The sequence below is a fragment of the Pinus tabuliformis genome, chromosome 5_1, assembly GCF_031772625.1.
Source record: "Pinus tabuliformis cultivar Carrire ecotype Pingquan chromosome 5_1, CPIR1, whole genome shotgun sequence".
Taxonomy (NCBI): Eukaryota; Viridiplantae; Streptophyta; class Pinopsida; order Pinales; family Pinaceae; genus Pinus; species Pinus tabuliformis.
This window is the reverse complement of record NC_142305.1, coordinates 68,818,488-68,890,576: the sequence shown is the minus strand read 5'-3', so window position 1 is coordinate 68,890,576 and position 72,089 is coordinate 68,818,488. Positions and strand designations below refer to the sequence as shown.

General features: G+C 38.0%; 1 protein-coding gene across 1 annotated transcript; it reads right to left on the bottom strand.

Moving 5' to 3' along the window:
- Positions 1-38,487: 38,487 nt before the first annotated feature.
- LOC149163488 (large ribosomal subunit protein eL6-like) lies at positions 38,488-53,100 on the bottom strand. The gene is made up of 4 exons (XM_089431749.1): positions 52,742-53,100; positions 52,524-52,630; positions 40,666-40,844; positions 38,488-38,897 (listed from the first exon to the last, which is right to left on the bottom strand). The coding sequence occupies exons 1-4, from the start codon at positions 52,993-52,995 to the stop codon at positions 38,742-38,744; spliced, it is 696 nt and encodes a 231-aa protein (XP_089287875.1). The 5' UTR covers positions 52,996-53,100; the 3' UTR covers positions 38,488-38,741.
- Between the last annotated feature and the right edge of the window lie 18,989 nt (positions 53,101-72,089).

The following is a 72,089-nucleotide window of genomic DNA, read 5'->3' as shown; positions in this document are numbered from 1 at the left end:
GGATTAGTTGGGTAGTTTACTAGACTATGGCCTTCACCCAAGACAGTTCAGAAATGGGTTGAAAGGAACTAGATTTCCATGATCAATGGGAAAATATCAACCAAATTCTATGGAAGAGGATTCATTTTGAAACCAAGGAGGATTGAGATTTAATATTCAGGAACGGCCCATATTTCATGGACACAAGAGGATTGTATTTGAATAGGTGAGCACCAGATTTTGATCCCGAAATGGATGTGCTCGGCATTTTTCCAGTATGGGTCAGGCTGCACACCTCCTCTTCAGTGTTGGGGAGATGATTCAGTAAAGGCCATCGGAAATGTTTTTGGGAAATACATAGACAGATGCGAACGAAAGGAGAACTTGCATGTCTATGCCAGAATCTGCGTAGAAGTGGATTTAGGGAAAGGGCTTCTAGAGGCGATAAAGATCAAAGTGGATCAATGGACGCACATTCAACAGTTGGACTATGAACAAATCCCATTCAAATGCAAGGTATGTCATGAATATGGTCATTTGCCAATAGATGCTCCCAAAAAAATGAAAATGAAAATGTAGAAGATCTAGAAAACAAATGGGAGCAAGCTAAACGGAAGAAATCGTCGAATAGATAGACCCCCACCCCCCTCCCAAACGCATCACTTTGTCCCCTCTGACCACCTCCCTCCATCCCCAAAAGTAGATATCCCCTCCTCTCTCATTAACCTTAACCCCTTTGGGCCATTAGAAGAACTTTCATCCCCTCCTTCTCCCCAATCCCCTCTTCAACCTCATGGCTCCCCTATTATTACTCCTCTTACAAGCACCCGCTCTCCGCATCCCCCATCATTTGATAGAATATTAACTAGAAATCAGTCCAAGGAATCCCTTCAAACCTTTGAACACCAAAAAAAAGCAGGAAGGAAGTCCAATAAGGAGCTAAGGGATGAAGCAGCAACTAAGGAAATGGGTTTAGGTACGCAACAACCAATGGATTCTTTTTTTGGGAAAAGTTCTGGCAACAATGACAAAAGCCAGCAGAGAAGGAAAGGTCCCGCGCATCATCAAACAAACAAGTAATGATTGTGGTCTCCTGGAGTTGTCATGGACTAGGATAAACTTTTAAATAAAATGCAGCAAGGGACATAATAGTAAAAGAATCCCCAGACATATTCATGATTGAGGAGACCAAAATAAATAGTCAAGAAGCTGGAAAAATGATAAAAAAAAAACTAAAAAATTATGAAGGTGCAACAATTCAGGCTACAGGAGCCTCAGGAGGAATTTGTACGATCTGGAAAAAAGGAGAATGGGAAATGATAATACAAAAAAAGGAACAACATTGGATCCAAAAAGTTCTAAAGCAAACAAGTACAAAGGAGCCGTACAATTTCATCAATATCTACGCACCAAATCATTACAGGGAAAAAGAGAAATGCTGGAATACTTTAAAGGAAACTCTAACTAAAATACAAAATGGGAAAATAATCCTTGGAGGGGACCTAAATCTAGTTAGAAATATAGAAGAGAAGTTTGGAGGGATATATCATGCAGACCCATCCAGGGATGCCTTGGAAACAATAATGGAGCAACATAAACTAATTGATATCCCTCCAAGCAATGGGAAATACACTTGGAGAAATAAGAAAGGGGGAAAAAATAACATAAAGGAAAAGTTGGATAGAATATTGGTCCAAGAAAACATCGCATCAGATTACAACTTGATAAAATCTAAAATTCTTCACACAGCGGCATCCGATCACAAGCCGGTGGCAATTATATTGGGCAAAATGGAAAATCAAGGACCTCTTCCATTTAAATACAACCCAATATGGGACAGCAATGAAGACTTCAAGAACCAAATCACAGAAGCTTGGGCACCAAGAATTACAGGATCGCCTCAATATGTTTGGGAAACAAAGCTAAAAATTTTGAGAATTAAGCTCCAGGTGTGGGCAAGAGAAAATGAAATCCAAAAAAAAAAACAGAGCTGCAAATAAAAATGGACAGCATGCAGAATGAAAAATAAAACAAAGAGGAGGAAAAACAAGATTATTTAAAAGAGAAGGAGATATTTTTGGAAATATACAGAGAAAATAGAAAAGAGGAAGAAGAGGCAAGACCGAAATCCAGAAGCCTCTGGCTCAACGCAGGGGACAAAAATACAGTCTTCTTCCACAACACAATGAAAATAAGAAGAGCAAGAAATCAGATAGATAAAATTTAAGTTGATGGGAAAGAGATCAAAGGAGAAAAGGAGCTGAAAAAAGTAGCTCATAATCATTTCAAAAACCTCCTCACAGCCAGCGAAGATACATCAGATCATGAAAGCTTCCTCCAGCACACAAAAAAAAAGAGAAAAATAAAAAAGGATATCTCAGAAGAGGAAGTAATTGCATCCATATGGATCCTCCATCCAGACAAGGCCACTGGGCTAGATGGATTCACAATAGCATTCTACAGGAAACATTGGAATATAATAAGAAAGGATTTTCTATGAATGTTGAGAAATGTATATAAAAAAAAAATAAAATAGGAAGCAATACAAAATCCTCTTATCTGGCTCTAGTCCCAAAAGAACCCAATCCATCCACCTTTAATAGATTCTACCCTATTTCCCTCTACAACTCCTCCTACAAGATTATTACTAAAATAATTGCCAACAGAATCAAGAAAGTGCTCCCGGAAATAATATCTGAAAATCAGGGAGGCTTTGTGCCTAGCAGGCAAATTATTGACAATGTAATTATTGTACAGGAAGCCATCCATACAAGCATGCAAAGGAAAGAGAAAGGAATCATTATAAAATTAGATATGGCAAACACCTTTGACAGGGTCAGCCTTCCATATTTAATGGCAGCACTCAAAAAATTCAAATTCTCTCAAGACATTATAGAGGTCATCCAGGCCTGCATCTTGGCCCCATGGATTGCACCTCTTATAAATGGAAGACCAAGCGAATTCTTCCATAGTTCTATAGGTCTCAGACAAGGGTCTCTGCTTCCCCTTTTCTCTATATTATAATGGATGAAACTTTAAGCAGAGCCTTAGAAAAATAGAGAGAAAGAAATATTACGGGTCTCCATATAGTAAGAGGAATAAAGAGCATAAATCACTCCCTTTTTGTGGATGACACCCTCTTACTGGGAGGGGCTTCAAAAATAATCGCAAGAAGATTCAAAAAAGTTCTTGAAGACTTTATTCAGGTCTCACAGGGGCTCTTAAACAACTCAAATTGCATAATATACGGTTGGAACACTCCTTCCAAAGCCATGCAAAGGGTTTCACAAATTCTAGAAATCCCCACTCAAGAAAAATGGACACATTTCTTCTATTTGGGGCTCCCTATCTCTAAAGAAAAAATGAAGGTGGGATTATGGACCAAACAAATTGAAAAAATGAAAATAAAATTCAAAATTGGGGTATGATGTGGCTAAATATGGCTGGCAGGGTGATCTTGATAAAGGCACTACTCTCAACACTCTCAATCTATTAGTATGCAATAATTTTGGCACCTACAAGTGCACACAAACAAATGGAGCTAATAATAAGAAGTTTTTTATGGCAAGGAGGGAAACAAGAGAACAACAAATTCAGTTTGGTCAAGTGGGAGCAAGTAACATTACCATATGAACAAGGAGGCTTATCAATAAGACTAGCTGGCTTAATGAATGATGCTTTGGGAATGAAAATAATATGGAAAATGATAATAGGAAAGGAGAGCTAGTGGAAAAAAACACTCGTCACAAAATACATGGACAAATCTAGAATAAAGCTATTGAACGAAAATGTCCCCATAAGGCCATGCACACAAGTATGGAAACTTGTGAAAAAGACAATCCCACTTTTCCGAAAGCATATCTCCAAAATCCCAGGCAATGGAAAAACAGTCTCAATATGGGAGGACAAAATTATGGGAAAAGAGCCTTTAAAGTTTTAATTGGGACTTGAAGGCATTCAAAATTGGATGACAGAAAGAGCCCTCAACACTCTCCACACAATCTCTATTTGGGATAGTGAGAATGGCAAGAATGGAAAAATATAATAACCCCTCCAAATATAAAAGGGCAATGGGATAAATTAAGGCAGCACCTTAAAGGAGTAGCACCCTCAAGCACTGAGGAAGAAGATGAATTTGTTTGGGATCCAAGTGGAGGAGGATACACAGTCAAAACTGGTTATAAAGCCCTACAAGATCATCCAAATCAACATGATTGGGGCTTTTGGAAGACAATATGGAAAACTGAAATTTTACCTAAAATAAAACTATTTATTTCGACCCTCCTAAAAGGTAAAATCCTAACCAGTGAAAATACCCCAAAAAAAAGGCTTTCATGGCCCCTCCAGGTGTTCTATGTGCTTGAAGGAAGAAGAGACCATTCTGCACTTATTCCAGGTTTGCAAGATAGCTAAAGTGATCCAGACTTAAATAGGAACGCAAAAAATTACCGAGATAACTATATACACAAATATGCAGCGGAAATAATACTTCATTTCATTAATGGAAAATACTGAAATATGCTTACAACCAGAAATGGAAATAAACCAGCTAGGGCGATGGTAGCTTATCTCTGAGAAGAGATGTGTGGCTACATGCCTCTGAACTGTGTTACAATGAGGCTCGAAGGCCTATTTATTGTTGAGAAACAATGGAAAACCCTTCACATTCCAAAACCTAACCGTAGAAGATGAAACGCCAAATTGTGGGCCCCATTTTTGGGTAAGTTGGTACATCAACTTCCTGGGGTCGCGAATTGGTCATACTATCTCCGTTTGATCGCATGATGGCCCCTTGGAAAGATATCTCCGAGGACTATGACGAAAGGTGATTTTTCGACAAAAAAACCGCTGGCGGTAGATTTCCCAAAAAACGTCGTTTAGGGCCTCAAAACGGCTCTGGAAGTTTAGGACCCGAAAAACTGCTAAAAATAGTAAACTGTGCTATAATTAAGGAAACTGAAAAAAATAAAAGAAGCAATAGAGGGGATCCAAGTGGAATTAGCGGGTGGCCACCAATATCCACCTGGATCATTCCTCCCCCCTTAGGAAGCAATGGTCCCCATTGCGTTGAGTTCCTCCATGAGATGAGGGAACTTCTGCTGCACTTGGTCCCTAGTGAGCCACTTGCCCTGGTGAAGGAGTTGTCCTGCTTTGAAAACTTGATACAGTTGGATATTCTGCTGGCGAGTGTTCTTGATCTGTGTGTCCATGATCTGATCAGTTGCAGCTTGTTCCATGCAAGCTGGATTTAACTCTGTGGGTGTGAGTTGTTCTGCAATGTCGGACGTGTCTAGTAATGGTGGAAAGTATGGCCGAAGGCGGTCGACATTGAACACCGGGTGCAGGCCAAGGAATGGGGGAATGTTGAGCTCAAATGCATTGTCTCCCACTAATGGTGTAAGGGCCATATCGGAGTGGTCTGAGTTTCCGATAGGCTCCGGTAAGGCATTCCTTTTGTAAATGCAACCAGACTTTGTCACCCACCTGAAACTTGTGTGGAACCCGATGTTGATCATATCGTTGCTTGTACTTAGCATTTGATTTCTCCAGAATGTCATGGACCTACTGGCGAATATGTTGGATGTGCTCAATGAAGTTGTTTTCCTTATCTGTTTCAGACAGGACATGAGTAGCTGCAAATGGCATGGCCACATCGATGGGACATAGTGGCTGGAATCCCAAGCCCACTTGAAAAGGGCTATGGCCAGTCAACTGTGGAGAGCCCAGTTGTAGCTATTTTGAACATAGGGGAGGCTCTCGTCCCATGTGCATGGATGCTTTGAGTTGTACATGTGCAGAATGTGTATGATCATCCTGTTGACAACCTCTGTTTGGCCATCAGTTTGAGGATGGAAGGTTGTGGACTTAGTGAGTTTGGTGTCCAGCATCGACTAGAGACTGGACCAAAATGTACCGAGGAACCTGCTGTCCCGATCTGAGATGATAGACTGTGGGATCCCAAAGTGTACCCACACTCATTCAAAGAAGAGTTTAGCAGTGGCTTCTGCTGTGATATTCTTCTTGCAGGCCGCCATAATGGCCATCTTTGAGAACCTGTCGACGACCACAAAAACACAGTCATTTCCATGCTTAGTGGAATGAATGCCTGACATGTAATCCATGGAGATGGTTTCCCAAGGTTGACTAGGGGTAGGCAGCGGGGTATAAAGGCCTTGCTTCTTGATGGTTGGTTTAGTAATGGCGCAGGAAGTGCATGACCTGATGTACTTCCCAACATTCTGTCGAAGATTCGGCCAATAGAAATACTTTTGCAGTACTGCCACCATTTTTTCGACCCCAAAATGTCCAACAGCCCGACTGTAGTGTGCTTCCCAAATCATCTTGGCACGCTTGCTTGAAGGAACACAAAGGTGACCCAGGTGGCATAACAGACCATCCTCGAGGTGAAAATATGGAACATGCTGACCCTCCAAGAGGTTCTGGTATGTGTGGCCGAATTCCGGGTCGCTTTTGTAGAGCAGTGGCCAATCAGAAGTCTTGTGCCCACAAGAGTTGAGGACGGTGGTTAACGCCATGATCGGTGGTCGACTGAGGCAATCTGCAACATTATTAGTGCTGCCCCTTTTATACTTGATATTCAAATGGAACTGTTGTAGGTATGTGGACCACTTCTGATGGCGATCATTCTACAATTTCCCTTGGGTCTGTATGAACTGCAGGGGTCGGTGGTCTGTGTGGATGACCGTTTCCTTCCCCAAAATGTAATGCTTCCATTGTCGACAGGCCTGCGCAATGGAATACATCTCTTTATCATAAGTGGGCTACTTCCGAACTATGTCTTAAAGTGTTTCACTGTGATATGCCACTGGATGCCCGTGTTGAGTAAGGACTGCCCCAATAGCATAGTCAGAGGCATTTGTCTCGAACTCAAATGGTTGTTGTAAATCTGGTAAAGCGAGCACTGGTGTTGTGTAGAGGCGATCTTTCAACTCTATGAATGCCTTCTGTTGAGATTCAGACCAAAAGAATTTTTCCTTCGCCCCTCCCTTGGTGACTTGACTCAAAGGCCAAGTGATATGAGAAAACCCCAACACGAACCTGCGGTAGAAGTTGGCAAGACCTAGAAAGCTGCGGAGCTCTGTCAAAGTGGTTGGAGATGGCCAATCTCGAATGACTTTGATCTTGGCTAGATCCACATGCACCCCCTGTTCATCAATAATGTATCCCATATACTGAACTTGGGTCATGCCAAAAGTGTATTTCTCCAAATTGGCACATAACTTGTGTTGTCGCAGTGTTTGGAGAACCTGTCGGATGTGGTGGAGGTGCTCTTCCCAACTCTGGATGAAGATCAAAATGTCATCCAAGTATACCACTACAAATGAGTTGGTGAATGGCTGCAAGATGTCATCTATTAGCCTCATGAAGGTTGCAGGAGCATTCGTCAACCCGAAAGGCATAACCAACCATTCGAAAAGACCCTCTTTGGCTTTGAATGCAGTCTTCCACACATCAGAGGGTTCAATTGGTACCTGGTGATATCCTGACTTTGGATCAATCTTGCTAAATATTTTTCCCCCTTTAGTTGGTCCAGGAGGTCATCAATCCGCGGGATCGGGTACCTATTACGAACAGTGATCTTGTTCAGCGCCTGATAGTCAATACAGAGTCTCCAAGTCCCATCCTTCTTCTGTACCAACACAATTGGGCTCCCGCAAGGCGATGAACTCGGACGGATGTGGCCTTTCTGCAGAAGCTCCTGATTCTGCCTCTTGATTTCATCGTTCTCCAGAACATAGCGCCAATAAATTGGTCCATTGGGTAGCGGCGCACCTGGGGTCAGATCGATGGAGTGCTTGACCTGACAGTGCAGAGGAACCCCTACGGTGGAGGTGAAGATTTCCTCGTACTCCTCCACGACCTTGTCCATCTGTAGTTGTCGTGCAAAGGGGCCCTGTCTGGAGGTTGTGGCCACCGTCTTCTTCTTTCCTTGAGGACGTATCATCAGGAGAACAAATTTTCCAGTTTTGGAAATGAGCTTACTGCATTGTTTTGCAGTAATCAAAGAGATGGCAGCAGGCGGTGCTACCTCTGGTATCATGTACAATTGATTTCCCAATGTAATAATAACAGCACGGGGCCTTGATTCATACACAGCATGTCACTTCCACAAGTATGGTTTTCCTAATAATACATCACAAACTTCAAGCGGAGCAATGTCACACAATACCTCATCTGTGAAGGGCTTGATGTTGTATGGAAGGTGACACTATTGGCTCACGCGAAGATCTCGTCCTTGGTGCAGCCACCCGATGGTGTACGGTTGTGGATGTGCTGTGGTCGGTAAGCCCAACCGCTTCACGACCTCTGCCGAAATGAGGTTCTTTTGGCTCTCGTTATCGACAATGAACTGTAGAGGGAGCCCCTTACCCACATATGGGAGTGGAAGGGACGCTCCTCCTCCTCTGGATATTCGGGTTCATTTTTCTGGATCTTGGCAGTAGCAACAGTGGCGTTGGGATCCGCAGCAATGATCTGCTTCCCTTTGTCATTCCCCTTGTCGGGTTCTGACTCAAAGTTGGAACATGCATCTGATTATGAAACCTTTAGTTCAGCCACGAGTGACTACTTGGCCCGACACTCACTTGTGTTGTGAGTGGAGCTCTTATGGAACTCACACCATTTTCCCGTGTCCTTTTTCAGCTTTGCGGCACTATTCTTTGCTTGTAGCTTTGGCGGGTTGTCTTGGGCTGCCCCGCCTTGGATTTGTCCCTTGTTCTGTGGTTTAGGGGCACCTTTCCCTTGCTTTGGATTTGCAGATCCAAAGTCTCGCTTCTTTTGTTTAAATTTATGCTCGATCTTGACGGCATATCGGTATGTTATGCCGAGCGATGAGATGTTCAGGAATTCCATTTCTTCTTGGATGTACTTATGCAGGCAGCCGCGGTATTTGAGTATCAAATGCTGCTCCGAATCCTTGATACCCAACTTCATGCGAAGGGTATGGAAAAGATTGGTGAAATCTGGCACATCTTGATCCATTCCCTGCCGCAGCGTGGTCCACTTTATGTATTCGTCCTCATAGCTTCCAACAGGGTATTATTGCTCCTTAATGGCATCCCGGAATGAATTCCAGGTGGGTGTGGCTGAAAATAGCGAGCCTATAGTTTCATCCTTCTGCTCGCAGTAGGTTTCCCACCAGTCCTCGACGTGGGGGGTTGCTTTGAGAAGAGTGAAAACAATCTTTTCCCGACTCGAAAATTCATGAACAGAAAAATAACCCTCTAGCAAATTTAACCATTTATCTACGGAATCTACGTCTATCTGACCCTCGAATATGGGGATTTCAAAATTAACTTGTACCTTAAAGGGCGTGGCGTTTCCAGAGTAGCTGCTGAAAGCCGATGCGTCACTTTTGGGTAGCCGCTGAAGGATTTGGGCAAAATTGTCCATCATCACGTTCCGTTGTCGCTCGAGGGCTTCTTCGAACAAGATTTTGATAGGATCTCCTGCTCCCTCGTCTTTCTTCTCATCCACCATGGGAGTCCGTCAGGATTTGCGAGGCTGGTCTTGCAAAGGTTCGACCAGCTCAAGCCCTAACTCCTTATATCTCGACCTCGTTGGGGACATGCAAAGAAAGACAGAGAAAAAAGCAGACTGCTCTAATACCACTGATCCAGACTTAAATAGGAACGCAACAAATTACCGAGATAACTATATACACAAAGGTACAGCGGAAATAATACTTCATTTCATTAATGGAAAATACTAAAATATGCTTACAACCAGAAATGGAAATAAACCAGCGAGGGCGATGGTAGCTTATCTCTGAGAAGAGATGTGTGGCTACATGCCTCTGAACTGTGTTACAATGAGGCTCGAAGGCCTATTTATTGTTGAGAAACAATGGAAAACCCTTCACATTCCAAAACCTAACCCTAGAAGATGAAACGCCAAATTGTGGGCCCCGTTTTTGGGTAAGTTGGTACATCAACTTCCCGGGGTCGTGAATTGGTCGTACTATCTCTGTTTGATGCGCATGATAGCCCGTTGGAAAGATCTCTCCGAGGACTACGACGGAAAAGGTGATTTTCAGATAGAAAAATCATTGGCTAGTATATTTCCCAAAAAACATCGTTTAGGGCCTCAAAACAGCTCCGGAAGTTTAGGACCCGAAAAACTGCTAAAAATAGTAAACTTTTCTATAATTAAGGAAACTGAAAAAACTGAAAGAAGCACTAGAGGGGATCCAAGTGGAATTAGCAGGTGGCCACTGATATCCACCTGGATCATAAAGAGTGTTGGAATCAGCTCTCAAGTCCCCTTGAAATCAACTTAAACTTTGCAAAGCCCTTTCCGGAATTTTATAAAGCTTGGGAGAAGGCATACCTGTACTCAACAAAGAACAAGGTGACAATTCAGAGGTTCTGGAAATGCATCTCAGCAGCCCTGTGTTGGAAAATATGGTTGACAAGAAACAAAAGTATTTTCAAAAACCAGACCCCAAGAATAGGGAAAATTTTATCCAAAACTTGGGGCTTAACATCTGAAATCTTAAATGAAAAAGGGATTACAGCAATGGACTATAACATCCTACAACAAGAAGAGAAAGACTGGATCAGAAAAGCCATAACAAAAAACAATGGGCAAAAAGGACACAAGAAAAAACCTTCATCTCAAAGTTGGAAAATTAGGCTAAGTGAAGAAGAATTTGCAAACTAGAAAAAAAAAAAAAACAAAACAAAACAAAAACAAAAACAAAACAAAAAATATACTGTCTTTTTTTTTATGGGGCATCAAAAAACAATCTCAGGAAAGCAAGTGCAGGAGGAATCATAATCGATCCTGATGGGAAAGAGATAGTCTCATATGAATGGGGCCTTGGAGAAACATCAAACAACAAAGCAGAAGCTTACAGTTTTCTAATGGGGTCAAGAATAATTAAAAAGAGATTTATTCGAGACCCAATCAGAATAGGAGATTCAGCTATTAATAGAGGCAATGGCTAGAAATAGAAGCCCCAACAATGTAGCCATAAACAGAATATATAAGAGGATAAGAACTAATCTGGAAGGCTCAGGAGTGGTGACATTCAAAGATGTTCTGAGAACACACAATCAACTGGCTGATGAATTTGCAAACCAAGTAGTCCAAAGAACAGAAGGAACCACATGGGAGAACGAAGAGATATACCACACCTCAGTTCCATAGACCAAACTGAATATCATGAAGTAAGAATCTCTCCTTAAAAAGAAAAAAGAGTGAAAACTCCCAAAACACTTTCAAAAGGACAACAAGAAATCAACAAGAAGATATCCCTGCAGGAGATATCAGACAGAACTCATAGGATACCAAGCAAAAAATCTAGAGGAAATCAAAATCATTATCCAATCTGAAGAACAAGGACGATTGTGATCCTACTCCCATGAAGTGCGCAGTTAAATGTCTCATCTTGGACAGGTACCGTAGCATCCCTTCTCCTTTAAAATCTAAGTCTCCTTGCTCTATACTCTGTTGTGTTAATATTAACCAAATCCATTTAACTCTTCCCTAGTCACTCCACAGTGCTTTTGAAATTCCCCATGCAAATTCACCCCCTCTGAGCCTCCATCTGATCTCTTCCCTTTTCATCCTACATCAGAACAATCCACACTAGGAGGCTAACATCAGCTCTCAAACAAGGAGGCACACGGAAAGTTCATCATATCAAGACCTCCTTCGCTCACTCTCTCACCATTACGCTCCCTTCAATCCTTTAATATCAGTTAGCAGCAGGCTCATCATAGGCTTGCCAATCCATAGGTTTCAAAATTCCTCTCGCCCCTCCATTCGAGCATACCTGAGTTCCCTTCCCCTTAATTCTCTATCAGTTATCCTCCACTCTGTATCCTATTACTCACCACAGGAAGAACAGTATACATCAACTACAGTAGTCACTATAATCTAGGACTTCAACATAACAGCGTACAACAAAGGCAGCAAAAGGAACACTCCAGGTAACAGAAGGCACAGGAATATCAATAGCAAAAGGAACAACAAATATTTCAAAAAACCAGAGAAGGAAGTGAATCAGATGGAATTCAATCCAATAGAAAAAGCTACAAGGAACAACGGATGTGCAACATGTAAAGCAAATAAATTTATGATCATTAGATTCCAAGATGCTCTGCAAGACATTAAGTTGGAAATGAGAAATGAGTTTAGTTATCAAAAGAGAAGCATGGAAAGCCAGAAAGCGGAGATATTGGCACTCAAAAACAAATGTGCGCACTTAAAGGAAGCAGTGGCATATATCAAATCCATCACCATGAGCCAAGAAGGAGAAAACTTTATCCATCAAGGCAAGAAGCAGTAGTCCTCCTAGGAACAGTCAATGCATAAACCATGAAAAACATCAAGCAACACAATGTTATGTAAATTTATATTACTTGCAGGCTAGTATGTAAGGCAGTATGCCAGGATAGATATAGGAGCTTATAGAATTTTGGATTTTAAGCATAGGAGTAGGGATTGCATTCCCAATACACTCTTACTGCTTGAATATCATTATCACTGAATGTAATAGGAGCATGATCCATCTCATCTTTTTGGTAATATAACCACTATCCAAACTTGTCAAAAAAAAGGATCTATTTTTGAACTAGAGGTCCCCATCCACCAGGAGACTTGTTGCCCCTGAAATGGTTTCTTTTGAAACTGGGAAAGAAAGGTCAACAACATGAACACTCTATCCATTGAACCCTTCTATAAATGGATGAGCTACTCCATCATGAAATTTTTCACACATCTAAAACAAAACTCCCCCCAACTTGCATGTCGAAATTGTTCCTGGAGTTATGGGATAGCTTCAAAGAGTTTCGTACCTTCAGGCTCGTTCTTGTACAAACGACCACCTTTTCCCATGACTACTAACAACAAGAAACAAAAAATGAGGAAGGAAAACTGGGATTTTCTCACGCTGATGTTGGAAGCCTAACTAATATCTTACCATAAAAGGAAACAAGGACACCATTATATGATAATCCTACAATGATTCCCTTCACATGAAATCTCGGGTTTATAATAGACATGTGAAAAAAATGGTACAATCGTAATCATTTTTTCGTGCCTCGGTCATATCATTAACTTTGATAATAATTATCATATTTGGCGGTGGTAAATTCAACAATTTTTCATTTTGGGAAAATTTAATAGCATATCACACCAACTAATTTATCAACACCATCTGTCAAATGATGATAGGTTATGCTGCCAATTGCATTTCCAACGCTCGCTTGTTCATAAATTAAACCACTTTCTAACATTTAATTTGTCATCTATTTTCCGTGTGAATCGTTAAAACAGTGTTGACAAATTATTTTTCAGAACGTCCCAAAACTTTTTAAAATTTAGAACACCAAATTACATGAACTTGCCCATGAAACTATGAACTATGATAAAACTTCCAATCCACTACAACACCTTATAGGGGCCATAATACCTTGGAGTTAATTTATTTTCCTTCTTTTGTTTCTTGAGGGGCATCTATTTATTGGCTATAGTCTCACAAATTCCCAATCCCCCACTTCAAATTCCCTTTCACCGTGATGTTGTTCTTCTTATGTTTCATCCTATTTTGTGCCATAACCAAGTTTTTCTTCAATAGTTTGAGAATCTCTTATCGGTGTTGGATGTGGCCCTCTACTACTTGAGCCTTTAAATTACCTTTCAAGGGTGATGTGATGGATGGAGGACAATATCCATAAAGTGCTATAAATGGTGACATTTTTTATGAAGTATGGAAGGATGTGTTGTACCACCCTTTTTCCAAGGGAAATCATTTAACCCATTGTGTTTGTTTATCATATGCAAAGAAATGTAGATATCCTTCTAAACATTTATTTACAATCTCAATTTTTTCATCAGATTGAGAATTGTAAGATGAGCTATGAGGCAATTGAGTACCCAGACAAGAAAATAATTTGTTCCAAAAATTTTCAGTGAAAATTGGATCTCTGTCACTTACAATAATCTTTGGTATTCCATGTGTATTTTGAATTCTTTCCATGAATTATTCTACCATGGTACTTGCTTTAAAAAGATGAGAAAGAAAGAAAAAGTTGACATACTTAGTCATTCAATCTACCACTACCATAATAACTCTCTTTCCTTCAGATTTGGGTAAACCTATAATAAAATATATGGAAACTTCTTCCAAATGTTGGTTGGGTATGTTCAATGGCTAAAGCAGCCCTCGGGTATTGATAGTATCTCTATTTTTTTGTGTTATGGCCAATGGCTAAAGGAGCCCTCGAGTATTGATAGTATCTCTATTTTTTGGCATAGCACACATTCTGCCACAAATTATTGCACATATACTTTAATACCTTCCCAAAAAAAATATTTCTTAATCCTATGGTACGTCTTGAAGAACCCTAAATGTCCTCCTATAGGAGAAGTGTGTAACTCCAGTAGGACCTTTTTTTTGAGTTGAGAATTATTGCATAAGTATAAGTGATTCTGATACCATGACAAATCATTTTTTGCATGTAATTTTTTTTACTGGATCAAGGTACTCCTGCAGTTGTTGAATGATCTTTCATATCTTCTCATCTTGCTTCCATTCTATCCTTGCTTCTTCCACCCAGTCAAATTGTGGAATGGAAATGGCACATAGTAAACCTTTTGTGTCTTCCTCTTTCCTTAAGAGTGTAGTTGGCACAATATTTTGTTTTCCCTTTTTGTTGATAATTTCAAAGTCATAACCCAACATCTTTTTGACCTATTTTTGTTGATCTTCTAAAGATAATCTTCACTCCAAGAAGTACTTCAGACTATCAAGATATGTTTTTACTTTGAAGTGTCTTCCTATTAGGTATGAACATTGTTTCTTAACTACATGTAGTATGTCAAACATTTCGTTTTCATAGATGCACTCAAGTAAGTTCTTTCCTTTAGATTTGATACTTTCAAATGCAAGGGGACTTCCTTCTTGCATCAAAACTACACCAATTCCATGGCCTAAGGCATCACACTTCGCAATGAATATTTTTGTGAAGTCAAGGGTTGCCAAGATGGGAGATGCTTTAGTTTCTTATCATTAGTCCAAAATTTTCTTCCTTCTTTAATAATTTTGTTATAGGTATTGTTATTTGACCATAATTCTTGACAAATTTGTGGTAATCATCTTGTGAGTCCTAAGAATCCTCGAAGTTTCTTCAAGATATTTGGTATTGTCCATTTCCTCATAGCTTTGATTTTGTTGGGATCCACTTTGACACCATTGTGTGATACAATATGAGCCAAATATTCCACTTCTTGAAACCCAAAGGCACACTTGGAAGGATTTTCATATAGTTATTGCTCTTCCAATAGTGTCAACACCTTGTCAACATGTTATACATGCTCTTCCCAAGATTTTTTGTAAATTAGCATGTCATCAACAATTACTAGCACAAATTTTCTAAGGGTTTGAAAAAAGAATTCATCAAGATTTGAAATGTTGAAGGTGAATTTAGGGGTGGTAGGAGTGAGAACAATGATACTTAGCCCCGATGAAAAAACTAAGATTCAATATGCTTGGGGGTTAGGTGTTGCTACCGACAATCAAGCTAAATTTTTAGCTCTATGCTAAGGATTAAATTTAGTGACTGAAATGAAAATAATAATCTCATGGTTTTTGGTGATTCACTAATTGTAATCCAACGAGTATGGGAAGTGAAAGGATCAGATAAGAATATTCCCCCCTTATTTTGCATAGGATTTATATTCAACTTCAGAAATTCAAAAAGATTGAATTCTTTCATGTCCTAACACACCTAAATTCTTTAACGGGTGCATTGACCAATAAAGGGATTCTTTAGCGGGTGCATTGGCCAATAAAGAGACAAGTATGGATAAATAAAGCGACAAATATAGATAAAGGGATGTTAGAGTTGAATAATTGAACTCTCTTAAATACCCCATTGTCATGACCCCTTTATTTGGAAAAGATGAAATCATCAAGGGCCCCGAAGGCCTTTTAAGCATATTGATATATGAGGAAATTGGAGATCAGGAGCACTTGTCGATCGTTATGAATTCATATCATTGTTTAACATAGGTTATTAAGGTTCGGCGCAGGCATTTACTATCCCACCCTACATGGAATTCCCTTTGTACTCCTATTCAAACTTCATGCACAGATGGCACATGATCCCAGTGTTTCGTGTGCACGTGTATCCATAAATCCTCTTGCAAAACATCAGATTAGGTATTTTTAAAGGGCCAAGATCATCAACTCTACGACCTCATACATTTCACCTTAGATCATCGTTAATTATTCCCTCTCTCTATATCTATTCGCACTCTCTACAAGCATTTCGAAGCAATTTGGATCGAGCGATTCAGTCATGCAATTAGTAACTGCAAGGAGAATGTTAATTGGTCGAAAAGGAAATGACGGGCTTGGCTCCAGGCTCCCTTAGTCCTATATAATAATAAGCAAGCATTATTAAATTATGCAAAGTATAACGAGCAAGGGAGCGGGTGGTGTTAGAACAAACTTGTTGATTAGATCCAAATTCAGTGCGGTGAGAAGATCGCCTCGATTTTGGAGTCAAGTTACATCAAGGTGCAGTCTCCCCATGGAGAATATAGGTTCTTCTTCCCATGATACTGAGTAGGTGGACGTGAATTCTCTCCTGGATAGGATTCTTGAAGCCATTACAGGCCTTCTGAGCACTTTCAACTAGCGGAAGAAGGTAGAGGAGAAGGCACAGAAATCATTTCAAGAACTTATCAACACCAAAGTAGAATTGATGCAAATTAAGATGGAATGGTTTCAAAGTGAAAATTGTATCAAGCTGGCTATTATGAACTACAAATTGGTCGAGATGGAAGAGACGTATTTGACTGGAGTACACTTGGTGAGAGAAGAGGCTGAAGCTAGCAAATTCTTAGCGTAGAAAAATGGAAAGAAAGTCTCAGGTCCGAGTGATATGTTTGATTAATAAAAAAGGTCTAGAACGAGTCTGGAATGGTTGGCTAGTTATCTGTTAGCTAAACCTCTTTGTTTTAATTTGACTGATGTTATGTATTTTATCTCTTTTAGGAACCCGTGTATTGTTGATATTCTCCTACAAAATGAACAAAGCCCCAAATCCATCTACTCAGATGTTCTGGTGTGGCCACGATAAGGGAGACAATAGGTTTTAAAATGTGTATCCTTTGCTCTTTTATCTAGGCTTGACATTGAGTTCTCAAACTGGTGTTATGGGAAGTGCGGGCTAGATCAGGTATTATTAATATCATTTTGTATCTAGGCATAAATTACTCTATTATGGTAACCAAACAGAAGAGGATGCCAAATACCCTTCTTTGTTTTCTCTAGGTGTGCATATGAGGATTTCAAAGTTGATGAAGTTTAGGGAACCTAGCCTAGTCTGGACTATAAACCCATAAAAAATAGAAACTCGCCCTCCCTAGATGGAGCCTATCATCTATCAGTGTTAGGAGGAACCATTTTCTTTCCAATTTTTCATTAAGAACATTTATGGGTAGACAACATTGTTTTGGATGAAGGTTACATATACCATTCATTATTTGAAATAGAGTATTAAGAACAAGTGGTCTATTGTGGTTGAGTATCAAAACTTTATTTGTGTCAAGGTTTTTACTATAGGATTATCCGCAGATCAAGGACAATGTTATATACAGGGATTCATCCATTATTTTGAACCTGCGGTTGCGCATTTGTGCTTTATGTTCCAGGACTCAAAATGGATCATCTTCATACAAGGATGCAGCTAAGAGAAAGTCTTTCCTTCCTTCCGATCTACCCCATAACATCACTAGACCTAAGATCCAAAATAATCTCAGTGCCTCCATTGTTTAACAATTGGAGAATGCTCTCAACATGGATGTAAATCTTTCAAAGGTAAACACTCTTTTTTTGTTGGTAATTTGACAACAAATTAATGTAAATGTAAATTTGGATATATTGTTTAGTTATTGACAAGACAGTTTCATACCGAATCAGAAATTATGTAACTAAGGAGGCTCATATAAAACTGATGAATGCCCGAACTATTGTAATGAAGAATCATTTCATTGATTGAATAGAAATTCCAATCCCTTGCCCCATGGATGTTTCCTTGAAACTCTATCAAGGTTTTACCACGTAAATCCTGAGTTATTACTTGTGTGGTTGTATTTAGTTTCCTTTCAGTTTCTTTTCTTTCTTGTTGTATTAACTCCTACAAATGGTATCAAAGCAAGTTGAAGGAAAATGTTTGTGGAAAAAAAGGCCATATAAAACCATCAAGGAGGGAAGCCAGAGCTGGCAACATCTGTCGAGGAGGAAGGCACGCCCCTGTCCACAGCCCCCTAGAGTTGTTGCTGGCTTGGATGGTTGTGTGTTGGAGAATACCTCTGCCTCTGCGTGCCAGAGCCGTCACTGCGTGGTCGACCTGCGTGTTGGTCCTACATTGACTGGCGAGGAACCTGCCTCCGTCATTGCTGGAAGACCTTACGTTGTTTTATCTGAGAAAGAGGTTGCCTATCGCCGAGAAAGGAAGAGCCCTGAATCCGCTGCCACCAGTTTGATTTTATCTGAGAAAGTGGCTGCCGAGTGGAAAAAAAAGGGCCAAGAGTAAGAGAGGAATGTTGTATGGATCCCACTGCCAATTGAAGGAACCACGCTGCCACTGTCGAAGAGAAAGGACGATGCAGAGTCATATTGTGCCAGTTTGATTAGTAGAAATCCTGTCTGAGTCCGCTGAAGCCGAGAGTTGAAGGAACCACGCTGCCCCTGTCGAAGAGAAAGGAGGACACAGAGTCATATTGTGTCAATTTGATTAGCAGAAAGCCTGTCTGAGTCCGCTGAAGCCGAGAGCGCCCAAAACAAAAGAACCACTAGTTGTACAAATAGAGCATTGTTTCTTAGAAAGTCAAGAAAGTCGGGTAATTTTTTTTTTTTCCAGAAAAAATTGTTGAAGGGCTTCTCTGGTTAAGAGAAAAATAAAAAAAAAAAAAAAAAAAATAAAAAAAAAAATAAAAAAAAAAAATTATATTCTGAAATAGTAACAGAAAATTTGAATAAAGATTTTTGACGAGGATCATATTCAAATATTTTTTTTAATAAACAGGCTCAATTTTTTTTAAGGTTAAAAATTGTAGAAAGGAGTTTCTTTATTAAAAAAGGCTTAGATTTCTAAAGAGGAAACCAAAAATTGAAGAAATCTTAAGAGGAAACCAAAAATTGTAGAAACCCTAAACGCTTGTTTTATTTGAGAAACCTAGTCAAAAGAAGGATTTGTAAGAAAGAAATGGCCAAGATGTCGAATGCAAAGTTCGAGGTGGAGAAATTCAACAGCAATGGCAACTTTGCTATATGGAAACTAAAAGTTAGGGATTTTTTGGTGCAACAAGGGTTGCACAAAGCATTAGACAGGGCAAATAAGAAACCTACAAGCATGAAAGATTCGGACTCGGATAACTTGGATGCCCGAGCTCTCAGTACCATCAAGTAATGTCTGGCGGATGAAGTTCTCTTCAACATTGTAGAAGAGAGTACAACTTCAAACTTATGGAAAAAACTGGAAAAACTATATATGACAAAGTCGTTAACCAATAGAATTTATTTGAAAAGACAATTGTACAGTCTTCAAATGAAGGAGGGTTCAAAAATTGCAAAGCATTTAAATGTTTTTAATACACTTATATGTAAATTATCAGATATGGAAGTTAAAATTCAGGAAGAAGACAAAGCTATAACCTTGTTATGTTCTATGCCCGAGTCATGGGACCACTTCATAACTTTAATCAGTTTGAGCACCGCTGGTTCTTTGAAATTCGAATCAGTTGTGGGAGCTCTCTTGTCTGAAGAAATACGAAGGATTTTCAGTACTGAAACAGCTGCATCAGAAGCCATGATAGCTAGAGGATGATCAAAGGAAAGAGGAGAAAAAACAAGGGGGTCTTCCAGATCTAAATCAAAGGAAAGAAGTGTAAGGAAAAATGTTGGCACTGCAATAAAATTGGACACCTGAAGAAAGATTTTTGGAAACGAAAAGAGTCTGATAACCCGAAGAAGGAAGAAAATCAGGTTGATTTAGGTATGGTAGACGAAGTTTCATCTACTGAAGAGTTATGTATGATAGATGAAACTTCACCTGTATGTAATGTCTCTCAGGGCTTTGAAAGCTGGCTATTAGACTCTGGTGCTTCTCATCACATGTGTCCACACAGAAATTGGTTTACTTCATATGAAAATGTAAATGGTAGTTCTGTGTTTATGGGTAATAATGTATCATGTCAAACTGTTGGGATGGAAAATATCAGGATTAAAATGTATGATAACATAGTTAAAACATTAACTAGTGTTATACATGTACCTGATTTGAAGAAAAATTTGATTTATTTGGGAGTGTTGGATTTGGATGGTTATAAGTTTACAAGTCAAAGTGGAGTGTTGAAAATCTTTAAATGCGCCCTACTTGTTATGAAAGCAGAAAATATCGGAAATCTTTACAAACTCAAAGGAAGTACTCAAGTCAATGAAGCAGCGATTGTGTCAGAAAAAGAAGAAGAAGGTACTCACCTATGGCATCAGCGATTGGGTCACATGAGCGAGAAAGGTCTTCAGATACCGATGATATGTAAATCACTTCCTGATTTGAAATGCTTGAAGTTGGATTTCTATAAACATTGTGTGTATGGAAAACAGTGTAAACAAAGATTTAAAACTAGGAATCATAATAGTAAAGATATTTTAGACTATATTCATTCTGATCTGTGGGGACCATCTCCTGTTGTATCATATGGAGGTGCTATATATTTTTTAACAGTTATTGATGATTTCTCCCTTAAAGTTTGGGTCTTTATGCTAAAAAAGAAAGCTGGTGTATTCAATGTCTTTAAACACTTTAAAGCAATGGTATAGAAAATAATAGGCAAATCAATTAAATGTTTAAGAACTGAAAATGGTGGTGAATTCACTTCAAAAGAATTTGAACAATATTGTACGGATGAAGGAATTATTAGACACAAAACTGTTTTTTATACTCCTCAGCAAAATGGTGTTGTTGAACGTGTGAATTAGACTCTTATGGAAAGAGCCAGAAGCATGATTTGCAATGCTAACTTGCAAAAGGAGTTGTGGGCAAAAGCAGTATCCACTTCTTGTTATTTAGTTAACAGATCACCTTCAATAGCAATTAATTGTAAAATCCCTGAAGAAGTTTGGTCAGGTCAGTCTTGTGATTATTCACATTTAAGGATATTTGGTTGTGATGCTTATGCTCTTATTCCTAAAAATCAGCGTTCAAAATTAGATCCAAAATCGAAATGTTATGTCTTTGTTGGGTATGACTATGCGATGAAAGGATACAGGTTGTGGTTCCCTTGTAGAGATGTAACATTTGATGAATCTTCTTTTTTAAAATCAAATGTTGAAAGAATTGAACAGGAATAGATATCGCCAAATCAACAAATTCAGTTGGAGGCTAGACATTTCAGTGACAGTCAAAAGGAAGAAGAGACTTCTGGAGAAAAAAGTGTTGAAGATACAAAGGAAACTGCTGAAGTTTCTGAACCAGTTCAGCAACCAGTCACTCTAAGAAGGTCTACAAGGGAAAGAAAAACTCCCAAAAGATATGAAGATTTTGCTTCATCTTTTGCTTTGATTAATGAAGATGGGGAACCTTCTTGTTATCAGGAAGTAGTAGATGATACGGATAGCGAAAAATGGAAAACGACTATGGAAGAATAAATGGATTCCTTAGCCAAGAACAACACCTGGGATCTTGTAGAACTTCCTAAAGGGAGAAGTGTTGTTGGATGCAAATGGGTCTTAAAATTGAAACGGAAAGTTGATGGAAGTATCGAAAGGTATAAGGCGAGACTGGTATGAAAAGGGTATTCTCAGGTTGAAGGTATCGACTTTCATGAGATTTTTTCACCAGTTGTAAAACTTGTTTCTATTCGTACTGTGTTGGCACTAACTGCATTACTTAACCTTGAGTTAGAACAGTTAGATGTTAAAACAGCTTTTCTACATGGTGATTTGAATGAGGAGTTATATATGGAACAGCCAGAAGGTTTTGTACAAGGTCGCAGTAGAAGATTAGTTTGCAAGCTCAGGAAATCATTGTATGGTCTGAGGCATTCTCCCAGACAATGGTACAAGAAGTTTAACTCCTTCATCGTGAGCCAGAGCTTTATTAGAAGTGAGTATGATCATTGTGTATACTTCAAAAGTTTTAATGGCATATTCATTATCTTAGCTTTGCATGTTGACGATATGCTTATTGCAAGTAAAAGCATGGAAGCGATCAACAGGTTAAAGGCTCAGCTCTCTAGGACGTTTGATATGAAGGATCTTGGAGCAGCAAAACATATATTGGGCATGCAGATACATAGAGACAGGAAAAATGGTAAGCTTTGGTTATCACAGCAGAAGTATGTGGAGAAAGTACTTGAAAAGTTCTGTATGAATAATGTGAAACCTGTTAATGTTCCATTAGCTTCCCATTTTAAGTTTTCTTTGGTTTTGAGTCCTAGAACTGATGAAGAAAAGCAGTATATGTCTTATGTACCATATGCAAATGTTGTAGGAAACTTCATTTATGTGATGGTATCTACAAGACCTGACATTTCACATGCAGTTGGAGTTGTCAGCAGGTTCATGGCAAATCTAGGTGAATAACATTGGCGAGCAGTGAAATGGGTGCTTTGATATCGAAGAGGCACAAGTGACCATTGCATTATCTTCAATGGTAGTGAAGGATCAGTCTACAGATATGTAGATGTTGATTATGCAGGTGATTTGGACAAAAGAAGATCTACTACATGTTATGTCTTTACTCTTGCAGGTGGAGCAATTAGTTGGATGTCAAAGCTTCAAGAAACAGTTGTGTTGTCCACTACCGAAGCAGAATATATAGTTGCTTCAGATGCTAGTAAAGAAGAAATCTAGTTAAAGGGTCTACTTGATGAGATTGGAAGGACGCAGGAGAAAGTGAATGTACTTTGTGACAGTTAGAGTGCTATTCACTTGGCTACAAATCCTGCTTATCACAGCAGAACCAAGCACATTAATGTAAGGTATCATTTTCTAAGACATGTAATCGATGACGAAAAAGTAGCTCTTCAAAAGGTCCATGCACGGGAGAATTGTGCAGACATATTCACAAAGCCAGTTACGGTAGAGAAGCTACAATGGTGTTTAGCTTCTCTTCGCTTGCAGAAAAGATGATGAATGGGCATGGGAAAGGGATTAGGAAAATTGTTGTCAAGGTGGAGTTTGTTGGTGATTTGACAACAAATTAATGTAAATGTAAATTTGGATAAATTGTTTTAGTTATTGACAAGACAGTTTCATACCGAATCGGCAGTTATGTAACTAAGGAGGCTCATATAAAATTGATGAATGCCCGAACTATTGTAATGGAGAATTGTTTCATTGATTAAATAGAAATTCCAATCCCTTTCCCCGTGCATGTTTCCTTGACACTCTATCATGGTTTTGCCAAGTAAATCCTGAGTTATTACTTGTGTGGTTGTATTCAATTTCTTTTATTTCTTGTTTTATTAACTCCTACATTTTTTATCTCTCAAATCAAAGGTTATGATTTCTATATTTAAAGGTTTTTGGCCCAAACTTGAGGCTCTACCTCAATGGATTTTAACCCTTTGGACACCAAACTGTGACATTCACTTATGCTCCAAAGTTTTTTTCATTGTTTAATTTGACACACAAAAATAAATGGATATTATACTAAATTATGGACCATGTTTTTTGGGTAATGTGGCCTTTTTCGTTACACCATGGGTCCTATAATTTTATTCCACAACTATGGTGGTTTCTACTATGCTAGTTCGGGTGATACTCACAAATATTCCCCTTCCATTCTAGCATCCAAGGGTCATAGAGGACATTTGGAACACACATGGTAAATTCAAGAAAATAGACAATGAAAGGACAAATAAAGGTGTCTTTACACTCACCAGAATATGTCTAGAGATTGACCTCAGTAAGGGTATTCCTGGCCATATACAAATGAAACCTCAATATTTCTTTGGGACCTAAGTTTTATATTATGAGAACATGGCTTTTAAATTCAAGGAATGCTTTCAAACTAGCCATTTATAGGCCACATGCCCCCAAGCCAAAAAGAACCCAAAGAAGAAGAAGAGGTCGACAAATAAACAAAAAGGTTGGCAGTATACCAATCCTCACCTATCAGTCGCTAAGGAGTAGGATATTTCGGAAAACCAACATGTCCAATCATAATAGGATGCTCAAAAACAACATGGTTTACCCACTATTGGGGGTGTGGTGACTCGTGATTCTCCTAAAGAGAACATGGTAGACACTAAATTTCTCATGGCTTCAAAACATTGGATTAATGAGACTCACATGGTGGATGTTTTGGGGGGGCACAAAATGTTTCCACGTATCTGAAAGCTCAGCTTTGGACAAGGAACACCCTCTAGAGATAGTCAAGGATTCTTTGGCTTTGGTTCTATTTTGTACCAGTACAGAGGCTTAGCAACAAGTCGAGAAAAAAAAGGGGGCGAAGGGGGGGAGATTAGTGTTGCTTCTTAATCTTTCCCAATATTTTTATTTTGTTGTTGTTTTCTCACTACTTTGTATGTAATTTTTTCTGGGCCTTTTGGCCTTTATCTCTCATGCTTTAGGAATATACTTTTGACTTATGTAGGCCACTCATGGATCTGGGAATATCCATTGAGAATGCATACGTATAGTATGTATATACAAAATGTATTTTATTTCCATCATTAAATGAAAGTACAAGTTTCTTTTCACAAGAAAAAATATCTTTAGTATTAGAGGCAAAAAATGACATAAGAACAGGTTTTGTCTATTTTGAACTTATGAAGGTGGAATAATCATGGATTTGGATGAAATATTTAAGGGTTCTTGCTTGAAATCCATCTTATCTTTTTAATGGAAAATCCCTTAGCATTCCTTTCAAAAAAAAATGTTGAGGGTGCATTTGTAAGTCCAAATGGTATAACTAAAAACTCATAATGATTTTCATGGGTTCTAAAGGTTTTCATGGGAATGTATTCTTGCCTCATTCTAATTTGATGATATCTAGAAGAAAGTTCCAACTTAGTAAAGAAAATTGCTCCATGTAATTCATTTAACAATTCACCAACGACATGAATAGGAAACTTACCTTTGATTTTCATTTTGTTAGAGCTATTTGTAGTATAGACATGCATGCCATGAACCATCCTTTTTTATAACCATCGCCATCGATGAAGAGAAGGAACTCTGGCTAGGTTACATGATTCCCACCTCTAACATTTCTTGACCCATATGCTTAATCTTACTCTTTTGTGCATGTGGATCTCTGGAAGGCCTAATGTTAAGTGGTACAGTTCTATGTTGCAAATGGTTAGCCTTAGTCTTGATCTCAAATAGGTGGAAGACCCTTAGGCATTTCTCCAAATACCTTAGCATGAGTGTTGATAACTTTTTGAAGATCCACTAGAGCAGAGAATATAAATGTTTGAACATCTAACGAACACAATTGTGAAACTACACCATGGTATTCATTTTTTGGCCCTTTTTTAATGTTATTAGAGCTTATCACTTTATTGGGTTTCCTTTGGATAGATCTAGTCTCAATTTCATTTCCTTTTGAGAAAACACTTATGAAACTATCTTGGAAATTAAGGGCCATTATTCCCAATCATTGTGACCATTGGGCCCCTAATACAACATTAGCACCACCCATTTGGATTTCAATCATGGGACTAACCAATAAATACTTCCCCATATTCATCTTAATCTTATTGCACTTCCCTGAATTATTTATGGTATCATCATCTACAATCATCTAAAATCTTGGTGTTGGATATATAAAGAAATTAAAAAGTTTTTCCAATTTGTAATTGATGAAGTTATGGGTACTATCTGAATCAATCATTAATGTTACCCTTTTCCATTTGATATATCCTTCTATCTTGAGGGTTTGTGGAGTGATGGTGTAGGCCAATGCATGGTAAGAAATTGTTGGAGTCTCTAGACCTTATAAAGTTTCCAATTCTTGATCTTCTTCATCTTCAAAGTTTATGTATAATATTTTATTCTCGTTGCATTTATGCCCTTTACTATACTTTTTTTCACAATTGAAACATAGTCCCTTTGCTCTTCTTTCATCCATTTTCTAAGGAGTCAACCTTGTTAGTTTAGGAAAGGGAGCATGATTTTCTCTATAGTTATCAATGGCCATATTTTTACTTTCAACTTTCCTTCCCAAATTGAAAGCATGTTCTAGAGATTTAGGTTCTAAGAGACGCACCTCATGTTGGAAACTTTCCTTTAAAGTACCCATAAATAGGTCTAACAAGCTATCCTCTGAAATATTTTTTTCCCTGCGACTCAACTTTTGGAAATATTGAATGTGCTCTATAACAGGACCTTTTTGTCAAAGATTTACTAATTTACTAAATAATGTATTTCTCTTAATATCCCCATACTGTGTTATTATTTCTTCTACAAAAATGGACCAGGATATAACAAAATCCTCTTTCTTTCAAAAACCCATCGATACCATACTTCTTGGTCTTCTTCTAATAACATGGATGCAATATTTACCTTTTATAAATATGTCACTTGGTGTAGATCAAATTATTGCTCCATTTGAAATATCCATGTTGCGGGATAATTACCATCAAATTTCCTCATATCAATCTTCAGAACATAGTAGTTCTTTGGTTGTGAATTGAATCACTGATGATTTGGATCTTTGATTTAAAATTCATGATTCTGGAATTAAAAAAAAAATCTATATAATTGCAATAGCATACTCTCCATTTGAGATTGATCCTCAACAACATGCTTCTCCTTATGTTCTTGATTTCCTTAGATCCATGCATACCTTTTAGGAAGCGTCTCCAAGAGAACGTTTTCCATGGCGATCATGGATTTTTGTATTTCTTCATTCATCTTCTTTTCTATTCATTCATTATTTTCAATCATCTTCATTTCTATTCATTCTATCATCTTTTCTATTTCTTCCTTATTTTCATTCCTTTTCTTTTATATTCCTTCCTTATTTTCATTCGTCTTATTTTCTATTCCATCCTTATTTTCTTTCATATTTTTTTCCATTTATATTTTAATCTTTTCTTGAGGACCTAATAAATCCACCTTTCTCAACATACTACCATCTATTTCATTAACTTTCTTCTCTAATTAAGATAAACTAAATTCTAAGTCTTCACTTTTCATGATTCAGGGATGGGCCTTCAATAGATTTAATTAGTGTAGTAGATTTCTTTGGAGGCATGTTGGAAAATGATAATATCCCTTCTCTTTATTACAATAAAAAAAGGGGGTCTTCTAATGAACAGTTAGGTCACTAATAAGTTGCATACCTTAATTTGGAGAATATCAGAATGGTTGAAGCTTTATTGATATATCTTTGAGATTTGAGGCCTTTTGGATTTGAAAATTTTTTCTCTAATAATTTCATATGTAGTTTCTACAATTCCATAAGTGTGAACAGAATCTAATCTGCCAATTGAAATTTATAGTAACTTTCCAAAAACTTTTCGATTTTTGGGCCTCTTCCCACGAGAAAACTTGTATAGCATGCCACATGTCTAATTCTTAAAATATAATTCTGGAACCTATACCTGAGGTACATCTATATATCTCTTGAAATTTTTGAACATTTCATAGTCTTAAAATTGCTAGACAAGAAGATATAGAAAATTGACCAAGTTGGCCTATTTAAAATTTATTTCATGATTGTTCACAAACCCTAATTTCCATAACTCCAAAATCATAGTGAAAAACATTAGGAAAATGGAATCGATTGTTCCTTAATATTTCTCCTTCATATGGTCCAAGTTTCACTTTATGAAGCCTTAGAAAAAAAATTATAATACAAATGCCAAACTGACATGTTTGAGACTGAACTATGGAGCATACAAAAACCCTAACTTCCTTGGAGAATATCTCCAAAAATATAGAGAACCAATATCTATAACTTGGACCACATGTCCATAACAATTTTTCCAAATTTTGTCCAACTTTCATGATTTGAAGCCTCGTAGAAAATAACTTATATCGAAAATTCTGAAATGACCTATTTGAGGCCAAATTTAGGAGCATTCAGAAACCCTAACTTTTTTGTACCATATCTCCAAAAATATAGCAAAGCAATATTTGAAACTTTAACTAAATATTTCTTAGGATGTATTCTAAACCTTCTCCAGGTTTCACCTTCTGAAACCTCCCAAAAAAAAGTTATAGTGAAAAATCCACAATGTCCTATCTAAAGTAGCAAAACCCTAGATTAAAGAACTTTGATATTGAATGTTATGATCCTTGTACCTTAAAAATGATAAGAAACCAATAATTACAATCCACTTCAATGGGGAAACCTAATTTTACAATAAATACAATGAAAAAAAAATATTTGATTATCCTCAGACTAAGTCTCCTTAGTATATATATAGGAGACAATGGATAGAATTATAATAAAATGGGACCATGAGGAGCTCTAGCCTACATAACGATATAACAATAGAAATGTAATCACTCAATATCTAGGGCTTAATGAGTTATTTTGTGTTAACATTGGGCTTATATAGGGATTAACACAATTTGATTGGGCCATACAAGTCTATTTCAACTAGGTCATATAGGTCGATTATGTTGGGTCATATAGGCCAAAAACACAGTTATACAAGTCAAATTGTGTTGCGGTCATACAATAAGTTAGCTAGGTCAAAGAGTTGGATTGTACAATGAATCCACTGGTTCGAGGGAGGCTACGTAGAGCTAGTCATCACATAAATTTTATGTGTATAATTGTTGTTGTAAATTTCCTGACAATACTTATGTAATCAATTTTCCGAAGTTGAATAAAAAGCCCAAGTATGGTTGTTCCTCACTTTGGGGTTTCCAAGGTAAAAATATTTCAAAGAATTTTTATGTGTCTATTTTTCTATTTATGTATTTTTGTTGTGCATATTGAGTTAGGAAACCAATGTATTTCTTGTCACAAAATTCAAATATGAAGAAATTAATTTGTATTTATGTTATGGGTATAATTTTATTAGACATTAAATCTGACCTAGGTTTAATAAAACTAGGGTAGTGAAGTTGGTTAAAAATAGGTCCTCCAACTAAAAAAAAAGGTTTGATGATAAATTTAAAAGGTACAAACTTAATATTGGTAGCAAAAAGGCATTTCCAAATGAATTTTCCTTTAACTTTTTTCACTAGTTTTTAAGCTGGTTTCTATTTGTGTAATATTAGTACTAGTTGCTTTACTTGATCTTGAGCTAGAGCAACTAGCTATTAAAATAGCATTTACATTGAGATATGACAAAGGAAATACATATGGAACAACCAAAAGGGTTTTTTTAGGATTGCAAAAGAATATTTGTTTACAAACTTAGGAAGACATTGTATGGCCTAAAGCATTCATTGGTGCAAGAAGATTGATTCCTTCATGGTGAGCCAGAATTTTAAAAGTGTGTATAACCATTGTGATTGCTTCAAAAAAAAATGGTATGTTCATTATATTGGTGATATGTGTTGATGACATGCTTGTAGCGAGTGAAAGCATGAATGAAACAACAAGTTAAAAGCTCCACTAGCTAGGACTTTTGATATGAAGGATCTAGGAGAAGGAAAACAAATTTTGGGTATAGAAATACACTAAGATAAGAAAAATGGTAGTATTTTGTTAACATAATTGAAGTGTGGAGAAGATACTTGAGAGATTTGGTATAAATAATCTAAATCTTGTAAATAGCTCTTTGGATTCCCATTTTAAGCTCTCTTCAAGTTTATGTTCTAATAATAAAGAAGAAAATGATTATATGTCTTGTGTATTGTATCCTAGCATAGTAAGAAGTTTAATGTATGTGATGGCATGCACAACACTAGACATTTCACATGCAAATGGTGTTGTCTGTAGATACATGAAGAATCTAGGTAGAGAGCACTACACAGTATTGAAATGGGTGTTTCAATATCTTAAAGGGACAAGTGATTATTATATCATCTATAATGGTTGTAGTGATCCATTCTATGGTTATGTTCATTCAGATTTTGTGGGTGATTTCAACAAAAGGAGATCTACTTCAAGTAATCTCTTTGCTCATGCAAGAGGATCTATTCACTAGATGTCAAAGCTTCAAGAAACCATGGCGTTATCCACTACTAAGGAAAAATATATTGGTGTTTGACATGCATGCAAGGAATAAATTTGGTTAGAAGGTATATTGGGTGAGTTTTAAAAAGTGCAAGACAAAGTGAATGTATTATGTGATAGTCAAAGTGTTATGCATTTGTGTAGCAATCCATTGTATTAAATACCATTTAATAAGATAGGTAATTGATGAAGGTGGAGTAACTCTTAAGAAAACCCATGCTCAAGAAAATTGTGCAAATGTGTTTACAAAACCAATATTGTTATAGAAGTTGTGATGGTGTTTGGTTTTTCTTAGCTTGCAAAAAAGGTGATGAATAGGCTTGGGCAAGGTATCGACTCATTTTTTGTCAAGGTGGATATTGTTGGAATTATGATAATAATTAAAAGAGACAGAAATTTCATGATAAAAAAACCAATCAACTTGAGGTAAAAATTTGGTGATTCATTTAACAAGGGCAATTCATATAATGGTGATGGTTGATGTAACACATAATTGTGCTAGTTATGTTGAAGACAAATATATATCTATGTGGCCCTGAGAGGCATATGAGATTTTGTAAAGTCATTGTGGGAAGATTATAACCTTCATCTCTAAGCAATAATAACGTTGATGCCTTGTCCCATGGATGTTTCCTTGACATATTGTCATATTTTACCATGTAAATTTGTGTCTTATTTTGAATTTTATTCTTCTATTTTATTTTTATTTTCCATTATTTTTTTGCAAATAATTTTTGTTGCAAAGTTATATGATTCTATGGGCTCATGGATTTAACACTTAATTCTAAAGATAACATTTGCACAAGGTGTATCTACATCTCAATATTGAGCCCATACTTCTACCATAACATCCCCTTTATTCATTGTCATCATATTGATATACGTATTGGAAGTAATTTAGGTTGCAACCCTGGTATCTTGCATTGCACATTGGATTAACCAACCAATTTATTTCTTGTATACCATACTCTTGAACACTTGTAGAAATGTTCCCCCAACCAATCTAGCTCTCGCATGCCATACTGTTGACTACTTGTAGATAGATGTGTGCCCTAAAATACTTCTTGTATTTATGGTTGGGCATAGAAGGCACTACAAAATTCAAAGTAACATTCATGTTATACTTGCTTAAGAATTTGTACCAATGTGGAGTTTCCCTTGACACATATATGGACTTAAAATCTTGCCTTCTATCAAGTCATAATGTTTCCATAATGTTTCTTGCAAACTAAAGGTAAATTACATTCACCCAACTTTACTAGTGCATTACCATTGCAGGTCAGTGATTTAATGGAAACAATTTCCAATAGCATGGACAAAGAATCCCTTGAAGTTAAACTTACCACCTTCCAAATTGACTTATTTAATCATCAGTGGAGTTGATTTTAAAACTTTGTTTTATCTTTTAATGTATGCTTGCATCAAAAAAATGGCATGGATTAGAATTGCACCTCACATAGATAAAGATAAACATGGTATATAGATAGATAAGAATGGTATTCAAAGCAAACATGTTACGACATTCCAAACATTATAAGTAAAGCTCTATGTTTACTGCAACCACTAGACTAATGATAATTTTGCATTGTCGATACAAAAGAGGTGTTATTTTCTTAGTGGATTCATTTGAACTCAGAAAATATATGTAAAACATAATTACCAACTAACGAGTTCCTTAGTGGATTCATTTGAACTAGGAAAATATATGTAAAACATAATTACCAACTAACGAGTTCCTTAGTGGATTCATTTGAACTAGGAAAATATATGTAAAACATAATTACCAACTAACGAGTTCTTTGATTTATAATGTGTTTCAATACATTAAATAGTTTCAGTGAAAGTCTATTTCCATATTTGTTCACATTAATAGTTTAACATGACATCGAAGCAACAAATCTATTTATCCACCAAAAAAATATTTATTATATAGAACTCCAGAATGTATAGAAGGAAATTAATAGACGCTAATTATGGGAAATATAATATGTTAGAGATATTGATAATATTTAGTGTGATAGTATTTATTGGAAATAAATGTTAAATTTAGAAATTATAATTTAAACAAACAATAAGTGTTCATTTTTTTCTTAGAGCTATATGTTGCAACCTCTACTCTAAAAATTTCCTTGCACAATGTTCATGTTTACCTCCCTGGACATCCAATCCCTTATTCCTCCCCTTACCCAAGTCCCCTATGACATCTCCAATTAAGCGCACCCTGTGGAATGGCATCCTTGGGGGGAGAGGCTCTAGGACCCTCCAAACACTCAGAAATCCTAACCCATTTGTAAACCCTGACTCTAGCAAATCCAAGAGAGTTGACATCATCTAGTAAGGCTCGGCAGAAAACATTGGCCAAGAACCAAACACAATCCCTACTTAGAAGAATACAAGAACATGTATTTCCAAATTCGTTGAGATCCCATTGATACACATTCCTCAAGCCAGACTAAATGGAAACATCCAATTCATGAGGGATCATGCCCTAATATGCTAATTTTATTGGAATTTGGCCAACAGAAAAATCTCTACACTAGATTGCACAGCGTTGAAATCCCAAAGCCCAATATGAGGTTAAATTGGGATCAAAAAGATTCTTTGTCATGATCTTCTCACGTCAATAAGGCCGGAAGGATTTTATGGAAAGAGGACCATCTTCTTCAACTTTGTTGGGTTGTATATGTGTCACTAGGCGGAACACCTCAACTTAGACAAGGAATAATTCTCCTGGGCCTTTGTTTGGATACACATGTACTCTCTACCATATGAATATTATGACCCAGAAACCCTGCAGACATAGGAAACAATATGTGTAAGTAAATTTCCCTCTCAAAACAAACAAAGCATGACTTCTACACCTCCCATGCTAGGATTTGCGTCTAACATCTCAAGCTCCCTCCCTAAAGCCATAGCTCTGGAATCCGAAGACGGAGACTAGTTTCAAACCCTTGACTATGAGCATGTACCCTTTTGCTGTAGAAAATTTCACAAGCATGAACATTTATTCTGTGACTACCCCCTTAATGAGCTTAAGAAGGATCCAAGAGATTCATAAACAATGATGCAGAAGGATTCACAAAAATCCCCTCCAATAAGTGAAACAACAAAAAGACTTTACCCTAGCTACTACCAAGAGACAAGAAACAAGCAACATCTTTGGAGTGTTAGGGGATCTACTAGAAGGATCAAGCAACGCAGAGAAGCTGAACATATCATAAACCCCTCCAAATGGTCCTGAAAAAACAATCTATGGAAGAGCATAAGCATGGCAAGGTTAAATCCACCTAGGTGACAATTTTGCACATCCAAGTCCGCAACAGATAAAGGATATCCTCATGGAAGAGGAGGATGAGTTTATCAACATAGAAGGGCAATTGAGGATGCATGTTGACACAATGCACTGGACACCATTCCCCCCTAAGCATATCAAATTTCTAGCTATAGTGCTTCAAAATTCCAAAGCCTCACAACAGTGAGGTATTCAAACCATCATTACTAAAGGGGAAAAAAGTAGCAAGTAATTCAAGAAAAAAGGCAGGGAATCAGCGCTCCAACAAACAAACACTCTAGGCAAGAAGTTGGTAGATTCAAAACAATACAAGCAAATCTTGGATATCTACACCTCTCAAAGAAATATTTCCTCGTGAAAGTAATCTCCTAGAACATAAGGGGTCTGAATAGCCCCTCTAAACAACATATTCTCCATTGAACAATCCAACAGGATATTGCAACAATATTGCTAATTCAAGAAACAAAATGTTCTTGCATAGGATTTGAATCAATAATGTCTAGATTATGGAAAAGGGAAAAAGCTATAGATGTAGATGTTAAAGGAGTGTTGGGTGGCCTTGGTATTCCCTGGGATCCCTGACAAATCAATATAGAAATCTTGTCTTAAGAAACCTTTGTTCTTTCTGTCTCTTTTTACCTGTTGGGAATGGACCTACATGGCTATCTCTCCAATGGGTATGGGCCATAAATCTCAGTAAGGAAATAGGAAATGCTCAAGCATGTGCATTCCCTCCAAACATAGGTGGATAAGCACAAATGGATAATAGCGGGAGACTTCAACATGATCATCTCCTTGAGAGAAAATAAAGGAGGAAGAAGGCATTAGGAACTCAAACCAGAGGATCTATGAAGCTTCGTCAAGGAAACATACATGGTGGACATGAAAACCAACAATGGGATCTTTACCTCGAACAATAAGCATGGAGGGAATGCACATATCTCTTCATAAATAGATCACTTCCTAGTATCGGACCATCTACTTGCCTGTGGTAATTAATTAACAACGAAGATCCTCCCCTCAGTGGGGCCCCAACTAGAGAGAAACAAGGTCTCCTCAATGTGCTTGTGAAGGAGAAACTAGATGGTGTCCTGGGTTTTGTGTTTGTCATTGAATATTCTTTGATTTTGCTCCTTTCAAATTTCCCAGACCAGAAGGCTTGGAGAAATTGTCCAGAGGCTTATTAGAATTTGGCTTTGGAAGGTATTTTTTCCCAATTCTTGATTATCTAAGCAATGTTTCCTTCTGAAAATCTATCCCGTCTTGGTGAAAACTCAACAACTCACATGCCAAAGAAAATACCATTCATCATGGATCTAGTAATCCAAGTCTTGAAACTTAGAAACCACGACCAAAGTAGCTCTATAAACTAAACTTTGATGTAACCTCCAAGGGCAATCTAAGGGAGACTGGAATAGGAGTCATCAAAAACCAGAAGGATGAAATCCTTAGAATCTACAGGGGATATATAGGACGGGAAAGCAACAATGTTGCTGATGTTGAAGTTTTAATTCAATGCCTTCTCATTTCCAAGAACAATGATCTCCATCCCATCATTGTAGAGGGTGACTCCCAACTGATAGTTCAGGCTACTTAACCTCCACAATGGATCACCTCCCTCAAAATGCTCCTCAAGTTGGAGATTGAATCAAATGCAACTACTTGCACAAATTCTCTCACAACAAGAAGCAATAATTTGTTCCCATGTTTGACGTAAGACAAATTCCTTAGCAAACTCCCTTGCTAACAAAATGGTTGAAGAGCGCATTGAATATGAGGACATGACTCTAGCCTCACCCAACATTGTGACTTGGGCATGCCACTGCTCAAATATTACAAGTATTATAACACCTCGGATCTAAGTGTCCTCGCATTCACCATGCAATGGCATACTCCTCATGCCAAAACTGCATAACTCATTTATGAGAGGTATTGGGTGGTGACCATTCTATGAGCACAAATAGTTTCATTCATTACAGAAAGGAAAGGGGGGATTGATCAAAGACGATGAATTTATTCCCAATCTGGAACATGAATTATGCCATTAGAACTCAACATGACATTCGTTCCCTCTTTCATCTAGCTCTACAAGTCGCTGGTCTCTGTGGATTTGGTAGGGTTGGGGGTTTAACGTGCTTGAAGTTACAAGCAGTGAATTTTGAAGTTTGATTATCATGGTACGCAAAAGAGATTAAGCTAAGAGAGGTAGCAAATGATTCTGAGTGTCAACCTCTCCCCCTTGACATGGCCAAGGAGGAGATATTTGAGAAATATTTGCCTCAACACATTTGCATCTTAGTTGTTGCCATGGAGTGTAGGAGTGCAAGAACATTGGTAATAGCCATTAGGTCGTCAGAAACTTGTTAGTCCATCATCTCCAAGACCATGAAGAAATCCAAAAGGGGGTCTAAAGCTAAATTGTTGAAATAGATTCATTTATGGTTCACACGCATGACTCTGCAAAATCTATCTCGAGCTCTGGGGATCCCTCTTTGTCCTCCTCCCCTCCTTCGGAGTCCTCCAATTTTACTCAACTCTAAAGCTTCCAACTCAACTCATCATGGAGACAAGCCTTCTAGCCCTGAACACCGAGGGACTCAAAAAAAGAAGCAAAATTTCTCTGACAGTTTTGGCTCTTCAAACCTCGAGGTCCAAGCACAACACTTGGAAAACCAGAGAGTTGTCGCACACACAAACAAGGGTGAAACCTCTCAAAAGGAGGAAGACGCTGACATTGGGATTGTTATATTGAAGTGGGAGCGTCCCTTATGGCTACTTGAAGGATATGATGACCCCTTCCAATATCTTGACTAGAAAGAGAGGCAACGCATGACAAGGCTCAAGGTGATCAAGCTCAACATGACCAAGCCTTGGTCCAGCTTGACCAAGCTCGTTAACTACTCACAACAAAGGCTCACTCAACCTTATTATTTCTCTGCTTTCCATGTATTTTTATTGTCTATGTCCTCTCAGTGTCTATATATCTATTTTTCTATGGTTTTATACCATTTTAAATTGGTCTCAAAACTCTCAAAGGGACCAATTCGTTTTCCTCCCACAAGCAGTTGGTCTCTCTTACATTTACTTTAGAATAAGGAGGTTTTTTTGGAAATAAGCACCTCATCTTAAACACGAACACTCAGTTGGTCTCTCTTACATTTACTTTAGAATAAGGAGGTTTTTTTGGAAATAAGCACCTCATCTTAAACACGAACACTCAAGCTTCTCCAACTTCTCCATGCTTGTACTTTATTTAATTTCTGATAATATAAATTAAATAAATAAATAAATAAATGGGCTTGCTTACAAAAAAAAATGTTAACTAATTATTAATAGTTAGGTATTTGGAAATTAATTTAATCTCTCCTATTATGTAATGATACATTGCATCGTATAATAATGTATCAACCCACTTTTTTTCATTCATGTGTGTTCATGTCTAACCCACTCTCTTTCATTCATGTTGTTCATGTCTAACCCACTCTTTTTCATTCATGTGTGTTCATGTCTACTTACATGTGCAAAATATCACATGGTATCAAAGTCACAATGAAATGAAATGAAGAATTTAAGGAGGCAGGTGAAGGAGCTAAGGGATTGTTGTTGTCCGTGAAAGAGTCGAGGCATCGTCATGACCAAAGAAAGCACTAAAAGATTGTACGCAATGAACAAACTTGAAGCGGTTCAAACCCGTCCTAAAAGAGTGTAATTCAAAAAAGTACCTTCAATAAAATGCAAATTTTTTAAATTACAAATCAATTGCTCAATGTCAATTTTAAAGAACAAAAAATAGATATTTAGCAGAACTAGAAAAATATATTTGGCATCTATTATGATTATTGGCATCTATTATGATTATTATTTTAGCACATTGGTGGGCCTCTCAACTACTTAGTATGCAATTCATGGAATCCCACTAATGATTAAGAATTGAATATATGTATTTTAACAATCCACCCATCTTTTATAAATGTGGTCAAACTTATAATAAATATAATTAGTAAATTTTCTCTATTTTACATAAAACTATTGATGATTATTTTTGGGACTCAATACATTATGTTCCAGTTTGGTGAAATTTTTTAACGTGTTTCTAATCAAGTATAGATATGAACTTGCACAAAATTAACGTTGTCCACATCACAAAACCTAAAATTGGCATCACAATAATGAAAATTGTGATTTTGTTCGCTCAATTTAAAACATCATCAAATCCCCATTTGCTTGTTTTCCAAAATGACCATTCCTTCTTTTCATAATTGTATGCATTTTAATCTATCACGATTTCACTTTCTTCTTGTTTCTAGCAACATTAATATCAATGGAACAGTGTTTTGAGAATGCCCTATAGCTCCCTCTCTCCCTGCCTCATCTTAAAGCACAAGTTCAAGGAGACGTGTCATTTATAGCAATAATGTTTGGAACAACATTTTTGGAACTCCATGGAATTTTTAAGAAAATTGGGGAGAAGGTAACGATATCAAGTATTATCCACGTCACGTGATTGGTCATGCATGTAGAATGACACGCATCAAGGGAGTGTTGAAGATAATGGTCATTTAGAACTTAAACAAATACAAGTGCCCACTTTGTAAAAATACTCATTTTTCCAACTATGTAATGAGACACTGCATCATCTAATAAATGTATCAATCCACTCTTTTTCAGGCGTATTTCTTCTTCATGCATATGCATAAAATCTCAAAATCACCCAACATTATACTCCAAACTTAAATAGACCCATTAATCAATATCACCTATATCTAGCAAGGCTTTTCTTATATTATGAATACTACATACGGCCCACAGTAACGCATGACATCCAAAAGAATTAACACACTTATAATAAATAGACTAACTTATAATAAACCTGCACATCTATCCGTAAAATACTGAGCACAACGATTTCACAAGCTATGGTGTAAATTGCTGGTCTTAAATATTGAAATCGCAAACATGCAACTCATCATTATTAATAAAACACTGAACCACGACCAAAACCTCAAAATAAAAAATAAGATGAACTAAACCAATCCCATAAAACAAAGAATTAATTTGAGCACATTTAACTGGAAAAGGATATAAAGTTCATTCGAAACGAAAATGGATTTCCATCATAAGTCAAAAGAAAAACAAGAGTAAACAAAACCAATAAATCCCAAATATAAAAGCTACAATACACGGGACTCCTAACAGAACCCTCGCTCTTGAAAATTAGTAGTGTGCTTCAAATGAAATGAAACAAAATTTTCTAAATATATAAAAGTTCCACTAGCCAACACCTTTGATTGAGCGGTTCAGTACAAACTGCCCCCAATTTTGGATTTGCCGGTTTTTTAAAAAGCAAGCTCATGTGGCTTCATTCCTGACCTCAAACTAAATCTTGCAGACAAATACTGCTTCAAATCTGGAACAGATTCTAGAATCTGCAACAATACAGAATCCAGAACTTTCTGATCCTCCTTTTTCTCCACAGGCAAGGACTTTTTATCCTGAAAATTCAATGCAAGTTATATCAACAAACAAGACTTGCACAAGGTTCTAAATTAACAAATAGCCTTACTCACTAGATTCAGCATAAAGAAACACTCTTTTCACTCTACTCATCTTCGACTCCGATAATTATGCTGATGATTGGAAGAGAAAGCAAAGCATAAACAGAAAATAGACGTAATGGACTGGCATCTTGGATTCATCAGATACTAGCTCACATGGCTAGAGGAGTTTCCTGAGACAGGTAAATCTCTACCAAGGGTCATGACAGCAAACCACATTCTCCGTTTGGCAGCTAGTTGAACAAAAATCGTCCCATCTTTAATTAGGAATTATGCCAATGATCAGAGGAGAAAGGAAAAACAAAAATTCAGGTAATGGAATGGCATCTTGGATTCACAAGGTCCTAGCTCACATGGCTTCAAAGGCAAGACAACTCCCCTTGCCTAGGCAACCTGATGCTTGTCAAATTGGGAAGGTGGAAAACCTGGAAGATGGAGAAAATATATTCAACACAAGTCCTTGGGTCACTCATGATCCCCAGACAACTAAGATCCACAGAAACTCATTTGTTCCTTTTCAGGCTTGTATAATGCTAGTAGAATTGGCTGAGTGGAAAAACCTTGAATATGAAAAAATTATTCAGTGAAATCCCTAGTGTCACTCATAATCCAGAGATGACTAAGATCTACAGTAACTTGTTTGTTCCTTTTCAGGCTCATACGCAGATTTACATACGAGGCCAGAGACATTTCCTTGACAATTTTCCATGATTATACAGTGTTACCACTTGAACATATCAAAGACAGTAGAAGCAGGCGGGTTAAGTACATCATGCAGGCAATTTGGGTGACAGAAAAGACTCTACTCATACCCAAATGAAGTTTCATAGTATCAGGAAGAGAGGCATATCCCTCACAGGCCCAATGGGTGTTGACAGCTTTCTCCCTTTAACAGCTTGTTGAATAAAATACCAACCATTTTGAACTCAGAAGATCAGAAGTTAAAGCAAAGTACAAATAAGGATACAGATAATAGATGAGGAACTTCAATTCATCAGGTTCTAGCTCCTCGCTTTAAGGATTTCCACAAGCAGTGAAACAACCCCTTTTTTAAGGACATCCTTAATGAACTGAGAGATATTGGGGGAGTGGTTGACAGCAATTGGCAGATTACTGGTTCACAATAATTTGCCAGAGGAAGCCAACAGTCCAGAATTCTGGAATCGTGACACCTGACGGTTGCAACCAAGCATTGACAGGTATTTCTTTTTTATCTTCAAAATCTATTCTGGTCTAAGATGATGAGGATAATTGAGAACACAATTGTCCAGCAGCCCTTCCAAGGCATTATCCAGTATCTAATTATAACGTAATGGTTTCTCCAAATATAGCAGTTATTGAGTGTATGGTACACAACAGTCTGGATGGAGAGGTCAGCCTCCACACACACTCAAATTATGTGTGTCCCAGATGGTCAAGTCAGACGCAGACCTCAGAAAACCTTGTAATGGATGGTTTTAAAAAATAGAAACTTTCTTCCCAGGAAACATGTGTGTGTGTATTTAATGGCTTATTGTTTACTATTAAGTATCGGCAGTGGAAGAAGACAATCAGTTGGTCAAAAATGTGGACAAGATTGGTATCTTGTAAATTAGCAAAAACCATTAATCTGCATGTAATTGACAAAAAACCATTATTACGAGGATGCTCACTGATTGACATAATAGAACCGAATTTAACAATTCAGTACCAAAAATCAAATTACCTCTTTCTCTGCCTCAAAAAATTCACTCTCAGTCTTCTTCTTCCTAATAACCTCCTTTGCAAAGTACTTGTCTGTGAATTTGTTCACATCAACAGTGCTTATATCAATCTTGGTGGAGGTTGCAATGACATATGCTTGATTTACCCTTCTGATTGGAACACCATTCAATTTAAAGGGGCCTGGAATAAACCCAACACAAAACAATACACAATAAGTATAACATAGAAACTCTGAAAACACTAAGAGCCCACAAAGAGATATAAAGATCCCAATTCCAAGTAAATTATATGATTGTTCTTTATGCATGGCACCAACTTATGAACACTAGTGAGAGAGCACAAGAAACACTCAATTTACCGATCAGTAGTAAACCCATAGCAAATATGAAATGTGCAGTAACTTAAATGAATGCCACACAATCAGCAGAATCACGAAGAAACTCTGAAAACACAGGAACCCTCAAAACTTAAACCACAACAATACAAAGTAAAATCTTCTTTACATGTGGCACCAACCTACTAGAAGCACAATAAACTCAACAACCCCATGGTGAACCCACGTCTACCACAAAATACAGAAAACATTCTCATCACATGCAAATCTCAAATCATATCCACATATAACAATTTAAAATATTCTGAAATAACAGGTAGCTATCCAGAGATTTACACAAAAAAAGACAGTAGTAGAGTCTTCAAAAAGAAACTCTTTCCCTCTAAACTTTGCTCTTAAAAACAAATACTAAACTGATACAAAACAAGATACAGCAAGCACCATCAATAAGCAGTTATTTCAAACCTTGGCCAAATTGATTGAGTTGACCAATATGGTTACCAGCTCAGCTTTCAAATCAAATTGGGGCTTAATTTGATCCTGAATCAGTCAGTTTAGTACCAATTCAACCTAGTCAATATGAGTTTAGCACCCAACTACAAACAATCCTCAGTAAGCCCTATTTTGGAAGATGTATTTAACTGGTTTAATAAACAAACGTAGATTATATAATTTCATAGATATGCAAGTGTTCTTAGAAGCTATATTTTCATAGCAGTGGGCATAAAAATCACATGCATAGGTATATGTTAATAAATTAACTCATTTAATAAACTAAAGTTGATTACATAATTTCATCGATATATAAGTTCTTAGAAGCTAAATTTTATACCATACTACTGCTCTGGCGAAAATACATGTAGCAGTGGGAATTAAGATCACAAGCATAGGTATATGTCAATAAATTCTACTTGCTGAAAACAAATTTATGTATAGTAACAATCAAAGGATTAGACTTAGTTATAAAGTCACAACAGTTTTGCACACTTTTCCACAAATAACATTAATTATATTACAAGTCTGTGCATGGTGATTGAACAGTCCTCATCAATGGAATGCATGTACCCCCCTTTCCAAAACTCTCACTCCATAATAAACAAGAAAACAAGCATATTAGTTCATGGCACATGTTCATATCTTCAAAATTGCGACAAGGAGAACAAAGAAATAACACAGAGATAAGACACCAGGAAATTGCAAGTGAAAAGGGGGTGGACCCCACCCTGCATTTATCTATTCTTTCCTCAGTATGTGAATATCTTCATCTTCAAACAATAATCACAACTGAGTACTTTTTCTTCACAAGTTCATTGCTATTGTTCATAATAATTATTATTTCAGGTTGAGAACTTGTTGCCTTGCCCTCATTGCTCAGCTTTCTTCATTTCAATTATAATAAAATAAAATATAATACCCAAAACAAGTGAGTAGAAGTACAACACTATACTTGATCAAGTAAAATGTATGAAGAATAGAACTCCAATAACTGAGAGCTTGTTGCCTTGCCATCATTGCTCAGTTTTGGTCATTTCAATTAAAATAAAATAAAATATAATACCCCAAACAAGTAAGTAGAAGTACACAATATACTTGACATAAGTAAAATGAAAGTAAAATAGAACTCCAATCATAAAATTCAAACCAGCCCTACTCTAAGCTGAGTCCAAGCAGACCTTCAACCAATCTTTAAAACATATTGTCATTAGAATTTTAATATTTTCTGTACCCGAATCATGAAATTCAAACTGGCCCTACTTCAAGCTGGGTCCAAAGCAGACCTTCAACCAATTCCAAGGCCAAGTACAAGTCTTGTTAAAATTGGCAACTGGGGCCAAATTCCACTTTGGGCAGCTCTTTTGAAGAAGATAATTGTGGCATTGAATTCCTCTTTTTGAGAGGACCAAAATCAACCTAGAGATCACTAAAATTGGATAAGGAAAACTATATTTTTGAAAGGAGGTCCACACGTGTAATTTATCAAGGTCAGCTTGGGGTAAATTAAACACGTTGAAACCCTCTCTATCTCCTATAAATAGAGGTGACCTCAATCCCCATTAGGGACATCCACAACTCATATTTCTTCTCTCTGAAGTTGGCTGCTTCCCTTAGAGATCAGAAAGGAGGACGAAGAGCACGTTTTGGGGTTTTTGTTTCTTATGCAGGTGTGAGCTGTTGCAGGAGAAGACCGCATCCTTAAGGAGAATTTCTGGGCTGATTTAGAAGTGCTTTTGTGACTGTTTTATGTGGCTGACCTTCCCTACAGCAGGCCGCACTTGTGGAAGGTACTTTAACCTAGGCTGCAGGCCTTAGTCCTCTTGTTTGATGGGCAAGAACTTACAGCAGGGAGCCACAGGTCTGAGGAGCTTAAACAGAGGTGGTCTTTGGGCAGTTTAGAGGTCTAGAAGGAGGCTAAACAGCAGCGAGTTGAAGCAGCTTGCCCAGTAAAGAGGGCCGCAGCTATGGACACAAGATCTGGGCAATCTAGGCTCTATGAATACAAGCCCTAATTGCAGACATTTGACCACAGAGTTCCTCATCTCATTGACCAGGTTTTATTGCTCTTTCTTGAACCGTTTTGGGCTCATTATAATCAGCAAAGCCTCATCTCATTGACCAGGTTTGATTGCTCATTCTTGGACTGTTTTGGGCTCCTCATTATAATCAGCAAAGGAGGCCGCATTAATCAAACCAGAACTGAGCTCCTTTTGGAGACTATTTTGTAGCTTCTTTGAATACTGTTGACCACTGGTTAGGGCAGAGTTTGTCTGCTATTATTTGAAGGCAGAATTGCATACTTGACTGGGCTGCTTCTTTGGCATTTGGACAGTGGTACTGGTCATCATATTGGAAAGTCAATGTTAAGGGTTTTGGGTTTAGGGTTTAAAAAAAAACCAAGAGTAAGGCTATGAAGAAAATACCAAAACAGAAACAAGAGACTGCAGTAATAAGCAAATAAGCAAAATAAGGACAATTAAAAAATATTATGCAAGAGACACATAATAAACAGGAAAAGATTTTGTATTATCAAAACTAGTTTTGTCCTTGAAGGATTCATCACTGATACAAAGATTTTCCAATACAAGTTGTCCTTATATAGGAGAAGTGCTCAGAAATAACGGCCAGAAAAGTAGCTGTTATGAAAAGTAGCCATTATGAAAACATTTAAAAATTTAAAAATTTTAAATTTTAAAAATTAAAAAATGAGATCTCTCTGAAGAAGTTGGAGAGATCAGACCTGAGAACTGTTGCTGAAATAAAATATCAAGTCCGAGGATCTGAGCTGCTCATGATGAAGGTTCCAAGCTTGCGTGGATTTCTCCAGCAGATCAGAGGTTTAGGAATATGCTGCAACAAAGGGAAACACTGGAAATCTTCATAAAGTTTAGGGTTCCCCCAAGGTTTAAAGCTCGAGTGGCTTCAAAGAAGACCAACTTTAACACCAAGGGGGCCCCCTTTTGAGGCCTGTATAATGAAGAGGTCCTCCCGCATAAACCTGCTGCAAGAGAGCTTCCCTCTGATCCCACTGAGCCTTTGAGAAACATGCCTGAAGAAAATCAGTTGGATATCCTCTAGACCTTAGCCAAATGTAGAATAGTCTCTTGAACTCCAAACAACCAGATTGACTGCTTTCTCGAAGCAAGTATCTTTGTAGTTCAATAACCACAAATGCCACTTTCTGATGTCAGGGATGCTAAGAAGTGAAAGGAATGTATTGATATGCATTCAAAGGCTTATGATAGCACTTTGTGGAAAGCTTCCCAGAGGTCTGAAAATCAAGAACTTTGAAAAGCACGACATCCAGTGAGTTCACACTGGTGGAAGAAATACATGAAGTGATCCGCATATTATCAAGATAGATGGACTGATAACTATCTAGATACTGAATCAATCTGTCTTTAGATCCGAACCAAACCATACAACCATCATCAATGAAGCAGTGGAAGAGCTTAATTTCTGGAGAGGGCATTCTTTTGATGACTTCTTGCTCAATATGGCAAAGGAAGAGACGGGCATAAACAACTGCGAAATTGTTGCCCATAGTTGTGCCTCGAATCTGCTGATAGAAAGAGTTGTTGAACTGAAGAAAGTGCCATCTGAGAACCAGTTCTGCAGCGCTGACCAGGAAATTGATGTCTGACGGAGTAAACAAGGTTGCAGTACTTTGAGAGAGCATCTCACGCAAAGCATGCAATCCTTCCTGAGTAGGAATACTCAGATAAAGAGACTCTATATCAAAAGTTACCAAAAAATAATCCGCTGGAAAGCGTTCTGTTTCAATAACTTGCAAAAAAGTGAGGGAGCCTAGCAGATGATTTGGTTGTGCCAGCACAGTGCTCAAGAGTTTGTGATGCAAGAACTTGGAGAGAGGTTCTAACATATAACCGTTGTATGAGCAGATTGGCTGACCCACAAGAGGGTTTTTCTGTACTTTCCAAATGAAGTAGAGAGTACAGGCTCTAGCACGCTAAATTTTAATTTGCAAAATATAATCCCACTAGTTGACAGAAAGCAAGTTTCAGAATCTAGCCTGGAGATGTCTGAGAGAAGCTCGAATCACACACCAAGGAACTATTGCAACTAGCCTGTAGACGTTAGGATCAAATAGTTGCCTATGAGCTTCGGCCAGATATCTGTCTTTATCAATGATAGCAATGCCCAAATTCTTATCTGCAGGTTTAATTACAATTGGAAGGCGGTGAAGACTTCTAAGAGCAAGAAACTGAGATCTAGAAAATCTGGGTTTAGAGGAAAAGGCTACAGAGGCCAATTTGGAATGCAGAAGATTTAAACCAAAAAGAAGAGCCTGGTTTAAATTGGGATCATTAATAGGGGGCTCCCAAGTAGGGTTAGGCAATATGAAAGGATTATAGGAATCTTCAACAGAGAGTCTAAAGAACCGTCTAAGACAAGTCTGGAAAAAACAACATATTCTTTTAAAATGTCATCTAAGGCCATAGGGGGAGGCATAGGAATGTACTTGTGCCCTAGACCCAGCAATTTGACTTGACTAAAAGTTAGATGGACTGAAGATAGATTGTGGATAGCAAGATTGCTAATCCGACGATCTAATTTAGAGGGAGTCATTTTACCTAACAAATGCAGCAAGTATGAGACAGGGTTTACAAAGGGCAACCAGTACAAATGACATTTTCTGCTTAGATTAGATGACAGAAAAACCCTCCTGTGGGTCAGCCAATCTACTCATACAATTGTTATATGTTAGAACCTCTCTCCAAGTTCTTGCATCACAAACCCTTGAGCACTTTGCTGGCACAACCAAATCATCTGCCAGACTCTCACTCTTCTGCAAGTTATTGAAATAGAACACTTTCCAACTGATTCTTTTCTGGTAACTTTTGATGTAGAGTCTCTTTATCCAAGTATTCCTACTCAGGAAGGATCGCATGCTTTGCCTGAGATGCTCTCTCAAAGTACTGCAACCTTGTTTACTCTAGCAGACACCGATTTCCTGGTTAAAGTTGCAGAACTGGTTCTCAGATGGCACTTTCTTCAATTCAACGGCTCTTATCAACAGATTCGAGGCACAACTATGGGCAACAATTTCGCATTTGTTTATTCCTGTCTCTTCCTCTGCCATCTTGAGCAGGAAGTCAACAAAAGAATGCCCTCTCCAGAAATTAAGCTCTTCAAGCACTTCATTGATGATGGTTGTATGGTTTGGTTCGGTTCCAAAGACAAATTGATTTAGTATCTAGATTGTTATCAATCCATCTATCCTGATAACATTCGGATCACTTCATGTATTTCTTCCACTAGTGTGAACTTACTGGATGTCATGCTTTTCAAAGGTCCTGATTTTCAGACCTCTAGGAAGCTTTCCACAAAGTGCTATCAAAAGCCTTTGAATGCATACCAATACATTCCTTTCACTTCTTGGCACCCTCAACACCAAAAAGTGGCATTTGTGGTTAATGAACTACAAAGGTACCTGCTTCGAGAAAGCAGACAGTCTGGTTTTTTGGAGCTCGGGAGACTATCCTACATTTGGCTACCATCCAAAGGATATCCACCTAATTTTCTTCATGCATGTTTCTCAAAGGTTCAGTGGGATCAGAGGAAATCTCTCTTGCAGCAGGTTTATGCGCAAGGACCTCTTCATTATACAGGCCTCAAAAGAGCCCCCTTGGTGTTAAAGTTGATCTTTTGTGAAGCCACTCAAGCTTTAAACATTGGGGGAACCCTAAAGTTTAAACCCTAAACCTTATGGAGATTTCCAGTGTTTCCCTTTGTTGCACCATATTCCTAAACCTTCGATATGCTGGAGAAATCCACGCAATCTTGGAACCTTCATCATAAGCAGCTCAGATCTTCGGACTTGATATTTTCTTTCGGCATCATATTTACTTTCAACAGCTCAAGATCCGATCTCTCCAGCTTCTTCAAAGAGATCTCATTTTTTTAATTTTTTAATTTTTAAATGTTTTCATAACGTCTACTTTTCTGACCGTTATTTCTAAACACTTCTCCTATATAATGACAACTTGTATTGGAAAATCTTTGTATCAATGATGAGTCCTCCAAGGACGAAACTAGTTTGATAATAAAAATCTTTTTCTGTTTATTATGTGTCTCTTGCATAATATTTTTTAGTTGTCCTTATTTTGATTATTTGCTTATCATTGCAATCTCTTGTTTCTGCTTCAATATTTCTCCATAGCCTTACTCCCTATTTACTTTTAAACCCTAAACCCTATGTTGAACATTTGATATTAATAATAAGAAGAATTGATCAAGGGTTTTTCCCTGGCTTGATCCAAATTCTTGTGTCCTTATCTTGGCTTGTCTTCTGCATTCATTGTTTATGTTCTTTATTTAGTTACTATCAATGTGATAATGGTTTATGTGATTGCTAATGGAAAGAAATGGAAATGAAAATTGAGCTAACATGGAACATCCAAGTAATTGACCTAAGCAAAGAACATGTTAATTAAAATTAACAAGTATTAGAACGTTTTTATTTAAGCGTCAAAAACCACAAAGCACTTTACTATGGGGATTGACAGAGCAAGCATACATATCATTAAGCAGCCCAAACTCAATCAGCCAGCAGTAGTGACAAAACTTCTTTGTTTAAGCACCTAAATATGTAATATCTTATATAAGGTAAATCAGTTTATGTTATAAATGACAAAAGACATGAACAGTCTATTGTGCGAGTTATACAGTTTGACCATGAACTTATCTTAATGTATCTACCTATATGAAGAGTTACTAATTTAATGATTTTATGTAGAGATGGATATAGACCCTCATCAGCTTTCAATGGATATCTGACAATTGGGAACCCCATTTGATGCTTTTTATTGTTATCAAGCTTTGTATATCTTTTTAACAACATCAACAAGTGTTAATTGTTACATGAGTTCAAGTCATACAACAAAATTCAATGTCAACTATGTTGCCAGAAACATGGGCCAGGTGAGGCAATTCGTCCCAATTTCAGGCTTGAAACACTGAAACACATTCCATACAAGCCTGTAATGTGTTTCAGGTCGTACAAGCACCTTTCTGGGGGCAAAAAGGCAAAACATAAAACGCATTTCCGCTCAAAAAAACATTTTCTTGTTTTCTTTCTCTTTTAATTTTTTTATTTTGCAATTATATTAATTTGTGGATGTTTCTAGATGTCTCTCGCAAGTTATAAAAAGACTCTCACCTCATTCCCTCTAAAGAAAAAAAACTCTAAATTAACATAATTTCTACCATCAGATCTTTTGCCTAATGAACGGCCCAAATTGAGTATGAAATTACAATATTTTACAAGGCAATTTTTCTCTAATTCTTTTCTTCAAGGACACTGACCCTGAACCTCATATATCTATATATATATATATATATATATATATAGTGTTTTCCCGTTTCCAAAATCTGGTGGGTCACATTTCACACCCGTACCATACATGTTTCCCCATCTCGTGCAACTTAGGATGTCAACGTCAAAATGCAAGACTAAAACTCATAAGCCAGATTTGGTATATCTTGTACACCTCAGCTTAAAGGCAATTTCGTGGATCTTACACAACATGCCCAAGGTTTGCATGGGAAGACTCCTAGGCCTCATGCTCCACTCCAAAATTTTGTTTTGGGGGGCTAAGCAAAGCTCTCAAGCCTCCACTCACTCCAAAATTGCACTCTCAAGTCTAGAGTCTGGACAGAGGCACTTCCAGAAAAAATCCAGGAGTGCACTTCTGGAACACTCCTGATTGAGTACATTTTCAGGAGAACCTTCTGAGTCTCCAGGGACCAATGTTTTAAAACTCTGACTCGGTCGAGGGTCGATTCTGACTCTGATTCGATATCAACTCGGTCGACTCGATTTCAATGACTAGATCATTGTAAAAAATACATTAAATATTTATTTTTTATAAAAAAACATAATTTTAAAGATTTTCATTCATGTTTCCAAACACACAGCATTAGAATATAGATAGAAGACAACATATGATCAAAGTAAGCTCATGAATATATCCATTATATCAAAATGGCACCCAGTGCACTATCCAATACATACATTATCATGATATAGAGATCAAAACAAAAACACATAACCAAGGAGGCTAGAAATGGCCTCTACAACAAAAGTAAACAATGACTAGTACTACTAGCTACTGCTAGAGGAGTAGAGATCATATGGATCAATCTCTGGATCATCATCAGAGTCACACAGGGGGTCCCATGGCTCCTCCTCATCATCATCTCCAACTGCAATTGTAGAAGTGGTAGCACTAACAAGCTGTGCAACAATTGCAAGCTGAGATAGACGAGATATGCGCTTCCGTCATGGCTGAGCAGAGGAAGCGCCTACAACTGGAGGACTTGCTAGCTATAAGGCTGAGGCTGGTACAAGTGGATCAATATCTGCATTCAACTGAACATTATGTTCGAGTGATGCTATCATTTGTAAGTCATAATCAATATCCTCATCAAAAACAAACTCTGTTGGATGGCTCTCCACTACCCGATCTAATGCTAGATCGATGTCTTCCAGCACAATGGGATCTGAATCAGATCTTTTGTTGAGCAATTGGTTGCGCCTAAAAGCCCAAAAAAACTTTTTTTTAAATCGCAGTTTACGAGTTTTGTGGGTTGTTGTCTCTAACTCGACCGAGTTATTGCAGGCTCGGCCAAGCCGGCCAGGTTGATACTGAGCCAACCGAGTGGTATTAACCCAACCAGCCGAACCATTTCCATGGCAGGGTCAATATTTTGGGCATTGGCTTGGATCAACTCCACCGAGTCGGTTCTGAGCCGACTAGTTTTGAAAACAGTGCCAGGGGCACACATTTGTGCATGTGTATAGAACGTTCCAATGACTGCTTGTTTCACTCTCGAAATATTTTTCTGGGTGGTTTGGGGAGGACCAACCCTCATTTTGCTCCACTTCATTTTGACCCTGGAAACACTGGCATAAACATGGTCAACAAACTTCGAAATTGTGTACCCAAAATGCAATAAGCAAAAAGAGGGCTAACCACTGGCCAAGTTACATCCTTCCTCGGCTTCACAAAAGTGGCCCATCAATTTTCGAAATCCATGTTCTAGATTTGGAAGAATTCCATAGGGCTTACTCACTTGACATCCATTGTTGTAGGAAATTTATTTCATATCAAGACATGTGCACCTACAATCATGTTTTAAAACTACTCAGTCTTCAACTCAACCACCCATCAACTCAAGTTTTGCACAAACTCAGATTAACTCAAATTCGCTGACTCAATTTTCAACTCAAAACAACTCAGAACGAGAAGCATGTCACAATTGTCAGCAATATCTAAGAGGCTTGCTCACTTCGACACCCATTGCTATGGTAAAATAGGAAATGCTTTTATGGTAGACCAAAAGCATAGATTTATGTCATATCAAGACACTGAAAAATGCACCTAGACATAGTTTTAAAACTACTCAGATTTTGACTCAATCACCTATCATCTCAGGTTTTGACCCAGCCTCAGATCAACTCAAATTCAGTGACTTGGATTGACTGGGGACAATTCAGATCCAATGACTCATTTTTTATTCAGATTGTTCAGGCCAGTTTGGCACCAACCAAGCCCCCACAAGCCAAGTTGAAGGCTGAGTAAAATTTGCTTACAATCGACGGAGACACTAACGATCAGAAGGAAATTTCCAAAGTAGCAACAAGGAAAATCATGTCCCTATAAACAATAGCAGGGAGCAAGAAAAAACCAAGGGACTTACCAATGAATCTGTTGACAAAACACAAACTAAAAACATGAGTTGACTATTCCCAGATCAGAAGACGATCATGCTCAATTGGGAGGGAAAAAATGGAATGAATGGCTTTAAAATGAAAGGTTGATTTTCCAAACCAGATACCAAAGGAACTTTTGCATATACGTGTGCCCTGTCAGAAGATCAACATGTCCTGGGAAGCATTTCCCACTTCCTGCAGTACGCTATTAGAAAATAATAAATCATCAAAAAGACCATGTTTCATGTGTGCCAACACCCACTTGAAACAACAACATTGCTGCCTCAGGGTTCTCTTTTGCTTCTTCGAATAGCAGGATCATTTTACAAAGCATATCAGCTTTACTTCTAGTTCCATATATGTTAGGTTCGTGCAAAAAAATTGCTTAAAATGACAGAACGCACGGAAATTCCATATTCTTTCTCGTAGGTACAAAGCGATTTAAAGAGAAATTGGTGAAGGCCCTTGCACATTATTTACAAGTGCCATTGTCAGTTCTCAGCAGTAGGGGCCTTGCCGTAGAAGGAATATTTTGTATCGTGCTACATGCACATATTTTGTATGCTGTGTTGTTGTTCCTTGTATTTTTATAACTAAAACAAAACCTATCTAAACCGTGTCCAACATGCACCTCGAGGCCGCTAAAATAAGAGTTTCATATCTTGAATTTTAATATCCAACACATCATCCATCTAATTGAACTCAAGATATGCATTCTCGACCTTTGCCAACATAGAGATGCATATTAAAGCACAGGTTTAAATGGGCCTAGGCTGCTGTCAATATGACGCAAACCGAATACAAAGTCTATATTCAATCAACTTTGGCATGCACACACTGTTGCACAAAACACTAAGTACTAATGGAACAGCTCCCAACTCTCCCGGGATATAAAGCACCTCGCTTCTATGAGGGCAATAACTACCATTTATAATGATCTAACAGCCCAGCTTCAATCGGCCTACATTAAGGACATAACATATATCATCTCACGCAGAGAACCTGGAAGTCGAGGATTGATTCATACCAGCGACGCATTAAAAGGAAAATAAACGAAGCTCACGTCTTTCCAATGGGTTAACTGCATTGTTACTGGGACGACATGATATCTAAGCCGTCAATTGATCAATAAGTATGCTAACATCTGAAACATATATGATTGGATAACTCACCTAGTATACTTAATGGCTTCTAAATATGAAGAACCTCATTTCTTCAACAACCACTATATCCATAATAATTTTATCGTCTATTATACCAAATACAATGGTGAAACGCAGCATGAGCATACCGGTAATAAGCAAAAGACCAGACTCCAGCTGCTTTAGGAAGACAACACGCTTCCCTTTAAAGCGTCCAGCCAGAAGGATCAGAACAGTTCCAGGAGTAATGCTGGACCTATATCTCAAACAACAAGTAGTATAAGCAAAATGTCAAAAGCACATTATAGGTAGAGGCAGATTGCTGAAATGCATTCACGGACATTCAATAGTGTCTGCAAAAAATTACCTGAGCTTGGTGGGCTTAGGTTTCCTCTTGTTAATGAGGGGCTTGGGCTCGTCGTCCGCGGGATAAAATTTAGGGGCCTTTTCTACAGCCTTGGGCTGTGGTGGTTGTTTATCGTGCCGTGGTAAGCTGCCCCCGTTCTTCTCCTTGATGGCCCAAATACCTCTCTTGTGATACATTTTCGATCTGGAAAAACGGCCAACTCCTCTTATGAGGTCTTTGTTTCTTGAAACCCTGGGCTGCCCGGATTTTGCCATCTCTCTTCCTCTTCAGTTCCTCTTCCTGCGATCTCTCCCCCAGCTGCGATCTCTCCCCAAGCTGCTCCGTTCTCGACAAAAGGCCTCTGATAATATCTGCCTTTAGGGTTTCAATGAAAAACGGTAGGGTTTGGCTCCTAACCTCGGGTTTGGATTTTAACGAGGGTTACGGTTGAGTTTAGTGATCGAGCTAGGGTTTTGCAACGATGGGTAATTGTCTCATTTTTTAATAAATATAAAGCACCCTAACATTACAGCAGAAAAGGGAAAATTCGTCGATTTTATGTTATGTCTAAACTATCTTTACACCGTATATTATTAGTATGGTAATTTTGTTGCCCATACCATATGTCCTAATATCTTATGTTATTTACATCGAGTGATTAGAGGTGCTTTCGCTTCGTAATGTCGTAATATTATGTTTTGTCTCACTATGTTATTTAAATATTTGAATTAGTCAAAATATATAAAAATCAAAAATTAAATAAAATTGTATGAATATATTGGTTGGTTTGAAATGTTTAGATAAATGTTCTTGATGTGATTATTATTCAAAAAAAATTACCAAAAACTTGCCCTGACGATGAACCACACTTGTTGGTTCGAAACGCGTCGACAAAAGATTAATTATGTGATTTCGCCGAAGATTATCTAAACAATGTTATGGATCACAGAAGTCTAAATTCCTTAATAAATGTTATATATATTTGATTTTGTAAATTATTTAAAATAAAATTGTAATTATAATTAATTGATTTGATTATAAAGAAAAAATGGTTTGCGTAATTATATTTAGGGTTTGTATACTTTGTCTTTGTTGCGTGGAGGCCATTGCTAGTTTGGGGTTAGCATTTGTTGCAGTGAAGGACCTAATAACACATAGAGGATATTAAGTTATTTCGATGGAGGCAATTATGGGAGGAATCAAAAAATGACTAAGGAGGATTGGGTTGTTTCTTGTTGCAGCAGGAATAAAGTTTGTTTAAAGAATGAAGATGCGGCAAGTCAATATTTGGTCCAGTTTGTTTTGAGAGCAATTCATCAATCGCACTCACATAGTTATTTGTTAGAGCTCTGTACGTCCCTTGTTCTATTTTATATATTTTGCCATGACTTATGGACAGCGGGGGTCAATGATGGCCCCATATCCTGTGCGTAAATGGCTTTTATTCCCACTGTGTACATTGATATGCCCTTTTGACTATGGTTTGTATATGCCCTGGCCTGTGAAGAATCAAAGCAATTATCATATTTTTGTAAAGAATATGAGTGGGAAGTCCTACTTTATATGGAAAAAAATCGATGCCTTTATCTCTTCTATAAAAACTTCTGGTGATGAAGGTGAACCTCTTAAATTCCACCATCTTTGCCTCAACATGCTTGAGATCCTAGATCTCATATAACCCGATCTGCAAAGGAAGATCGGGCCAAGGTGCCTTCTTCTTCCTATGCAGTCTCACTGGCAACCCTGTCGAGATGTGGTATGAAACATCTTGCATGACTAGCTTATCCATGGCAAACTTCGATAACACATGCAGAGCCTTCTCTACATTGTACATCCAGATGAAGGTGCCCAGGGCTGAGGCATACCAATCTGGTATGTTGACCAATGCCTCCATCATTTCCTGTGACATGGAAGGCAGATCCTGCTCAAAGATCATCCTGTACACCAGGGTGACGAAGTGGTCTCATAGTTGTAGTATAACTCCACGGAAATTGCACTCATAGAGCAACCTACAATAGGTGTCCACAGAGGTTTTTGAAGGTGTCCATGCCCAACACAAGCCAATGAACTATTGATGGGCACATATTGCATCAAGAATGTTGGTGGACATGAATATATTTTCTTGTTGACCCTTGGGCGGATGACGAGCATCTGTTACTTGTACCTTCAGTTGGAGAGCCAACATGTCAGATCAATTGAGAGGTCTTCCTTCGTTCACCAGCTGATCCAACACAATCACCCAACTTTGCAGGAAGGTTTTAGTACTCTCATGGCCATACAAGCGGCATATGAAGATGACCAGGAATTGATAAACCTTTCGCAGCATCGTTGTCTTGTATACTTGGTTGGGTGTTGTCCTGAACTTAGATGCCTCTTTCACCCATCTCTCAAAGATGTCTCTTGAGTTTGCACTACTGCTAGGATTAGTGAAGGGTGCATCCATTATGATCACTGGCTACGGAGAGTGATACATCTCTTGAAATTTCTCTGCCCTGAAGGTAGCAAGTTCTATTCCATTAACACTTCTCAACACCATTGTCTCTAGATCAGTATGCAAGACAATCCAATGGATCATGTCCGCACATGGAAATTTGGGATACCTGCATGCAACCTGGTACAATTCAGACTTGTGTATGCTGACATAGACTATGCGGTCCTCCACATTCTCCTCAAAGGTGCCTGAAAATATGCCATTGATGTCTTGACATTTGATCTTGATCTCCTTGTCTATGAACAACTGAGTGTCTTCATAGATGGGAAAGCTCATATACACTTGCTCGACCACATCTCCAGTTGTGATCTCAATGGTTTCCTTTGACCTTGCTCTCTTGGAAGCCATTGTACCTGTACTGCTGAGAGACTGATGAACAATTGTACTACTTGGAGATAGATCAACACTCATGGTAAGAAAAATGTCAGTTGAAAGCTAAAATCAACTTGAGGACTGACATGCAACACACCTGGGTGACTGACTTGAAAATTTGCGCAATTTTCACTGGGAGGCTAGGAGACTGACTGCCAGAACTGCACAGAGCACAGTCCAAACTGCCAGTGAGTTGAATCATTGTTGAAACTGCACAGAGCATAGTCCATCATGGCCTACTAAGGACTAGAACTGTGTAATGTGTAGTTTTAGTCAGCATGACTATAACCCAGGAAAATTGCATTGCACAATTATGGGGGGCCAACTAAGGCACTGCCTCTCAAAATTGAGTAGAGCACACTTTGGGAGACCAGTGTGAGGTAAGATCTGCACAATTTTTGGGAGAAAGGCAAGACCTTCCATCCCAGAAATGTGCAGTGCAAGCCAAGCAAGGCAGGTTCCGGGTCAAGACAGTTCAAATTCGCTGACGGGTGACTGAAAATAGTGAGGACTTAATGCATGTGCAAAATTGGGTGCAGACATGAGTGAATGAACATTCATGCAATCAGTGAGTGCAGAGTTCAGTAAAATGGGAAAACAATGAAGTGTGTGAAGCAAGTCGTTGTAACGACGACCGTTAGTGAAGAAACAATGTCATGCATGTGACAACAAGGAAATGCAGTGAAAAACTTGAAACAATGCTTCTAAAAGCTAACATGGATTGAAACAACAATAAGAATTCAACAAAACCAAGCAAACAACACTCATACAAATCAAAATACAAAAAGCGACAGAAAAGCAACAAAAGACACGAAACACAGACTTACCTGAAAAAAGTTGTGATGATTGTGTCGAAGGTTCCTAGATGTGTTGGGGATACCAAAGCTCCAATATCAAAGTGAAGAATGAGCTTTGAAGTGGCAAATAAATATTTTTGTCAAGATTGAGGCTTATGATGCGCATGCAACAAATCTAGGAAAAAGCGACACTTGGCGGGAGGTTTCTAAAACAACTTTTGCATGTAACCCCCAGCTGCTAAATATAGATCCCTAAAATCTTGGGATGCTTTTTTCTTTTTTCTTTTTTCGGGAAAAAGCTGACATGCATGCAAGGCAAGATTGCATAGTCTTGGAGGGAACCGGTCAATTTGTGAGCATATGTAACGAACAACAAGCCTTGGGATGACTTTTGCGTGGTTTATGGGCTGAGTGGCTCTAAACTGCCCCTCAAGCTCTACGAAATTTCTAGACTGAAGCCAAGGTTTCCAGCCAGAACTATGCAAATTCTGAGAGCAAAGCAGTGATGGGCTTCTTTGTGCAATTTTCAATGGGAATGTAGCTTGCATGCTATGCATAATTTTGGAGAGCAACTGGCTCCCAGGATACTTTGCGCAATTCTGGAGAGCAAGGTTGGTTTGTCTCAAGTTTTGTGCAATTCTCAAATTCAACACAAGAACTAGCTAAAGACCAAGTCACGGGAAGTCATCTTGCGGGTGAAAGGCAAACAAGTTAGCAAACACAAGCTGATAAGCCAAAGAAACTCAACTGAAAGCATAAGTAGCTGGGTAGTGCAAGACATGCTGCTACGAATGGTTGGTAGGGAGGCTCCAAAACGAAGTTAAGGAAATCTTTTGGAGGATGGTTGTAGCCGCTACGACACTTCATTTTCAATCTTTTTTTAAGTCTCGCTCCTGGACCTATGGGTTATGATCCCATTATGCTCTTTGCATACTTTATCCCATGCATGAGTGCAACGTCAATTCCTCATGCTTCGCTCACACAATCATTGCATGCAGTGTTCATTCATCAAAAAAATTCAACACATCAAATTACCATGCGCACAAATAAATTTACATAAACTAGACATCTAAATTAATTTAATACCTATACTATTACATGGTGCCTCGATGGGCATGTTCATCATTCAATGGTCACCCTTCATATACATAAATATTTACAATTTTTAATAGAAAATTACAATATCATGGATTATTTCAAGATCGCGATATTCTCCATAAATCTCTGAACATGATCATCTCCATAAAGCTCTCAACATGATCTTCTCCACAAATCTATCAATTAATTCCTAAGATGTCTCACATGTGTGATTTTCAAGCTTTCAATCCCTTATAAAATAGATATTAGCCGGCCTTTTAACAGTTGCGCCTTTTAGAACTCATTCTTGTTGATTTTTTAGAGGATGGGTCGATGCTCCTAGATCATATACTCATCTATAGTCAATCTTACTTAATCATAATCAAGGTTTTAAATTATTTAATAATATTAATAATATTTAAAAAGGTTTAATAATAAGGTTTGTTAATAACATTAGTATTAAGGTTTATTAATAATATTCAATAAGTTTTTTATTAATACAACATTATATTTAATAATTTTCATAATCAGAATTACATTACATGCCTTGAGCAAAAAAATCACATCACATTGTTATGAACAAAACTCAACATTTCAATACGACAAATAAAGTAATCGACATCGCAATATGAAAAACAAAGAATCTACTTTATAATGTGAGAAAAAAAAATCAACCTAACAAACTAATGATCTGAAATCAACAAAAAAAAGGTCAACATAACAATATGATGAACTAAAATCAACATCGCAATGTAACAAATAGAAAGATGATATTGCATTATAACAAACAAATAACAATGTTACAACATGACGACATAGTCATACATAATCCCCCTCTATAGTGAACCTTTATAGTCAATGTTTAAAAAGTCAACCATAGTCAAACTTAGTCAAACAGAGTCAATCTTAGTCAAAGTAGTCAAGCTTAGTTAACTTTATTTATCCGTAATCATCGTCAATCAACTATAGTTAACAATAGTTGACCATAGTTAAACTAGTCAACTATGGTTAATCGTAGTTACCCTCACTCACTTATAATCAACGTTTAAAATTGTTTAATGATATTAATATTAATAAAGTTTAACAAGGTTCAATAATATTTTTTAACGATATACAAATAATGTTTAATATTTAAATTTAATAAGGTTTATGGTGTGTTTAATACTCAAGTGTTTTCAATATTTAATTTTTAATATAATTTTTCTAAAAAATGCATACTCAACTATGGTTAAACTAGCTCAACTATGGTCAACCATGGTCTCCATTGTAATTCATGGCTAACATTGACATCCATATTCATCTATAGTTAAACATTAACAACAATGGTCAATAATGGTCACCCATAGTCAACCACAATTGAGCATAGACAACTATGCTTAAAATTTGACATCATAATATTACAAATAATATCGCAATGTATCAAACAAATATCAACATTGTAATCTCATGAACAAAAATTGGCATCACAATGCTAGGAAAAGAATTCACATTGCATGTGATAAGAAAAATATTCATGTCAAAATGTGAGAAATAATTATCAACTTTTAATGTGACAAAAAAAAATCAACATTGTAATGTGATAAACAGAAATCAAAACATGATTGACTAAGGTTTTCTATAATTAGTAATAGTCATTTATGTCAAGCTTAGTCAACTATAGCCAACCATGGTCGACCTATATTGAACATGAGCAAGCATGACCATTTTTAATCAACCATAGTCACTATATGGTTAACCATGTGTGATGAAGTAAAATTATAAGTGCGGACACAAACAAATTCCTCTAGCCCGATAATGGGTCTAACCACAACGGATACATTCTATGGAAGATTTCCTTAGGTTATAACCAATTAAGAGGGCCTATCTCTTTGTACGCTTATCCCATTTGATGATGTCCTTTCTTGCTCGCTACAGGTATCTCTTACTTCCTTCTTCAAGCACCTGAAACAAGTAAACAACAACAAACAACAACCGTGATAACAAACAAATTGTAATTGAACCAACTTAACAAGTCAAGAAACATTAAGACATGAATATTTAAGATGAAAAATCATATAGGAAATCAATCGATAGTTGCATATATACTGATATCAAGAAGAGATTACAACCATTGTCTTGACGTTATGATCCTCCTCTGACAAGACCAGGTTCCCACACGCTTCTGTTAGCATTCCATAATGGCCTCAATCAACAATAGTTTTAAGGCTCTTCCCTTTAGGCTTGACTCCAAACCAAATCACACCTCCCTCACACAACTAGATAGCTACAACTATGAATAGCTTGTTGTTTACTCCAAACCAAAATAGCACTAGCACACCTACATTAACACTTCAACACTAACACTAGCCTGTGCTTAGGAAGAAGGGAGGTTTATATAGGATGAATGGATAGGAGATGGATCCACTCCTTATGGGACAAGGTCTTATCTCTTGAGATAGTTCCATCATTATATGGGAAAGGAGCCCAAACTGACATCCTCGACCCCATCCAGCCAAGCCATTTACCAGACTTCTGTTACGAAGCTTTTAGAGATGGAAGCTTCAGCTCTTAATTTAAAAAACTTTCCGTAACAGGACCGGCGCGACTAGAACACAACTCAGTCACCCCGGTCAGCGTTAGGGATAGTGCTAATCTCTACACGTCGGCGCAGGGGAGACAAAGGTCATTAGTGTCGGTCTCGTAAATTGGACAAAACAAAAGTTTCGGGGGAAATGGTGCAAAAGGGAATTGATTTGCTCATGAAGAGGGACATAATGGGAGTTTCTTCACGAAGGCAAAGCATGTGGGGTTCATTGTAGAGGTCCTCCAGGATCAAGGAACGGGGAGTACAGGGACAATGACAAAATGTTGTGTAATATATGCCCCCTAAGGTGTAAAGGCTGAACTACAGTGAGGGATGAAATGCTTTATGAATCAGTGTGGGGAACTATGGGCTGCCGTCGGAAAACCTGCAAGCAAGTACAAATACATATACATAATTGAGAACCCTCTCGAATGATACATGAATCGTGGCATGGACGCAGCCATCCAGAGAATGATCATGTAAATGGATCCAGGCATGGGCACAACCATCCGTTAAAGAGGATCCTAATGAAACCAAGGTATGGGCGCAACCATCTAATAATGAGAAGGATCACATATGGTAACTCATGGTACGGTCACAACTATCCATCTGAAAGAGACATGTATATCAACATAACCATGTCACATCACTTCGCAACCTGGACTTTTGTGATCTGAATCCAAGGTCTTGCACTCCAACACGACCCAATCAAAGTACAAATTCTAACATGTGAAGAGATGTGTTGACGTCGAACATGCTAGAAAGTCACTTAATCACCATTCAATGATGTAAACTGTTAACAAGCATGAGAGAAACCACCAATAACGACAATGGTCCTCAAGGTACTATCAACACAATCCACAGAATGTGAATAGAGGAACTGAAGTCGAACACTCGTGAAATCACTCGATCGAAAGCCAATGATGTGAACTTGTCATCGAGTGCGGAGAACTTGCATTTAGGGCATGCAATCTCTAAGGTACTGTAAGGGAGTCTCTCAGTGAACTTTCCAGATAATGAGTTGGAGTCGACAGGAAGTGACCATGTCGAAGGAGGGCCATAATCTATCCCACATCATCGACGTGAGACAAAAGGATGCAACATGATTTTGGATGATACATAAAATCAGTGGTAAATGTAACTACATAAGGACAACTCTTGAACATATCGTCGACAAAACTGGAAGTTTGACAGCTTTTGGATCCATAGGATCTGTGGTCATGATGACGTGGCAGAGATCAAATGGAAGGCAAAAATGAACGGCCCAACCCAGGAAATTCAATGATACAAAAGAGGATATCCCAACCCGACACGAAGCAGAAAGTGTCATGTTCAAGAGTGAGTTGCCGACACAACTGATTAGATTTCCAAATTTTCCCCCACCATTTCTGGCAGGTACCCCAATTATTTTTTAATCGCAAGCTTGAAGGGGATTGCATATGCTTGCACTGTAAGTTCATCCTTCAAACGAATTCGACCTAGTAAGATTAACGAGCCCTAGGAAGGAGAAGCTCATGTTCGTCATGACGCCGAATCCGATGTCGTTTAATATTTTAACGAGTCCCACAAAGGTGTAACTTGGTATCTTTGTCATGTTTAGAGAGTTTGAAAAAGACATGGAAAATAAAACTCCACATGGTCCCTTTTTGTACGTTTGTGTCTCGCGAACCCGAAAAGGTAGAAAACAATACTTGAGAGAACCACTTGACCATTTTAGTAAAGGAGTACCTTTTTCGTAACTGGTACGTTCCAGCCCAAAAAAGGGGTAAACGTATACTGGGCGCACAACGTTTCGCATTTGTTAATGAGTTCAAAACGATAAGAGCTCGGCAATATTTTCATGTTTAAACGGTCGGAAAAGAGCTTGAAAGAGGACCCCCCATTTTATTCTCTTTAACGAGTCAAAAAGGAAAAAATTCTTGACAAACTTTTCACTTTTTATGAGTCAGAAAAGAGCTTAAAGGTGACTTTTCCTAGAGGAATGAGTGGTATAAAGGGTAGCAACTGGTTCTAGCAATAGTGGAACTTATCAAAACATGTAATGGTCAAGAAGTTGGCTAACAAAACCACTCATTGCTGCGGTCCCTCAGGAAAGGAAAAACAACCAAGTGAAAGCATATGACCGGCCAAAGAGATGGTGGTGATGGAATGAAACAACCAAGGCTCATCTAGTAGAAATTAGCTGAAAAAATGGCAATCACAAGATGTAAATTAGGCAGGGGTTCATTTTTACACAAGCTTGAACCATGGAGAACTCTGCTTGGATTTTGTTTCATGTTTACACAATCTTGAAACGAAAAACTATGCTTGCTATAAGTTTGCATGCCCCCAACATAATGACTCAATCATGGTACATGCCCCCCAGCTTCATTTCAATCCATTGGGTGGATGGGATGAAGGTTTCACTTTCGAGATCTTGGAAAGACTCGACTATGATTTTACGAGATCTTAATCAAAGAATCTATTTGGAAAAGGAAGTTGCTTCATTTTTTAACAAGGTTGACACAGTAAAAGAACTATCCTCGAGACCTTTGTTTCATTTTGTAACGAGCTGGACACAAGACAAAGAACTATGCTCGAACATCTATTTCATTTTTTAACGAGGTTGATACGGGAAGAAATTGTCCTTGGGACTCCTTGATTCATTTTTTAACGAGGTTGACACAAGACCAAGAACTATCCTCATGGTCTTATTATGGACCATACGATAACTTGGCTCCCAAGAGGTCCTCATTAGATGGGAGAACCACACTCTGGGAGGAATACATGTTAACTGGTACAAATGGCAGATCAAGTTCCAATGCCCCCAGTACATAATGTACTATACCATTTGTGTGATCATCAGCAGACGCGGAGACGGAACGAGTAGCCACATAATTGACCTATGGCGGGTAAGGTACTGCTTGAAAACAAGAGCCGATAAGGGACGATGGTTGCAAAGGAGGCACCTGGTGACCAATGAACGACAATTGATCAGTGGTCACTATTCTCTCTTCATGCGGAAAACAAACCACACGGAAAAGTGAAGAAACAAGAGCTCCCATGACATAAACATAATCGCGTCCAAGGAGAAGATTAAAATCTAAAGGACCTTGGACTGCCATCGCATCTATATAGACGGTCTTCCCTTCCAAAGTAATAGGGAACTTCGGAAGGATCCCCAAGGGTTGAATGGTTTCTCTGTTAAAAGGCAACAGATTCTGAGTGACAGGCACAAGCTGTGGGGAGCCCAAAGCTTGCCAAGTAGTAGAAGACATGATACTAACAGACGAGCCTTCATCTAATATAGTGCCAGGTACTACCATATTATAGACTTGTACCGTAATCTAAAAAGCCACATAAGATGGAAGGTGGTGTTGACATGTGGCAACAAGAATATTCCAATTTAATTTGTTATTGAATTAAATTGTAAAATAAAATCGAATTTAGTCTTAACAACTACTTGGAAATAATTAACTAAGTTATTTTGACTTAATTAGTTGGAGAAATTCAAGTTAGAAGTCTTTCTGAAGTCATGCAAGAGTTATCCCTTAAATTAAGGAGATAAGCCTTAAATTAAGGAGATAAGATTGAGTTATATTTGAGTTGTAATTAGTTAGCTCAGTTTACTGAGTTAAGTCTAGTTAAATTAGTTCCAAACTGTTTGAGGAACTAATAGAGAGTTAACAGTCAGTTGATGCATGCATGCACTCAACTAGTGTATTCCAGTTAACTAAAGATTCCCTCATTATAAACTCATGCATGTCTATCCCGAGAAAGACCCAGTTGAGATTAAAGTCAAGGACAATGTACTATTAGTTACATGTGTTTTCTTATAAATAAAATTCATGCATGCAGAAGGATCAATTTCCTCGAGGATTGCGCAGTTATGACAGTGTGTGAGATCAGGTGATCATCCACTGGGTGAATGACTTTTCCACTTGGTTGAAGGAGAATCATCCCAAAGGAATAACGCAAGGAAATAGGAGCCTGGAAGGCAGAGGAGAAGGCTTGAGAGAAGCCAGGATTTCCTGTGAGCATCTATGAGGATTGTACTGAGAGATGGCTAGCTGTGAGAGCTAAGGCTTTATATAATCTCTATGTATTTCCACCTTGTATGATAATACAGTTAGTGAGGTTTTTAGCTGAGGTTTTCCCCAAAGTATTTTCATGTGTATTGTGCATTGACTCTTCTCCTTCTGGTTATATTGTTCAGCTCGATTCATCTCGATCTTTAAGCTTCCGCAAATTGATAGTAGAAGTAGGTTATAGTATTTTGCTTTGATGTATATTGCATTATCGGGTTAACCTACAGTAAGATTTTCTACATGGTCTCAGAAGAGCGATATTTGTAGAGAATTTGTAGAATTTCTACATGGTATCAGAGCTAGATTTGTAGAGAATTTGCAATATTTCTACAAGCGAAAAGTAGTCAAGTGACTCCAATCGAAAGAAACGACAGAACTACTTGGTGGGGGCATCATATGATTGTCCCCATGTTGTACAGGAATAGGAGAAGGACTCTCATGAACAACCGAGACGAGAGGGTCACTCTTTGATTCATGAGAATTTGAGGAGACAAGAAGAACATGAGCAGTGCAATCACCACTCTCTTCCCGAACAGAGTGAGAAACTGGTGGCATAACCAAGTCGACACTCTTTTCTACCAATGGTTGGTTGGAAACAGACATAAGAGTGTCTTGCTCAGGAAGAGCAGGACAGACAAGAGATGAATCCAAGTCAATATCTTCACCAACTGGGAGAGGGTCAAAAGAAAGCTTCTAATAACTAACAGGAAGTTGGGGTTGAGGAGCTGCAAAGTTTTCCAAAACTTTAGAAGCTTTATCCACAAGAGGACAAAGATGAAGGAGATGCTCTCCTTCACATAACCTACAGGGGAATATAATATTTCCCTTCTTCTTAACGTCATTAACTGAAGGTGTAGCATTGACATGATCTCCAGAGGGCGATGGGGATATTCGATTCAGGTCTTGAGGCCACACCTCTAAGACTTTGGGAATACCAGGATAGTCCTGGAGGAGATGGTCACCCTTACACAACCTACAAGGGAATCTGACCTTTCGTGGAGGATTAGAAGTTTTGTCTATAGGAAGTGCATTTGGAGTAATAGCTGCATGATTGGCCTCTCACTTATCTGTCTTATTCTTCTTCATCTTCTTCTTCTTCTTCTTAGCCTCTTGGTTATTGGATTTCAAACTTTCACTAGGCGAAGTATAAGGGGAAGATGAAGAAACAGGGAAAGAAGGTGAGAGGTCAACCTTATAATCATCGTGACATGATTCAAATGAAGGAGACGTTTGGACAGGAGTCGAGATGCTCGGGACCACCGAAGTCGAATTCTTATCATACTTCGAGGTTGGCCAATGACGTTCTATGGCTTGAGACACGAGTATGCCTTGGAAGGTAGCTCATATTACATAGAATGGAAAGATATAATGGAGGTTGTGTTAGAAGCCGATGGCTTGAAGGATTCCATTGATCAAGAAATCCCATGTGGTGAAGGTGAGACGGCTCATCCTTGAGGGAGTTCGAGACCATATTGTCTCGAGTCTCCATGGGAAGGATACTCCATATTCAATGTAGAAGACATTGAAGGACCTCTACCAGAATAGTAGCAACCAAAGGAAATTAGCGCTCAAGGATAAGCTTCGAAGAATCAAGATGGACAAGGGCAATACTATTTCCACATATTTGAACAAGCTCATCACTTGCAGAGATGAGATTAGCAGTGCGAGAATAACTATTGTCGATGATGATATGGTGAGCCTAGCTCTCCTTGGCCTTCCAAATAGTTGGAATAGATACCAGGACTCTGTGAATGGAAGGGAGAAACTGTCAGATTGGGAACGATTGTGGTCAGATCTGATGCATGAGGAGATTAGGAGGAGCACATGAGATGGTTATTCATCAAAGAATGATGATGAAGAAAATTTGGCATTAGCAAGTAAGGCAAAGAAAGGGAAAGGGAAGGTTTCCCATTCCAAATCAAATTCTTCTCATGGAGGGAAGAAGGGTGACAAGTCTAAAGTGAGATTCTTTAATTGTCACGAGATGGGACATTATGCGACTAATTGCCCATCGAAGAAGTCCAAGAAGGGATCCTCGGAAGGATTGGAAGGTGAGGCATTAGCCTCTCAGTTCGAAATGGACTTTACCCTCATCGCATGCATGGTGTCATCGATGATGGGTTGTGTTTGGTATCTTGACAGTGGAGCCTCATTCCACATGACCGGTGATAAAAAGTTTATTCAGTGCCTTGGAGGAGAAAGACCTCAAGATGCGCATAGAGATGGGTGATGGCAGAAAGTATAGTGTTTCAGGAGTGGGCACAATTTCTTTTCAGAGGGAGCATGGACCTCCTATCACCTTGACAGATGTGATGTATGTGCCTGGACTGAAGAAGAACTTGGTATCTATCGCGATGTTGGAGGATAAAGGCTACGATGTTGTCTTCAGTAAAGGAAAGGCGTTCCTAAGACACATAGCCATGGGTCAGACCATGAGGATAGGGATTCGGGTGAAGAATCTCTATAAACTAGAGGTAGATGATTATTGAGCATTGAGTACGAATGTAGAATTGGTGCAAAGCCAAGACATTGGCGAGTTGTGGCACAAGTGGTTGGGCCATTTGCATCATCGGGCTTTGAAGATAATGCAGCAAATATCTACAGGACTTCCCAAAGGTAAACTTGAGCAAGTTGACACATGCAAAGGCTGTACCTTGGGAAAGTACACCAAGTCTTCCTTTCATGATCGAGACAGTCAAGCAAAGGCTTTCTTAAATCGAGTTCATACTGATGTGTTTGGACCATTTTCGACAGCATCCACGGCGAAGCATAGGTATTATGTGATTTTCATTGATTATTTTTCTCGTAAATGTTGGATTTATTTCATGCAAAAGAAGGACCAAACCTTCTCAAAGTTTTGTGAATTCAAAGATTTGGTTGAGAAAGAGTCAAGGAAGAGGATTAAGGCCTTGATAAGCGACAACGATGGAGAATATGTCTCTCAAGAGTTTAAGGACTTTTGTGGAGTGAAAGGAATTAAAAGGGAGTTGATGGCACCTCATAACCCACAACAGAATGGGGTGGCCGAGAGGAAGAACAAAACTATTGTAGGGGCAGCACGAACGATGTTGCATGACCAAGCCCTACCACTTCACTTATGGGATGAGGCATGCAACACAATGGTCTATTTTCATAATAGAAGTCGGCATCGCATACTTGGGATGAAGACAACAGAGGAAGCTTTCTCCTGTAAGAGACCATATGTGGGTCACTTCAGGCTCTTTGGCTCATCAGTATATTGCCATGTAACAAAGGATGCATGGAAGAAGCTTGAGCCGACAACAGAGTTGGGGATACTTGTGGGGTACACTGATACACCTCACAACTATTGAGTGTACTTGCCTACCAGTCAGAGGACACTGGTTTGCAAAGATATCAAGTTTGATGAGCAGAAGGCCATGTGAGTTTCCCTTGAGAGGGAGCTCCAACTACAGGCTGTGGAGGAACTATTGGTTCCTAAGGAGGAGGAGCCTCAGTATGATGTGGAGTAGTTGCATGCAGAGGTTCCAGGAGTGGAGACATCCACTCAAGTAGAGTCTTACAGAGATGGACGGAAGCGCACAAGAGAAGCTGACCAATTGTTGGAGGGTGCGAGAGAGAATATGGGAGCACCATTTTCTCAGTGCAGACAGAGGAGGTCACCTAAGAGGTACACTGGATACATGGCCCTTGCTGGGTAATGTGTTGAGACCTAGCCATCTTCCTTTGAGGAAGCATTGTAGCAACCGATTTGGGTTGATGTTATGGTGGAGGAGTATGACTCCATAGTTCGTAATAGTGTTTGGGACATGGTTCCAAGACCGGAGAACAAGTCAGTTGTGAGTTCCCGTTGGCTTTACAAGGTAAAGCAGGCTACTGATGATGGGAGGATCATGTTGCTGCAGTATGTTTTGACAGAGGAGCATGATGCTGACATTTTGACAAAGGCATTGTCAAAGTGTAAATTCGAGTTCCATAGAGACATGATCGGGGTGGCAGATAATCCCTTTCTTGTTGAGAGGGAGTGTTGAAATGTGTTAGGTCCCTATAATACTAGTGATTACCCCTTTACTATTGTAGTTATATCCCTTATTAATATTTTTGTGCCCCTATTGTCCCCATATTTTTATTACTGTGCCCCATGGAATCCCTCTATTGTTATTTTTGTGCCTTTATATTATTATTATTAGGTCGACTGGGCTATATTGTGACTCCTTAAACTCCTATATATAGAAAGGAGGTTTTTTCATTTGAATGATCAAAGAATCATTCATTTGTATAATGTAAAGGAGGTTGTCGCCTTGAAGAGGTTGAATTCTAAGGCGTTGATCTATCTTTTCTATCTTTTTGTGAGCTGGTTTCATAACATTTGGTATCAAAGCTTTGGATTCTAGGGTTTTGTTGCTCCAAATAGGTCATCATGGCATTTTCTCTATAACTTTTTTTTTTTTTCTGCGACGTTTCAGAAGCGAAAAAAAACCCATTTGAGACAAAATCATACTGAACCTTGGGACCGAATTTCAGAGCTTTTTGCACTATATTTGCGGAGATATGATATGAGGAAGTTGGTCTTTTTGCAGACTCTTGAATTACATTCCAAATAGGTGACCTGGGGAAAAACGTCATAACTTTCTCTCTGAGCATTGGATTGAAGTTTCGTAAGAAGGTACAGAAAGAGGACGGACTATAGTTACTTGTATATATTTTTTAGAGCCAAAGGTTGAAACAGGGACACATTTCATGTCGTACAAGTTTGCTCTACTGAACTAGTCTATAATTAGGTCACTGTGGGAGATTTGGCATAACTCTTCATTGGAGAATCCAATTTCGATCAGATTGGTGGCATTGGAAAGAGGACATAGAGGGCTACTGTAGGTCGTAATTTCAGAACTGGATGATCCGAAATTACAGAGATACATTAGAGGCAATAATGAGCTCCTACAAAGTGAAAAAAGGTGTGTAGATTTTTTAAATTTTTTGCTTAAGCTTGGTTTGAAAAATTATTTTGAAGGAATTCAAAGGGCATAGTAGAGCATTATTATCGGTAACTGATGCCCTGAGGAAAGAAAATGCAAACACCTAGTAAGAAACCTGGAAGCTCTAGCATGACTCATGAAGAAGAGGAAGAATGCTACATGATATATCAAAATTACAAGACTAAGCGCAACAAATATCACTCTCACAAAAGCTAATAGAAGCTAAGATAAATGGCGTGGAAGCTAAGATGGACAATTTGAAGATAGATTTGAAGGCAGATTTGAAGAGAGACGTGGCAGATTTGAGGACAGATTTGAAGACAGACATGGCAAATTTGAAGACATATTTGACAAATTTTCTACAAGAAATACTTACAAATGGTGAAAGGGTAGTAAAGGAAACTCATGATGCGAACAAAAGAAATGTTAATCATGATTTCATAGACTCTAATGTTGGATCGAAGACCCACCATATTCCAAAAATCGATATGAGGAAGTTTGATGGCAAGGATCCCGCAACATGGATATTATAGATGGAGCAATTTTTCGATCTCAATAATGTGCAAAACACACAAAAGGTACGTATTGCAACTTTATATTTGGAACCAAATCAGTTTGTATGGTATCAATGGCTTTGCGCTCGTAAACAAATTATCACTTGGGAAATTTTTACGGAAGAATTGAGAGCACATTATGAGGATACAAAATGCAACACTTTTTTTAGCCAATTGATAAGTCTCAAACAAAAGGGTTCAATATTGGAGCACATTGAAGAGTTCCAAAAATTGAACATAAGGGTAAAAAATATTCCAAAGGAGCATAGGAGTGATGTGTTCATAGGGACTTTAAAGGATAATATCCAACATGATGTTCACCTTTGGGAACCTGATTCATTAGAGAAGGCATTCAGGTTAGCAAGAAAAATGGAAAGCAAAATTATGGCAACCAGAAAGCATACCACTCACAACTATAAAGATGGAAGTGTTGTTGCCCCTAGTCTTCCACAACCTATAAGGTTTACACCACAATAATTGGAAAAAAAAAAAAGAGCAAAAGGGCTTTGTTACAGTTGTGATAGCAAATACACTAAAGGTCATAAGTGTGTTGAGAAGAAAATATTCTACATAGATTGTGAAGAGGAAGAAGAAAAGGAGCAAGAAAGGTCAAAAGAAGAGGATATACTCCAGGAACAAAGCCTAGATAAAGAAGAAATGAAAGCATTGGCGGGAATTACCACTCCTCAAACCATCAAGATAGAAGGACAAATCAAGAAGAAAAAGGTAATAGTGTTGATTGATTCAGGAAGTACCCACAATTTTATTCATTGTAAGGTAGCAAGAGAATTGAATTGCTTCCTATATCCAGCACTAGAGTGTCAAGTGATGGTTGCAAATGGAGGAACAATAAATTGCTTTAGAAAGTGCCATAATATCAAGCTATCCATGGGAGAATATGTATTGACTAGCCCAATGCTTTCCATTCCAATGGGAGGTGTTGATGTTGTACTAGGAGTCCAATGGCTACAAACCTTGGGTACAATAGCTTTTAATTTTCAAGAACTTTTCATGAAATTTTATGTGGAAGGAAAGGAGGTTGAATTAAGGGGTATTGCAAGGAAATCGGGAAAGATAATCAGCTCTAACGGTATGACAAAGCTTCTAAAAAAGGAACAAAGAGGTGTAATTGCACAATTATGTTCGCTAGATGTTTCCACATCGAAATCATCTATTTCTCCAGATCTACAAAAAGTCTTGGACAATCATTCCAAGGTATTTGAGACTCCCAAAGGTCTCCCACCTATTCGTGATCATGATCATGCTATTCATCTGATTCCAGGAAGTGTTCCTCCAAACATCAGGCCGTACAGATATCCCTATGCCCAAAAGGGTGAAATTGAACGTATGGTTGCAGAAATGCTAGAGGCTGGTATAATTCAACCTAGTCCAAGTTCTTTCTCTACTCCAGTAGTATTGGTGCACAAGAAGGATGGATCATGGTCCATGTGTCCGGATTATAGGGAGCTCAACAAGCTCACTATTAAAGATAAGTTTCCCATTCGTGTCATTGATGAATTACTGGATGAATTGCATGGATCAATTTACTTCACCAAGTTGGATCTTCATTCAGGATATCATCAAATCATAATGAAGACTGAAGACATTTTGAAAACAACATTTAGAACTCATGAGGGTGATTATGAATTTTTGGTCATGCCTTTTGGCCTTGCCAATGCACCTTCTACATTTCAAGGTTTGATGAATTCCATTTTCAAACCCTTCCTTAGAAAATTTGTATTAGTATTTTTTGATGATATACTAATATACAACAAGTCTTGGAAAGATCATGTTGAACATGTTGACAAGGTGCTACAACTATTGGAGGAGAAACAATTATATGCAAAAAGATCCAAATGTTTCTTTGGATTACAAGAGGTGGAATATCTGGGTCAGTTGTATCTCATGAAGGAGTTAAGGTAGACCCTAACAAAATTAAAGCCATTAAGGAATGGAAAATCCCCACATCCATAAATCATTTGCGAGAATTTCTCGGGTTGACAGAGTATTATCGCAAGTTTGTTAAGAATTATGGGAGAATAGCAGCACCTCTAACAACATTATTGAAGAAAGATGCATTTTCATGGACTCCAGATGCAACAAAGGCCTTCGAACATCTTAAAGAGGCAATGTGCCAAGCAGCGGCCTTAGTTACTCCGGACTTCACAAAAACCTTTATTGTGGAATTCGATGCTTCAGGAAATAGAATTGGTGTTGTTTTAATGCAAGATGAAAGACCCATTGCTTTTGAAATTCATCCAATCAAGGGAAAATTTTTACACAAAGCTATTTATGAGAAGGAAATGTTGGCAATACTAGATGCACTTAAAAAATTGCAACCCTACCTAATGGGAAGACACTTCAAGGTAAAAACGGATCATGATATCCTTAAATACTTTTTAGAACAAAGATTATCCTCTTAATAGCAACAAAAGTGGATCACAAAGATATTGGGTTATGACTTTGAAATCATCTACAAAAAAGGGAAGCAAA

Bases quoted from the DNA above. Each gene is read 5' to 3' on its own strand.
- LOC149163488 (XM_089431749.1), bottom strand. From the start codon at position 52,995: ATGGCAAAATCCGGGCAGCCCAGGGTTTCAAGAAACAAAGACCTCATA. The intron at 52,631-52,741 runs GTAATTTTTTGC...TTTGAGATATAG, and splicing joins CCTAAGCCCACCAAGCTCAG to GTCCAGCATTACTCCTGGAA. The intron at 38,898-40,665 runs GTAATTTGATTT...TTGAATTTTCAG, and splicing joins TTTTTGAGGCAGAGAAAGAG to GATAAAAAGTCCTTGCCTGT.